Source organism: Carica papaya, chromosome 4 (genome assembly GCF_054855325.1).
Source record: "Carica papaya isolate Zhongbai chromosome 4, ASM5485532v1, whole genome shotgun sequence".
Lineage (NCBI taxonomy): Eukaryota > Viridiplantae > Streptophyta > Magnoliopsida > Brassicales > Caricaceae > Carica > Carica papaya.
Window position 1 is genome coordinate 14,002,318 of NC_142312.1, and position 55,589 is coordinate 14,057,906.

The 55,589-nt window shown below is 34.8% G+C and overlaps 3 protein-coding genes across 3 annotated transcripts; 1 reads left to right on the top strand and 2 right to left on the bottom strand.

The window, feature by feature from the left end:
* The first annotated feature begins 27,838 nt into the window (after positions 1-27,838).
* Positions 27,839-32,567, top strand: LOC148266294 (Plant regulator RWP-RK family protein). The gene is made up of 5 exons (XM_088217915.1): positions 27,839-28,377; positions 29,296-29,864; positions 30,044-30,091; positions 30,190-31,129; positions 31,257-32,567. The coding sequence occupies exons 1-5, from the start codon at positions 27,903-27,905 to the stop codon at positions 32,408-32,410; spliced, it is 3,186 nt and encodes a 1,061-aa protein (XP_088074041.1). The 5' UTR covers positions 27,839-27,902; the 3' UTR covers positions 32,411-32,567.
* Positions 32,568-33,516: 949 nt separating this feature from the next.
* SWEET7 (Nodulin MtN3 family protein) lies at positions 33,517-35,495 on the bottom strand. Its single transcript, XM_088217916.1, has 5 exons — positions 35,314-35,495; positions 35,158-35,194; positions 34,458-34,836; positions 33,946-34,065; positions 33,517-33,836 (listed from the first exon to the last, which is right to left on the bottom strand). The coding sequence occupies exons 1-5, from the start codon at positions 35,360-35,362 to the stop codon at positions 33,672-33,674; spliced, it is 750 nt and encodes a 249-aa protein (XP_088074042.1). The 5' UTR covers positions 35,363-35,495; the 3' UTR covers positions 33,517-33,671.
* A 13,470-nt stretch (positions 35,496-48,965) lies between these two features.
* KLCR1 (Tetratricopeptide repeat (TPR)-like superfamily protein) lies at positions 48,966-54,084 on the bottom strand. The gene is made up of 3 exons (XM_022031159.2): positions 53,262-54,084; positions 51,149-52,057; positions 48,966-49,521 (listed from the first exon to the last, which is right to left on the bottom strand). Exons 1-3 carry the CDS (start codon positions 53,915-53,917, stop codon positions 49,287-49,289), a joined length of 1,800 nt encoding a protein of 599 aa, XP_021886851.1. The 5' UTR covers positions 53,918-54,084; the 3' UTR covers positions 48,966-49,286.
* Positions 54,085-55,589: the final 1,505 nt, after the last annotated feature.

Sequence of the window (55,589 nt, forward strand, 5' to 3'; positions counted from 1 at the left end):
CGGAACTGGTTATTATTCACTGTTGATCCTCTTTGATTGATTTTACTGTTTCAAATGCATAATATTACACTGGAGTTGGTATGATAATTCAGTAGTATTTCCTTGATGCATGTATTGCTTATTTTTCATGATTTACAGCTAAATTGTAAAATTAGAAATTAAATGTAAACGGAGAATTGTTTGATTAAGTGAATAGTTGAATGGTAGCCTTATTAGATATCTTGGGAGATGGTGGACGGATCAGGTGCATAGGGAACCATACTGTGAATATTGTCTCATATCGGACAGGGTATCAAGAATTGGTATTTTGGCGCTCATACCGGATGGGGTATGGGGACAACCCGTTTCACCCTCATACCGAACATGATATTGAGAGATAGTATTTTTGGCGTTCATACCGGATAGAGTATGAGACGATCGATTACTTGAAAATGTTAAATAAGGATTCACGCGTAATGGAGACATTCCTATGAACCCCCACAGATACCAGTAGGCAGATAAAAAGTGAAAGTCGTTATTCTTACTTAATTGGATATGAGATTATGATATTATCGTGTTATTGCCTCTGTAGATCTGTTTTGAAAATTTCGCTATGATAAGTGTAAAATAAATTATTTTATATATGATAAATGAATTTATTTAAATTAAGATCTCTATGAGTAGTTTTCATGATTTTTACCAACCTTCATATCTGTATCAGTGAGTAGTGTGATATTCTTACTGGGATAGTGTAGCTCACTCTTTCATTAACAATTTCAGATCAAGAGGACCAAGATCCAGATCCCAATCCACAAGAGAGTTGCGAATATGATATTCAATTGTTTACTTTCTATTTATTTCTTTATTTTTTCGTTGTTCTTTTAGAATGGTCATTTTTGTAGCCCTATTGGGTATTCAGAATTATTGTGTAAGGAATGTAAACCCTAATGCTATTATTTCGCTTCCGCATTCAAATTTATAATTTATTTCCTTTCAAGTACTGGGTCGTCACAGTAATTGATGGAACACATTCTATAAGGTCTTTCAAATATTCTAATTTTACTTGCATAGATTAAGACAATCATAAAAATTAATTCAAATAATCTAATTAACAAAACCAAGTCAATCAATCAGTAAATCAATTTCAATGCAAATAAAGAAATAATCATAAAAATAAAATGACATAGGATATACGTGGAAAACACTCCAGTGTAGAGAAAAAAATCATGTGACAAATTCTGAATCAAATCTACTATTACAAAAATCAAGTATACAATATTCTAAAGATATACACCAGTTCTTCTCTAACCAAACTTAATTATCTTGAATGGTCACACCAAGATAATTAGAGATATTCTCCAAAAATTTATTAAAAAATACCAAAGAAATATTACCAATTTTGTTAACATTTTTCTTTGTTTGTCTTGATTTATGTGCATGAAGCAAACAAATCCTTTCTTTTCTATTTTTTTCTCGAAACCCGTGTGCAGAGGAAACAAATACAATGAATAATTTAATTTTCCTCTTTCCTCGATTTTTGTGCAATGAAGAAAATAAAAATTGCTTATTTTTCTAGTCTTTCTCCACTTCTCGGTGTGTGTGGAGAGAGAGTGAGAGAGAATCAATTTTTATGCTTTTTTTGCTCTTGGATTTGCATGTGTATGAAAGAAACCAGATAACCTACTTTTTATTTTTAGTTCCCTAAAACTGCTCATCTCATTTTTTTTTTCTTTTTTTTTTCTTTTTTTAAAGTTGAATAATTTGCCCTTATGGGTTGGACACAAAAACCAAGAACCTCCCCATCTAACCCATGAGGAGATGTCCACCGTACATTGCTCAATTTTTAATTATTCTTACATTTTTAGTGTAAAACTGATATTTGTCACGAGTCACTACTTTGGGCAGCATGTCAGCTGAATTTTTATTAGTGTGTATATTTTTTACTAGCATCTCTTTATTATCTACCACATCAATATCTAATAGTATCTCACATCGATATGCTTAGTTTGAATGTGATATGAGACATTCTTAATCAAATCTAGAGCACTTTGAGTATCAAAATTCATCACATAGTCATCTTCCTTCAAACCTAACTCTTTGAGAAATCTTTTCATCCAGAACATTTCTTTACTTGTCCCAGTCAAAGTTATATACTCTACCTCAGTTGTAGATAAAGTAACACATTTTTGTAATTTAAACTGCCATGATATAGCTCCTCTTGCAAAAGTAAATACATACTCTGAAATAGACTTCCTGCTATTAAGGTCACCTACCATATCTACATCTGTATATCTTTCTAAAATTGATTATGATCCTCCAAAACATAAACACACCTTAGAACTACCTCTCAAATATCTGAAAATCTATTTTACTGCTTATTAATGACTCTTACCAGGATTAGAAAGAAATTTGTTTACCAAACCAACAACATAAGCAATATCTGATCAGGTGAAAATCATAACATACATCAAACTCCCAATTGTAGATGAATAAGGAATAACTCTCATTTCTTATTTTTCTTTTTTAGTAGAAGGGCATAATTTCTTGCAAAGTGTGAAGTGATTAGCAAGCGGTGTGCTAACTGACTTAACACTTATCATATGAAATCCGTTTAGAACCTACTAGAACACACATCTCTTTTGATAACTATAACTTTTTAGTTGTTCTGTCAAGAGTAATCTGTATACCCAAACTTTATCATATTGATCTCAAATCTTTCATATCAAAAGAGCTAAACAATTCATTTTTTAAACCATTAATCTCTATAGTGTCTTGTCCTACTATCAATATATCATCTACGTAAAGTAATAGAATGATAAACTTACTATTTGGGAATGTCCTGAAGTACACACAATGATCTATATCCATTTTGGTATAACCATGTTTTACCATGAAAAAATTAAATTTCTTGTACCACTGTCTCGGAGCTTGTTTCAACCCATACAAAATTTTCTTCAACCAACAAATCATATGTTCTTTTTCTTTGACTTTAAATCCCTCTAGTTGATCCATCTAGATTTTTTCCTCCAAATCACCATAAAGGAATGTTGTCTTCACATCTAACTATTCAAGCTCAAGATCTAAACTAGCAATCAAATCAAGAATTACTCGAATAGAGCTCATCTTCACAACAAGAGAGAATATCTCGTCAAAATCAATTCCTTTCTTCTGATTGAAACCCTTTACTACCAAATGAGCCTTATATTTCACTACTTTTCACCTTTTATCTTACACTTGTATAGTCACTTATTTTCAAAACTTTTTTACCTTTTGGAAGTTCAACTAACTAATAAGTATTGTTCTTCTTCAAAGGAATCATCTCTTCTTGCATCACTTTCAACCACATGCTCAACAGCATTTAGTGCTGACACATCATCAAACCCTTAATCATCATGTAACCCTTTCTCATCTATGACATCTCTGATTGAAAGAGAAAACTAGTGTAGGAAGAGGAATATTTTCACTTGTAATATTCTCTAATATCTTAAAGTCAACAATATCTTGTGCTCATCAAAAATCACATCTTTGAACCTGATGGCTTTCTTCTTCACTGGATCCCATAATCTATACCCAAATTTTGTATCTTCATAACCTAGAAAAATACATAGAATTGTCCTATCATCAAGCTTCTATCTCTACTCCTTAGGTACATGCATAAATGTCTTGCAGTTAAATACCTTTAAATAAGAATAACTGACATCCTTTTCATATTGTACTCTCTAAGGAATATCAAAATCTAAAGGAGCTTATGGAGATCAATTCATCAAGTAGTAGACATGTAGAGTGCTTCACCCTTATGGAGATCAATTCATCAAGTAACAAACATGTAGAGTGTTTCACCCCAAAATGGCTTTGATAGATTAGCCACTTTTAACATACATCTGACCTTTCCAAGAAGAATTTTGTTTGTTCTTTCAACTACACCATTATGCTGAGGAGTACTAGACACTGTTTTCTCATGTCTGATTCTATATTGTAGGCAGTAATTCTCAAACTTTTTTGAAGTATATTCACTACCATTGTCATTGCGAAAAAACTATAAGGATGTTCATTTCTCTCTTTCCACCATGGCATAAAATTGCTCAAAATACTGAAGAACCTGATCTTTTGTTTTTAATGCAAACACCCAAACCTTTTATGAAGCATCATCAATAAAAGTAAGAAAATATCTGCTACTTTATATGATTTTCACATCAATAAGATCATAAACATTAAAGTAAATTAATTCAAGAATATTATTTTTCTTTTTAGATGAGCTAGTAAAAAACATTTTATGTCATTTACTATACACATAATAATCACAATAATTTAAACTCATAGTTTTGGCAAAGGGAATAAGAGACTTCTTTACCAAAATTTGCAATCCCTCCTCACTCATGTGAGCCAACCTCTTATGCCACAAATCTAGTGAAACATCATCTTCAATTGCATTTAGTGCACCTATAGTATTCACCTGAGTCTTGTAAAGTGTATGACACAATTTTTCTATAACAACCACAATTGAGCATTTAGTGAGTTTCCATTGTCTATTACCAAATAGATTGTAATAATTATCTAAATTAAGAGTATTAATAAAAATTAAATTACGATGTAAATTTAGCACATGTTGTATGTTCTTCAGAGTCGACGTGCAACCAACATCTATCTGCACACAAATATCACCAATACTTATAATATCTGCGTAGCTAGTATTATTCATCTTCACTCTGCTAAATTCTCTACTTTGTACATAATAAAGACATCTCTATTAAGTATAGTATGACGAGATACTACAAAATCAATAACCCACTTAGTATCAGAATCAGTGACGTAGCTATGATCCTCAATAAATGAAAGTACAACTAGTTTTTCACTATCATCAGTTACATTTGCAATAGTATTCTGATCGTCTGTCTTTTTCTGATTTTTTTCACTATTTGGTTCTTTTTTCCAAATCCTGCAGTTTCTTTTCATATGTCCTTATTTGCTACAATGATAACAACTAAATTTTTCTTTCAACTGTGATTTACCTCTGGATTTATAACGCCCCTTAGGATCTCTCCTTTTACCTCTACTCTTACTCTCTATTATTGCAACAAGTACTTGTGAAGTCTTAATGCTCATTTTTTTCTTATAATCTCTTCATTGTACAAACTATATATTACCACAAATAAAGATAAAATACTGTTTGGAGTATAATTGCTAAGAGACACTACCAATGTTTTCCAACTATTTGGCAAAGAACTCAAGAGCAATAATTCTTGCAATTCATCATCTAGAGTAATTTTCATTATGTTTAATTCATTTACCAACTTTTTAAATTTGCTCAAGTGTTCTGCAAGTGATTGTTCATCTCTCAGCTTCAGATTGATAAGCTTTCTAATGACAAAGGTTTTATTCTGAGCATCTTTTCTCTTATTCATATTTTTTAATTTGTTCCACAAAACATGTGCATTCACTTCTTTGTTTATATAATGGTAAACACTATTATCTACACATTGTCGGATAGTTTCTACAATCTTTCTATGCATTTTCTCTCAATCATTATTTGATTTTCCAATTGGCTTTGTAGTTTCTAACTTAATAGTTAGATAATATAAATTTTTATAATAAAAAAGATCCTCCATCTTTGACTTCAAAATTGAATAATTTGAAGAAGACAATTTTATTATAATACCAATAAATTCCTCTATTCTAATTCACACAATTAATTCCATACCATAAATCAATAAACAAACCAATCAACAAAGCTCTGATACCACTTGCTAGGTCTTTAAAGTAGTCTAATTTTACTTGTGTAGATTAAGGCAATCACCATCATTAATTCAGAGGATCCAATTAACAAAACTAAATTAATCAATTAGTAAATCAATTTCAATGCAAACAAAGAAATAATTACAAAAATAAAAGGACACAAGATATATATGAAAAATCCTCTAGTGTAAAGGAAAAAATCACTGGACAAATTCCAAATCAAATCCACTATCACAAAAATCAAGTACACAATATTCTAGAAAAATACACAAGTTCTTCTTTAACCAAACTTAATTCTCTTGAATGATCATACTAAGATAATTAGATATATTCTCCAAAATTTGATTCAAAAATACCAAAAAAAAATTATCAATTTTGTCAACAATATTCTTTGTCTGTCTTGATTTTTGTGTATGGATCAAACAAACCCTTCTTTTTCAATTTTTGCATTGAAGCCCATGCACAGAGGAAATAAATACAAGAAAAAATTTAGTTTTCCCCTTTCCTCGATTTCTATGCGAAGAAGAAAACAAAAATTGCTTACTTTTCTGGTCTTTCTCTCCTTCTTGGTGTGTGTGCATGTGAGTGAGAGAGAATCAATTTTTTCGCTTTTTTTTTGTTCTTGGCGTGTGTATGAAAGAAACCATAAAACCTACTTTTTTTTGTTCCCAAAAACTACCCATCTCATTTTTTCTTTTTTTCTTTTTTTATATTTTTCTTTTTAAGTTAACTAATTTGCCCTTGTGGACCAAACACAAAAACCAACATATTCCAGTAGTAACATTGATAGGACAAGATCTTCATCACATTATGGAAAAGGTGTTACAACACAAACATGTTGGTTGTTTGTAACTTTAATATGTTCTTTATATGTTGTAGCAAGCTAGCCTAGTACTGCATATGATACAAAAATTCTTACACAAGTTTTGAGAGATGATGAAAATTTTTCTCATTTGTTCGAAGGTATAAAATAATCATATGATTATTATCCTATGTATTTTTTTATCATATATATTTATTTGTTCATCAAGGAAAACCCTACATGCTTGTGTTGATTATCAGAGTAAAAAGATATTTCTAGCTCTATATAAAGAGGAAAGATATTATTTACTTCATTTTAGATAAAAAGGGATTTCTTCCTCCATAAAAAAGGAACTTTTTATTGATAAAAAGGGATTTTTAGCAGTACCACGATCACTGTTATTAAAATTATTATTGTCGACAATATTTGCATAATCTCTTTTTTTCTCTTTTAATTTAAGACAGTCTCTCCTAAAGTGACCCTACTCATTACATTTAAAATGATTGGCTTTTTTAACTCCATATTTTGATATAGCTTTTGAATTCTTCTTCTGAAATGAATTCTTCTTTGTTTGTGTTACTCCCTTACTCTCTAAACTCTCCGTTTTTATTGTATTTTAAAAAAATTTCTTTTTCAACTCTATTGATTTTAGTGAATTACTAATATTATCATCCAGTGAAATACTATCATTCTTATATAATAGAATATCAATAAATGTATAATAAGAAGATAATAGTGAATATAATATAATTAAAGTCTTATCTTCTTTATGAATCTTAATGATGCAAACAAGGTTAAAAACACTCAAGATACTCAAAGAGCATCAAAAGGTGACTTGGAGCCAATTTCAAATGACGTGAACAAAAATAGAGTTCCAAACCTGAAAAGTTTCAGCGGATCAATAACAAGATCAAAGGCAAAGAAGCTTAAAGAGTTGCCCCAAGTTTTCACTTAAAAGCATGTGGATGATGGGCTAGCCAATTGTGAAAACTTCAAATATGAGTTTTTTGAATAGCTCAAATTCATAACTTTAATTGGGTTTAAATGATTTGGGATAACTTGAGCTTGTTTGAGTCTTATTGGTAACGGGTGAATAAGCCTTGTGTATGGGCTGGATTAGTTGAGTTATTTTAAATATTTTGGATGGTTTTATTTTAGTTTGAGTTAATTAAGCCCATATAGTCAAGCATAACTAATTTGGGCTTAAGTCTTGTCTTAGTGTTATTACAAGAATGAGCCCATAACTATATGGTGCTACAAACAATTAGTGGTGTTGATTAAGAAGATTGGAATTATAAGAAGTTACATAACAATTACATACCTATAATTAGTTTAATTATTGTTGGAGGTACAAATGTAATTATTACATAATTAGCCTAGTTATTGTGGGAGTTATAATTATAGTTATTGTGTTGCAACTTATCATTGATTTCTTTCACTATAAATACCAAAGGAACTCTTCTTTGTGGACACCAAGAGTTGTAATCAAATATTTCATAATTGAGTTAAGAGTGTTTTGGTTTTCTTTTTACTTTATGCACAAGGTGTTGATTTGGAATACAATTGTTATCACTTGTATTTCAATTTTAATTTCCTATTTCAATTGTTCTTGGTGCTTATTTGGATTGGGTTTAAGGGATATCATTTATCTTTCTTGAGTTCTATTTAACTTCTATCATTTGGGTGATTGAACAAATTTAATTATTTTTTACTTGTGATATAAATTCTATTCTAAATCGATTGAAGAGTTCTAAGGTTCAAGCAAGGGTCTTGGGCTTTCGCAACACTTAATGCCTATATTATTCAAATTAATAATGATTGAATGATATTTATCAAGATGTTACTTAATGGGCATACATTCACTCATTTTTATATTATATAGTCTTTTTTTTAAGTAAAGATAATTTATCAGTGATTTTACAAAATATAACTCTTCTAATTTTTTCCACACTACAGATGCCAAAAGTTCTCCAATAATTTTACGTAGAATATTATCAGTCATAATTATAAAATTACACTTAAGGCTATCTATTTTAAGTATGCCTTGTCAGTCTCTTTCATGCCTTATGGAAATTTCTCCTCAGCTGCCTTCCATAAACCTTGTAAAATTAGTAAATATTTCATTTCGATCATCCATAGATTGAAACTTGTTCCACCATTAAAATTTTTTATCTCATACTTTGTAGAAAATGAAGATGTGATCTATAGACCTTAGATTGTGCACAAAGCTAGGCTCTGAAGTAGAAAAAAAAAAGGCTAGGATCTTCATTGACATGCATGCTCCATGTAGCCTACTGCTTCCAAAGCTAGGTTATCACTATTCGCGAATGACTGGGAAGAAACAGAGGGTGTAAAATGTCATCATTGCTTCTTTATTCTCTTTGCTTTTGTCTTATAAGAGAATCAAAACTAGGGACCAACAATTTCATCGAGGTACACATCGATTATGACCTTGTTCACTTCAGTAACTGCTAAACTCGTCAAAATAATAGCCATCAATGCTCTATAATCTGATAAACCTACTCGTAGAACACCCACGACCAGACCAACCACTCCTTCTACAACAAAACTCACTTTTTTATTGATGTCGAAGATTTAACAATAGAGAAAGAGGTTTCTCTTATAAACTATGATCGGTCAAGTCAACATAGCAAAGAACTATTGGAATGACGCCTGACTTGGTGATCATCCTTTGAAATGTGGAGTCGTATTTGGAAACCCTAGTGAGATGGACAAGTGACTCAAGTTTTAACTTCAATAAGGCTTTAATACCAATTTATTAGATAAATCATCATAATCAATCACAAAAAGTAAAGAGTAAAAAAATAAGAAGATACAAGACTTATGTGGTTCAGAGAGTTACATATGTCCATGAGTTAGACAGTGAAGAAGTTTTCCAATATAATGATAAGAAAAAAGTATATTCTGTAACACCCACCGACAATTTCTTTTTATATTTTTTTAATAAATATAATTTTTTAATTATTTAATTTATTTTATTATATCTTGTTTTATTTTAATTTAATGGAAAAAATTGAGTAGATTGATAAAGGATTAAATTGAAAATAATTTTGAGAAAAATGGGTGAAAATTTGAGTTCTTGAGGTATTTTTGAAAGAAAAATCAGAAATCGATGGTCAAAACGTAATTTAAAAAAATTGCGCCATGTCAGATGCCCGGTCAGCAGTCTCGACCAACTAGGACATGCTAAGTGGCAGAGATGCTGACGCAGGAGGCCACGCAGGGGGAGCCACGTGGGCGATCTGCATGCGTGCAATCGAACTGCTGAGGTCTGTTCCTGCGCGCACGGATGTCCTAGAGTGAATCGCGCATGGACGGCCCAAATTGGATCACGATGAACGATACAGATTCACTCTCTATTTAATCGCAATCAGACAGTTCAGATCAAAAGCGATGGACAACCCAGATCAAAAACGGATGGGTATAAATAACTCCATCCGCACCCAAACCCAAACCCTAACCGTCAGAACCCCTTGCCGGAGAAGACAATCTAGTTGCTGGGGAGCCGACCGCTGCCACCCGCTGCCGCACTGGAACCCTTTCTGACTGCCAAAAAAGGTAAAAAAAATTTATTTTGCACGAAATTCAATTTTAAACCCACCCATGGCCAAATTGGAGTGAAAGAACTGGCCAATTGGCCGAAAAACGCCGCCGAAGTCCGGCGCCGTCGCCGCGGGGAATTTCACAAATTACCTTCGATGAGACCCTTCCCGATTCCCGTTTTGTGTAATTTTTTTACTGTTGTGATCACCGTTTTCCTCTCTATAGGTTGACAGAAGCAAAACACCCAATCGCAACGTGAGCCGGTGGAGTCGTCGCACTAGAGAGCCCTACCGCCAGTGAATTTCAGTTTTTTGTATTTTTTCGACCCATCGAGGCCCTTTAGTGTGTGTGCTCACAGAAATCGATGTAAAATTGACTAAATTTGGCTGAAAACGGCTAAGCTGAGGCAGACTGCCGCTGCGGGCGGCAGTGCCGTCGTCAGAGCATGGCAAAGCCGCCGTGTCGGATTTCTGAAATTGGACGAGTAGGCCCTGTGACTGATTTTTGGGTTTATTTGGGACATTTGTAGGTACTATAAGCGTGTTTCAGTTCTTGGAGAAAAATTCAGGGAACCTAAGGATCGCTCGTAGGCGCAGTAAACCATTTAGTTTTTTGATGTCAAATCAAGTAAGGACCCATCATCCTATTTTCTATCATAGAATTGAAGTTTAAATAAAGAATAATACGGTATTTTGTACAAATTAAATAGATGTGTATAATTAATTACAGATCGTTAATGGAGCCCGAACCAGACATTATTCTCTGTGATTTATTTTACAGTCTAAAAGCATGATAGTATCTGATTTATCTATTTTATAGTTTAAATGCATGTATTATTGCTTTACTTGACCACTATTTGATTTTAGGATTTGAGATATGATTGCATTACCGGATGCATGTTTATTTATTTATGTGATTATGTTTGATTTAGTAATGGAGACTAAGGGAAAATAGGAAATAAGTGTGATCAAATAAACAGATAGAATGACAATCTTACTAAATATTATGAGAGATAGTGGACTGACTGGGTACATAGAGAATCCTACCGTGAATGTTGTCTCATACCGGACGGGGTATGGAGACTTGGTAATTTGGCGCTCATATTGGACGGGGTATGAGGACGGCCCGCTTCACCCTCATACTAGATAGGGTATTGAGGTTTAATGTCTTTGGCGCTTATACCGGATGGGGTATGGAGATGGCCCTGTAATTGAGATTGTTAAGGAAAAAGGGTTCACGTGTAGCGGGGACACCCCTATGAACCCCCATGGATACTAGTAGACTGGTGAAACGAGGAACAGTTATGATTTAGTTTATTGTTAATGAATATGAATTTATGATATGTTCTGTGTTGTTGATTGTGTATGAAGTTATGATCTGTATGATATTATTGTCTCTATAGGTTGTTTTCATACATTCCATAATGGTAAGTAAACGGTAAATAATTTTATAATTGATAAACGAATTTGCTAAATTTAGTGCTCCATTAGTTGTTTTGATTTTCTACCAACTTTTGCTTCTGTGCCGGTGATATAGTGTGATATCTTTACTGGGCTAATGTAGCTCATCCTTTATTTAACCATTTTAGATCAGGAAGACCTGCTTCCAAAGCCCGATTCGCAAGAAGATTGCGAGTAGATATTAGATATTTTTTATTTTTCATTACTTTCTTATTTCTCATATTTCTTTCAGAGAATTCATTCCGTAATGTTTATTTAGTACTTTTAAGTTTTTGTGTGAGGGATGTAAATTTTAACCTTTTATTTCGCTTCCAGACTTAAATTATTATATGTTTCCTTTTGGATTTCTAGAATCGTTATATATTCACCAATTAAGTTATAAACCCTAATATACCTAAAATACTACAATTCTCCCAAAGCAAACCAAAGTGGTTTTAATATGATTAAAATATTGAGAATATTTAATATGACCAAAATATCTAGAGTAGGAGTCAAACCAAAATTCAAGTCACATCAACATTTCTTTCACCTTTTATCTGCAGCTCCATGGACCCATTGAGAAATCTTTTTCTATTTCATAGAGGTTCTCCTTAAAAGATTTAGGTGGAGGCTAGTCTTCTCTCAATTTTTTTTGGGTAGCTAACTCTTAAGGCATATATTGAAGCTACACTTATCCCCTGACTTTGTTCTTCATCAATCGTAATGTGAAATTATATATATATATATATTTTTGGTGCTTTCATTAAGAAAACCAAGATCTTAGATGTAGTAGTTGCATGTGCTTTAGTGTTAAATTAAAAATTTTGCCATTACTTGATTTTTTCTTATTTGAAAAAATAACATGATATTAAGTAGGAAAGTACTTTTATAATAAAAAAATAAGAGAGTATTGTAACAAAAATATTTAAGTTAAAGTTATATAAATGACATCATATAGGAGGAAAGACAGAGATTTGAGGATTGGGGGAACACATATTTTAAGAAATGGAGTGGATGTTGCATGTGGAAAAGTATAGCATCATGGAATTATAATGGATGCAGACAAACAGATCCGTTTAGGAAACAAGTTGGCCACTCAGCACTCCTTCCCTTTCACTTTTTACCGTCCACCACCAAATGCAATGTCTCGTGGAATTTCACCTTCAAAATCTAGAATAGGAAACTTCTCTTTTTGTCTTCTTTTGCTTTTTAAAATTGATTATTCACATGTACATGTCATAATAATTGTTTATTATTTATTTATTTTCTATGAAAGGTCGTTAAAGCCCATGAATTATACACACAAGACAAACAAATATCAACCCTCCTTTTGTTTCCTTAATTAATTCAATATATAAACATTCACAAATTTGGTCCAACTAATATCCTATCTTATTACTACTTCATTTTATCTACTAAAACTATTTTTTAGTTAGTTCCCAATTTACTGTATATACTCGTTTTCTACTAAATCATAAAAATATAATATTTCTTTTCATTGTTATTGTCTACATTTATCAATTTGCTCTTTAGATATTATTTGTCACGTTAATTTTTTTTTATTAAAAACAAAAAATAATATCATCATATCTATATATGTGTGCGTATATATATATATATATATCTATATTAAATAAAGTAATTACTTTTTATCATAAAAATTTTCGTATTTAAATACTAGACAATGTATAGCTGTATATATTTCTATTAATATTTACTATCATGATTAAATCTATGAAAAATGATAAAATAATTATATTGTTTTCCATAACATGTTGAAAGAAATTTATACTATACTTAACTTCTATAAATGGTAATGAGGTAGGTAATGAACTCATGTTTAGGAATGATAGTAGATGAATTTATGATTGATTTTATCAAATTTGAATCCTACCTACCCTTATAAATAAATGTAGAAACATATCGGGTTTGGAGTAGGTTTTACTAAACAAAACATGTACTGGGTTCAAAATACATTGTCTCAAGACCCTCCGAACCGGAGATGATTTTATAAAAAAGATAATTTTGTTTGAATATTGCGGGTTTACAGTGAAATCTTTTCCGTCTTGCCCTATTGAAGGTAAGAAAATCTTAACTAAGCTAAAGAGTCTGTGAAGATGTTAAGTGGCAAAGACAAGACTAACTGACTGAGAGCGTCGAAGGTGATAAAGGCGAGACTGAGAGATGAAGATGTTAAGAGCTTGAGGCAAAGAAATTACACTGTGTGGAAAGTGGAAGGTGGTTGTGCTAGTGCAAAGCCAAGTGAAAAAGGGATCGCATGAGAGCCACTGGGGAGAGATCCAAGTGACAACGAAGTTATTGATTTGATCAATCTGATTTAATTTAGATTTGATTAAAATTTTGTGATATTTTGTAACGAACCCGATAATTTTGACAAGTCATAAATTTTTTTGTCATCTCTATTTATAAAAAATAAACTCGAACATTCTTTAAGTTTAATTTTTTTTTAAAAAAAAAAACTTTGTAAACTGTGTTGGGTGTGTAAATTATCTTATCTAAATTCGATCGATTATTTTATTATATTAACATAAATATAACTATATTTATATTTAAAAATTAAAATATATTTATTAATATATATAAAAATATATACTAATCATATTTACTAATGTACATATAAATATATTTATAATCATAAAAATAAAAAAAAATATATATATAAATACGCAATAAATTCGGGTTTTAAGGAATTTAAAAAGTCAAACATGAATTCTCTCGGACTTGTCCTCTTTTTTTTAACTAATCTAAATATGACCTAATCCAATTTGAGCATGTTATTTAATAAAGAGAGAAAAGAAAAAACACATTGCATCAAAAATCATAAGAGTGGAATTAAATTAGATTTTAACCTCTAGCTCCCATTTCCTCACCATACTTAGAGAGCATATAAGAAAATCTTTATTAATATATATTATATGTGTGCAAATTCTTTCCCACCACCTCCACCAGCAGCCCACTATATATTCAATCTATAAAATTTATTTAATTATATAAAATACTAATAAATTAAATTTAAATAAATAAAATGCAATGTATTATACAAATTTTAAATATAAATTATATTGTAATATTTACACTAAAATAATATAAGATAAATTATCAATGACATATATAATATTTTAAAATATTTAGCGAAGCAAAGATGAGTTTGACGTCTCTTATTTTATACCCACCCACCACTTAAGCTCTACTCATCCAAGTTACTAGCAATTATGAATGTTTTTTTTTTTTTTTTTTTTTTCCTGAAAAGCTACTATTAATATAATCTTAAACTTTAAATTTAATAATTAAAAATATATTTATGTGTATATCTATATTTTATGTAAAAGTAGCTATGACTAATTAAAACTATCTAACTAAAAATTTGCTCAATTTAAATTTTTTAAGTAAAAGTTTATTTAATTATAAAATTAAAACTCAAATATCTACATTTTGCAGTACCAATTTTCAAATTAATTCTGCTGTAATTTGATATAAATTTCACTTTATCTATTCTTTTTTTTTTTTTATTGAATGACTTTTCATCAAGCTTTGAAATAAATTTTGCATATAAAAATGTAATTTAAGGGAAGGGAATTTATAATTACATGTAATTTTAGAAAAATGTATATATATATATATATATCATGATATATTTTAGAAATTTTTGTAATTTTGAAAATCATAATAATTATACACAGATAATTCACAAGCCAAGATCCCCCAATAAAATACTATTTTTGTGAGGATTGAAACAATGTTCCATTCTCGTACTGTCATGATTGGTTGGGATGACCAATGCGCATCCAATACGGTATCGTATCAATCAGCAATGGAGATGACCTCCTTTTTGTGGTCTCCATGTAAGATATATGTATTGGGTGTACAAATAATTTGCTCATAACTTAAAATTACGTTATTATTGAAATTAAGTTTCTAATATCAAAGGTGCATAAACTGTTTTATATAATTATAAAAATTTATATCTAAATTAATTAATAATATAGATAAAAGAGTAACATTAGCTTAACTGTCAACTCATACATCCATTTATTAAAACCATAAGATCAAGTTCATTATTTATACCTAAATTTTTTTCGATATACAATTATAATAACTTGAATTTTTAGACAACTCTTTGATATGCTCCTCAACATTATTCGTAAAGGATAGTAATTTCTCTCAATATGTTGCACATAATTGCTCTTAACATGCCAATTCATGTTGTAACGGCCCCGGAAAATATTAAAAAGGAAATGAGTATTTAAATATATCGAATGCGGAAGCGAGATCAAAATTTCAGTTAACATCCCTTACACGAAAAAACCAAAAAAAAAAACGTACTTAAAATATAAAAGGTTGAACTAACTAAGAAAGAAAACTCGAAAATAAACTATGCGTATGACTACAGAGTCTCTAGGCATCCCCTTCGTCGTCCTCCTGCGGAACGGGCTCGGGAACCATGTCTTCCTGATCTGAAATGGTTAATTAAGGAGTGAGCTACACTAGCCCAGTAAGAACATCACGATATCTCACCGTCACGGAGATAAAGGTGGGTAGAAAACCACAAAAAGACCAATGGAGCATAATTTACAATAAACTCGTTTATTAACATGAAAACCTTTACCATCCACTTACCTCGGTGGAATTTATGAAAACAATATAAGAAAAATAATAACATTATCACAATCATGGAATAATATAAGCTGTAAAACATAGCACTTATCACGCCTTTTATAATTCAATCATTATACAACATATCTTTTTCTCATTTACCAGCCTACTAGTATCCATGGGGGTCCCTAGGGGTCCCGCTACCCGTTAACCTTTAACATTCATAATCAGTTTCCAGGGCCGTCCCCATACCCCGTCCGGTATGGGCGCCAAAACCATAAACCTCAATACCCCGTCCGGTATGAGGGTGAAACGGGCCGTCCCCATACCCCGTCCGGTATGGGCGCCAAAACCATAAGATCTCCATGCCCCGTCCGGCATGTGAGACCACAATCCCGGTAGGGTTCCCTACGGACCCGGTCCGTCCACCATCTCCCAAGATATCTAGTCAGGCTGACCCCGTCATACAATTATCAGTCTATACAATGTTTCATTTCCCTTTTTCCTCAATAAGCATCATCAATTCACATTTAAACAAGCAAATCGTAATTCATGCCGAACAGACAACATACAGTATCAGTTCTTCAGTCATTCAACCCATAATTAATAAAACAGTAATATATGCATTCGAAACTATAAAATGAACACATCAAACCCCATAATGCATTTAAAGCTGTAAAACAGTGTAAAACATGCCAAACAACAGTAAATCATTAATCACACTAGACTCGGGCTCCATTAGCAACCTTAAGCAATTTCACACATGCGTTAATTCAAGAAATACCGTTTTATCATTTTGAACTTTAATACCGTGATAGGAAATAGGGTGAGGGGTCCTTACTTGTTTTCGGGATCCGAATACGATTCACAGTGCGCCTGCAGGCTGTCCCTAATTTTCCCTGAATTTTTCCCGGGGAACTGAAACACGCTAACAGTACCTGCACGTGTTCCAAAAAAAATCCAAATTAGGCCCAGGGCCTCTTTCGGCCCAAATCGCAACTCCGGCACGGCGGCTCCGCCGTGCTCCGGCGACGGCGCCGCCGCTGGCGGCGGCGAGTCGCCTCGAGTTGGCTGTTTTCGGCCGTTTTCGGCCGAATTCGGCCACACTCGCATCGGTCCTTGTCAGAAAACAACCCTAGGGCCCTCGGGGGGCCAAAAAAATCACGGAAAAGCGGAGCTTACCGGCGGCGGCGCTCTCGGGTACGGCGACCCTCCGGCGAGGTTCGTGTTTTGGTGATTTGGCTTCGGTCAACCTGTAGAGAAAAGAATGGTGATCACGGTGATATAAAAATTGCATCGAACGGAGGCCGGGAAGGGCCTCGTCGGAGGCAAAAACCGAGAGGGGGCGCGGCGCCGCCGCTGGGCTTCGGCCGCGTATTCCGGCCGTTTGGCCGGGATTTCGGCTTCGATTTGGCCATAGGAGGAATCAGTGGGGAAAAACGAGTCGGGGGTATGAAATTTACCTCGATCGGCGGTCGGAAATTTCCCCGGTGCGGCGGCGAGTGGCGGCGGGTGGCGGCGGTCGGCCTCTGGTTCGTCTTCTCCGGCGAGCGGCTGGCGGCTAGGGTTTGTGGTCTGGTGTGGGGGTTCTATTTATAACCCCTTGCCTTTTGATCACAGCCGTTCATTTCATTTTAATCTGGGCCGTTCGTTTTTGATTGAATCTGGGCCGTCCGATCGCGCGATTGATCTGGGCCGTCGGATCGCACCCACGCGGATCGCCAACGTGGCTCCTTTTGGAGTGACGCGATCTTGCCACGTGGCAGGCCCCGGTTGGCCGGGACTGCTGACCGGGCCTGCTGACGTGGCTGCTGACGTGGCCCCCCCCTTTTTTTTTTTTTTTTTTTTTTTTCCCTCCTCCTTTCCGGGTGCTACAACTCTCCCCCCCATAAAGAAATTTGGTCCCCAAATTTGCCTCATTACTCTTGATCAAACAGATGAGGATATTGGGCCCTAAATTCTGATTCCAGCTCCCAAGTCGCCTCCCTAGGCGTGTGGTTCTGCCACAAGACTTTTACAAATGATATTTCCCGGTTACGGAGTATTCTGCTTTCTCGGTCCGTGATACTGACCGGTACTTCTTCATAAGACAAGTCCTCTCGGAGTGAAAGCGGTTCATGAGCCACGACATGAGAAGGGTCCGGATTGTACTTGCGCAGCATAGATACATGAAACACATTGTGAACCCGGGAGAGCTCAGGGGGCAGTGCAAGTCTGTAGGCAGTGGTACCAATCTTGTCTAAGATTTCAAAGGGTCTAATGTATCTGGGGTTTAATTTTCCCCTTCTGCCGAACCTACTAATTCCCTTGAAGGGGGTGACTTTAAGAAACACACGGTCACCTTTCTCAAAGGCCAGGTCTCTCCTCCGGGTATCAGCATAGCTCTTTTGCCTACTCTGAGCTGTCTGGATGTTCTTCTTGATCTTAACTACCTTGGACGTGGTTTCTTCCACTAAATCCGGGCCAAACAATCTTCTATCGGGGGTAGATGGTCGTCCCAATGGCCTCCGGAGTCAAGGACACAAGCTCGGAGCATATCCTCCAGCGTATGGATTGTCCTCTCTGATTGTCCATCGGTTTGGGGGTGGAAGGCAGTACTGAGGGACAGCTTTGTTCCCATAGCTTGCTGGAAACTATTCCAAAACCGAGAAGTGAATCTGGGATCCCTGTCGGATACCACTGTTACTGGGGCCCCATGCAGTCTGACTATTTCCCGGACATACATCCTTGCCAATTTGTCCAACGAATCAGTCATTCTGATGGCCAGGAAGTGGGAAGACTTAGTGAGTCGGTCAACAATTACCCATATGGCATCGTGTCCCGATCGTGCCTTGGGTAGTCCCGATACGAAGTCCATGGTGATGTGTTCCCACTTCCATTCTGGAATCGGTAAAGGCTGAAGCAACCCCCCTGGGCGTTGATGTTCTGCCTTGACCTGCTGACATACCAAGCACTTAGATACAAAGTCGGCTATATCTCTCTTCATCCCATTCCACCAGAATCGGGGTCGCATAGTTTGGTACATTTTTGTACTTCCTGGATGCATGGCGAACCTTGAACTATGGGACTCTGTCATGATGTCTCTTTTTAATTCATTGTCGTCTGGGACACACATTCTGTCCTTGAAACGAATCAATCCGTCGGCAGAGATCTGAAATTCTGAGTTCACTCCCTGTTCTGCATCCTTCTTGCGGTTTACTAGGGCGGGGTCGATTGACTGAGCTTCCTTTATTCTTTGGATTAACTCGGGTTGGACTGCTAGGTGGCTCAAACATGTGGCCCTCTTCAGATCTTGCAGTCGAACCTGCTGCATAGCCCTAATGGACCTGCATTCCGAAACCATCAGATGGGCTAGGGTGCCTGCACTCTTCCTACTGAGGGCATCGGCTACTACGTTGCCCTTACCTGGATGGTATAGGATGTCACAATCATAGTCCTTGAGGAGTTCCATCCACCTTCTCTGACGCATGTTGAGATCCTTCTGAGTGAAGATGTGCTTCAAACTCTTATGATCGGTGTAGATCTGAAAGGTCTCTCCATACAAATAATGGCGCCAGATTTTCAAGGCGTGTATGATTGCGGCAAGCTCCAAGTCATGGGTAGGATAGTTCTTCTCATGATTCTTTAGCTGTCTAGACCCATATGCTATAACCTTTCCATGCTGCATCAGGACACAACCCAGGCCCAGATAGGAGGCATCACTATAAACTGTATACCCTCCTGATCCACTCGGTAGAGCCAGCACGGGTGCAGTAGTCAGTCGCTTCTTCAATTCTGAAAAACTCCTTTCGCAGTTCTCATTCCAATCAAACTTTGCATTCTTCTTTGTGAGTCGGGTTAGAGGGGCCGCTAGACTGGAGAACCCTTCGACAAACCGGCGGTAATAACCCGCCATCCCTAGGAAACTGCGAATTTCCTTAACTGTTGTCGGCCTTTTCCAACCAAGTACCGCTTCAACCTTTTCGGGGTTCACCGACACCCCTTCCTTCGATATAACATGTCCTAGGAAGGCGGTTTGCTCGAGCCAAAATCCACACTTGCTCAACTTTGCATACAACTTCTTTTCCCTGAGTACCTGGAGGACTTGGGCAAGATGATGAGCATGTTCTTCTCTACTTTTTGAGTAGACTAAGATATCATCGATGAACACGATGACAAATTTATCCAAGAACTCTCTGAAGATTCTGTTCATTAGATCCATAAAGATGGCCGGGGCGTTGGTTAGCCCAAACGGCATAACCAGGAACTCATAGTGTCCGTACCTGGTTCGGAATGCCGTCTTGGGGATGTCTTCTGCTCTCACTTTTACCTGATGGTAACCTGATCGTAGATCTATTTTAGAAAAGACCTGTGCACCCTGCAACTGATCGAAAAGGTCATCAATCCGGGGGAGAGGGTACTTGTTTTTAATTGTTACCTTGTTTATCCTTCTATAATCAATACACAGTCTCAACGTTCCATCTCCTTTCCTTGTAAAAGTAACCCCGGCACCCCATGGGGAAATGCTGTGTCTAATGAAGCCACTGTTTTGTAGCTCAGTGATTTGTTTCCTTAGCTCTTCCATTTCGATGCGGCTCATTCGGTAAGGAGCTACCGAGATGGGTTGGGTTCCTGGCTATAAGTCTATGGTGAACTCGACCTCCCTGTCCCTTGGTAGACCGGGCAGTTCATCCGAAAATACGTCTGAAAAGTCTCGGACTACTGGAATCTCTTGGATACAAACTTCTTTCTCGGGTTTACCATGTACCACGTCCGGGTCTGCGTCGGCATCCTTCTGGGTAAGATTATAAACTCTGCCCTGGATTGGAGGCCTTCTCTGATTCTGGTTCCTGGGGCATTCCCTTGCATAGTGCTGGGCACTACCGCATATGCGACAGGTGTCGTTGAGGCGGTAGCAGGGTCGGTCCCCGTGATCCCTGCCGCAGTGCTGGCAGATCTTCCCACGTGCTGCCCCCATAGCCTGAGGAGGAGCCTGAACGGCAGGCCTGGGCCTCTTACTGGGTTGGACAGGCATGGTAGGCGCTGGCCTGCGGAGCGGGGCTGAGGGTCGGGGACTTCCCGCTAGCTGAGGGTGGGTGTCGAAGCTCCTTTCTATGATCTGCGCCTTTGCCAGGACTGCCGAATATGTCTCGAGCTCCATCACCAATAAGTGCTGTCTGATCGCTGGGCGGAGGCCCTACTGGAATTTCCTGGCCTTTCGGCCCTCATCCAACAATGTCTCCGGGGCATGTCGGCCCAGCTCCAGGAACTTGTGGGCATACTCCGACACTATCATATTACCCTGGACCAATTGAGCAAATCCCAATTCCTTTAAATGTTGGATGTGTTTAGGGAGATACTCCGCATGGAAGGCCGCTAGGAACTGCTCCCAAGTAACTGGTACAGGCAGGGTGGCCCGCTTGAGCTCCCACCAGCGTACCGCTTCCCCTACCAGCATGTAGGAGGCAATGGCAGTCCTCTGCTCAGGAATTACTCCCAAGGTCTCGAAAGCTCTCTCAGTCTCTGCCAGCCAGTATTGGGCTTCTTCGAACGAGGATCCCCCTGAGAAGGTAGAAGGGTTCAGTCTCCTGTACCTCTCTATGAAGCCGGGGTCGATCAAGGAAGGAGCAGGGTCCCGGGGTAGAGGGACTGGGACCGGCTGAGGGTGAACTGGGGGACCTTGTGGTGGAACCTGCTGATGTGGTGGGGGTACTGGAATGTGCTGTGGCGGCGCCTGCTGGTACCGTGGCTGTGGTACAGGGTCGTACCGCGGCTGTGGCGCCGGGTGGTACTGTGGAGGAACAGGTTCCTGCCGGGGTGGCTCGGGATCAGCCTGCTGTAGTGGGGGCTCAACCTGCGCTAGCGGAGGAGGTCCGGGTAACTCCCTTCTCTCCTCTTGCCTTCGCTGGGCAGCTACGAGAGCCTCCACCATCTCATACAGTCTGTCAAGATTCTCCCGAAGCGAATTATCCTGAGCCGCTCGGTTTAGTGGGGGCCTTCCTCTCCTCATTCCCGTGTACTTGCATTCATAAGGAATGATTGAGTAACGATATATCGGTGAGTATTTATCTAAGACACTATTGTGTAAGGGATGGGTCCGAGGAAACGCGGCTCTGATACCAACTGTAACGGCCCCGGAAAATATTAAAAAGGAAATGAGTATTTAAATATATCGAATGCGGAAGCGAGATCAAAATTTCAGTTAACATCCCTTACACGAAAAAACCAAAAAAAAAAACGTACTTAAAATATAAAAGGTTGAACTAACTAAGAAAGAAAACTCGAAAATAAACTATGCGTATGACTACAGAGTCTCTAGGCATCCCCTTCGTCGTCCTCCTGCGGAACGGGCTCGGGAACCATGTCTTCCTGATCTGAAATGGTTAATTAAGGAGTGAGCTACACTAGCCCAGTAAGAACATCACGATATCTCACCGTCACGGAGATAAAGGTGGGTAGAAAACCACAAAAAGACCAATGGAGCATAATTTACAATAAACTCGTTTATTAACATGAAAACCTTTACCATCCACTTACCTCGCTGGAATTTATGAAAACAATATAAGAAAAATAATAACATTATCACAATCATGGAATAATATAAGCTGTAAAACATAGCACTTATCACGCCTTTTATAATTCAATCATTATACAACATATCTTTTTCTCATTTACCAGCCTACTAGTATCCATGGGGGTCCCTAGGGGTCCCGCTACCCGTTAACCTTTAACATTCATAATCAGTTTCCAGGGCCGTCCCCATACCCCGTCCGGTATGGGCGCCAAAACCATAAACCTCAATACCCCGTCCGGTATGAGGGTGAAACGGGCCGTCCCCATACCCCGTCCGGTATGGGCGCCAAAACCATAAACCTCAATACCCCGTCCGGTATGAGGGTGAAACGGGCCGTCCCCATACCCCGTCCGGTATGGGCGCCAAAACCATAAGATCTCCATGCCCCGTCCGGCATGTGAGACCACAATCCCGGTAGGGTTCCCTACGGACCCGGTCCGTCCACCATCTCCCAAGATATCTAGTCAGGCTGACCCCGTCATACAATTATCAGTCTATACAATATTTCATTTCCCTTTTTCCTCAATAAGCATCATCAATTCACATTTAAACAAGCAAATCGTAATTCATGCCGAACAGACAACATACAGTATCAGTTCTTCAGTCATTCAACCCATAATTAATAAAACAGTAATATATGCATTCGAAACTATAAAATGAACACATCAAACCCCATAATGCATTTAAAGCTGTAAAACAGTGTAAAACATGCCAAACAACAGTAAATCATTAATCACACTAGACTCGGGCTCCATTAGCAACCTTAAGCAATTTCACACATGCGTTAATTCAAGAAATACCGTTTTATCATTTTGAACTTTAATACCGTGATAGGAAATAGGGTGAGGGGTCCTTACTTGTTTTCGGGATCCGAATACGATTCACAGTGCGCCTGCAGGCTGTCCCTAATTTTCCCTGAATTTTTCCCGGGGAACTGAAACACGCTAACAGTACCTGCACGTGTTCCAAAAAAAATCCAAATTAGGCCCAGGGCCTCTTTCGGCCCAAATCGCAACTCCGGCACGGCGGCTCCGCCGTGCTCCGGCGACGGCGCCGCCGCTGGCGGCGGCGAGTCGCCTCGGGTTGGCTGTTTTCGGCCGTTTTCGGCCGAATTCGGCCACACTCGCATCGGTCCTTGTCAGAAAACAACCCTAGGGCCCTCGGGGGGCAAAAAAAATCACGGAAAAGCGGCGCTTACCGGCGGCGGCGCTCTCGGGTACGGCGACCCTCCGGCGAGGTTCGTGTTTTGGTGATTTGGCTTCGGTCAACCTGTAGAGAAAAGAATGGTGATCACGGTGATATAAAAATTGCATCGAACGGAGGCCGGGAAGGGCCTCGTCGGAGGCAAAAATCGAGAGGGGGCGCGGCGGCGCCGCTGGGCTTCGGCCGCGTATTCCGGCCGTTTGGCCGGGATTTCGGCTTCGATTTGGCCATAGGAGGAATCAGTGGGGAAAAACGAGTCGGGGGTATGAAATTTACCTCGATCGGCGGTCGGAAATTTCCCCGGTGCGGCGGCGAGTGGCGGCGGGTGGCGGCGGTCGGCCTCTGGTTCGTCTTCTCCGGCGAGCGGCTGGCGGCTAGGGTTTGTGGTCTGGTGTGGGGGTTCTATTTATAACCCCTTGCCTTTTGATCACAGCCGTTCATTTCATTTTAATCTGGGCCGTTCGTTTTTGATTGAATCTGGGCCGTCCGTGCGTTTGAATCTGGGCCGTCCGATCGCGCGATTGATCTGGGCCGTCGGATCGCACCCACGCGGATCGCCAACGTGGCTCCTTTTGGAGTGATGCGATCTTGCCACGTGGCAGGCCCCGGTTGGCCGGGACTGCTGACCGGGCCTGCTGACGTGGCTGCTGACGTGGCCCCCCCCCCTTTTTTTTTTTTTTTTTTTTTTTTTCCTCCTCCTTTCCGGGTGCTACACATGTTATGTTCTTTAATTTTCTTATCATTATCTCCTTTCAAGTTAACAATCACAACTTCAGTGACATTTACTCTTATTTAACACAATGTTAAAATTGTTACAATCATTAATGAAAATATATAGAATGTCAAAAGAAATGTTTCACTAGATTTATGTCTAAATTTCAATATCATTTACCATCCAGCAAAATCGTAGTAAAGTATCAATATAAGAATTAAAGTAAATGAGAGTGATAATTATGAACTAACTTTGTATTTTTCTATTTATAAGAATAGAAGCTAAATAGAATGTCATACCATAAATATATATGCCATGAGTGCTTAACGCTAGACATAATAAAGATCACGAAGCAAACATTGGTACACACTACCCCACAGGTTTATTTCTATCTATAGGAATAGAACCTAAATATAATTAATGAAAGTGAAAATTATAAATTAATTTTGTATTTTTTTTATCTATAAGAATAAAACCTAAATAGAATTTCATGCTATAAACATGTATATCATTAGTGTTTAATGCTAGACATAATAAGAATCATAAAGTAAACTTTGGTACCTAATACCCCACAATTCTAGAACATTTAAAACTTTTTCTAGTTTTATGACAAATCTCAAGCAACACTAACTGAACAATAAAAAAAATTATGTGGATACAATATGTTCTCTGATATTTATTCTCTCCGTGCAACATATTCAAATATTATAGTAGTTTATATATGATATTCCATACTTTTTAAATATTATTAATAGATAAAAATTAAATTAAATTTAGAGCTATGATGCAACCTTTAAAAAGGAAATGATGGATGAGAAAAGTTCAAGGTCAAATCCAAGCACCTTAGGTATTTTATGATCGAAAAGAATGACTAAAGGTAAAAAGTGAAAACCTCATAGATAATATACACTTTACATAATTGATATCAACTGAAATTTTTTTAAAAAAACTAAAACACATGTTGAAAAATTTCAACACAAAAAGACAAATGCATTCCTTCTTGACAGTCACAAGAATATATAGAATCAAGAAAGAAACTTAATAATCTTATTATTTGATTTCCCAAAAAAAAATTATTCTTTACAGAGGAAGAGATGATAATGGAATGCTCATTAAAGAAGATGATTCTTTCCGTTTTTAGGCACAAAATAATGGTCATTAAAGAAAATGGAGAAGCTAAGGGGTAGAATATAAATATTAGGCCTGTATGTGATGGATTAAAATTAGCATTAACATGGCATATGACATGGTTGTGATGTTGTATCTATGTGTGTGTTTTAAAACTCAAGATGAAAATTTCTAGTCAATGGTGCCATGTCAACACCATGTCACATGTGGTGGTCGATAGATGGTGTCTTGAGATTTAATAGGGGAGATTAATTTTTTTTTTTGAACTTATTTTTGAAAAGTACAAAAGAAAATTTAAACAAAAAAAAATATTTAGAGAAAAATTTGAATATTTTTTAAAAGCAAAAAGAAACTTTGGTACTTTGGTTTTAATATAACAATCTTTATTTATATCATTTTCTTATTCAATCAAATGCTTTATTTCTCATAGAAAAAGAAAAAAATGATTAAGATGATTGTCAAAAAGGAGTATATTAGTCACTCTATTTGTATACCTGAGAGATGTAATATGTTTATAGTTTCTATTAATAAATTATTTATTGCCGATGTACGTCTACGTGGGCATTAAGGTAAATATTCTATTTATCTATTACATAAAAGATATATGAATAATTTGTAAAGTTTGAGGTTATCTAATGTAAGAGTAGGATGATTCTAATAGTTTGAGATCATCTAGTAACTATTATAGGAGAGTTAGATTCATATCATGGTATACCATTTACAAAAAACAGCAACAGCATAAAATCATTACACTCTTGATGATTTAAGGTTTGTTTATAGTGAAAATTGACATAGTTCTTAACAAAACAAATAAATACTAAACATTATTGTTTTCATATAGTAGCTTTTAGTATGGCAAAGGAGAAGAGGTACTAAACATTATTGAATCACAAATGTAACTCTAATTTGTTTTCTAAGTTGGTACTTAGTAGTGTTTCGAAAAGATTTTAAGTTTTTTGTATTTAGTCTTAACAAGGGTGTGGACATATTGGTTTGAAAAGCTAATTACACAGTGTTGGGTGATTCAACATTGCCATTTGCTTGGTAAGGAGAGGAATTGTTTAGTCTGAAATATCCAAATACATTTGGGGGGTTGAATTAAATAATTTAGGGTGTGATGGTCTCCTAATATAAGATTAATACGTCAACATCCCCCCTCCCTCCCATACATATCCATAGAGATCCTGTCCAAAACACAAACGTTTCTAGTGACAGTTTTCACTGGCTGCCTCCGCATCAACATCACCAATTTTATGCTCGTTATTAATTAATAAAGGTGAGGGAGCCACTTAATTACTTTGACCAAGAGGGTACAAATGGCTGGGGAGGGTAATATTGTATTTTCACACCATCCATTAACAAAAAAGATTGAGGGGAGGGAAGTAAGTAAGAAGAAAAAAGTCGGCCTTAAAAAAAAAAAGGCAAATAACTTCAGACAATGTACTTTCTACTTTCCTATTTCCAAATAAATTATATGATGAAAGATGTAAGAGAAATAAAAACTGAAAAGAAAAAAAGAAATTAATGAGGTGGAAATTAATGGAGGTGTTGCCGTCGTATTCGTTATTTTATAATAAATTTGTGTTTGGTTGTAAATTCTACTTTAAAAGACAAGAGTTAATTTGGTCAACTTTGGAGACGAGTCAATCCTTCAAACTTCAAGTCTAAATCTTTTTACGTGACAAATTAATGATATTCACCCTTCAAATTCCCTTTGGATTGAACTGCAAATATTTCAAATTATTTGATTTTCAATAAATTTCATTAATTAGATGATTGATAACGAATAACAAATAAAATTTAAAATATTTAATTAACCGTTAATCTTTTATATGCGAGTATATATATATATATATATATATACATACATACACATACACTACACCTCTACGCAATAGAAATCAGAAGTTATTATTTTTAATTTCATATAAGATATAAGAAGAGAAGAGAAGAGATGGATGGACCAATTCATGATTTATTTCATTTATATTTAAATAATGGAAATAAAAGTTTAGCAAAAAACCAAAAATATAAATGGAGGTAGCAAAAGTACAGGAGGTCGTTGGTGAAGGAAGGAGGACAAAAATGGATATTAAGTGGGCATGGTGGTAGAGAATCAATTCTCCATAGTTTATCCAAATTGTGGCCAACTAGACACTACAACTGTTTGATTCCATGAAAATGGAATCACACTCTGCAATTTTACTCCCCTTCCATTACCACATCTCTCTCTCTCTCTCTCTCTCTCTCTCTCTCTCCCCCCCCCCTATCCGCACCCACCATACCAAGGGAGACTCGGAGGAAAGAAGACACCAACAATACTCCAGCGAAAATCTCTGGGAAAATCTCCGCCAAATGTGTGATCCTGCAGACGACGATAACATTCCCAGAAAGTCAAAGGATCTTATGATGGACCTCGACGATCTCGATCTCGACTCCCCCTGGCCTTTGGATCAGGTCGCCCTCGTTTCCAACCCTACCTCTCCCTTTGTCATCTCCTCCTCCGACCATCCTTGCTCTCCTCTTTGGGCCTTCTCTGATGCTACTGCTGTAGCCGTCGCCGCCGACGATGACAAGCTTGGCTCATCTGCCGCCAATCACGCCACATCCGCTCATATCCGCTTCTCAGATTATCCTCTTTTCCTCACTTGTTAGTCATACATCTTCTTTTGTGGACTCATTTTTTTTTTTTTAAATTTTATTTTCAAGGTTACGTTTGTTCTTAGAAGGCTACTTCTGTAATCGTGTTCTTTATTTTATTTGGGTTTTGATTTGTTGTTATCTTCTTGAGTTTTGTTTTCTCTGAGTCATAAATGTTCGTGAACAAACAAAAGAAAACGTTGTTCGTGATTGCTTTCTGTTTTGAGTTTCTTAACTGGTTTTCATTTTGTGCCTAATTTCTCTTACTGGGATCCTTGTTGATGGTTTGTGCTGATTTACTGTAAAGCTTCGCCGTTATTGGTTCAATGTCTGCTTTATCTATTTGGTCTAATTGCTTCTTTTCCGTTTGTGTTTTCCCAAGTTTCTTTCTTCGCTTTCTCCCGGCTTAATGAACTCAACCGCGAGGGGGAAAAAAAAAAAAAAAGAACGAAAGGAAACTTGAAACTCTAAGCGCGGTTAAAATAAGATATTGCTTGATTAGAATGCAGCAGCTATTTGTTTTTTTTTTTTTTACCGTTGCATCCTTTGTTATTTATGCCTTCCTTTCACAAAATGACAAACCAAGTTCTTTACATTTCGACTGCGTGGATTTTGTTAAGATCTCTTTCTTAGCTGAGAATGCAGGATATATCCCAGAAGATGAATTTAGCGAGCTTGTGTGCTAGTTACTTTTGTCTCTCAAATTGCCCTTTTAAATAATCTGAAGGACTGGTTTCCAAAGCCTGATTTCTTTTGGATATTCTCATCCTAAATACAATATCATGGTCAAATCAGATCCTCAATTGGGTTATGCACACCATTTTCGTTGAAGTTAAATAGTCAGAGTTGCTGTAATCTTGTTCACTTGATTTTTATGCATGCTATGTTTGTAATTTAGGTTTTGAATTTGAATGTTTGTTAATTGCAGGTACTTCCACGTCTCTGACTGAAAATCGAACAGAAAATGATGATAGGAAGTTTTCTTCACCATTTCTTGGTCTATTGCCCCCAGAGAATCCTGATGATTATTGTGTTATTAAAGAGAGGATGACACAGGCACTACGATACTTCAAGGAATCAACTGAACAACATGTTCTCGCCCAGGTGTGGGCTCCTGTGAAAAATGGGGGTCGTTATGTTCTCACAACTTCAGGGCAACCCTTTGTTCTTGATCCACATAGTAATGGGCTTAATCAGTATAGAATGGTTTCTTTGATGTATATGTTTTCTGTGGATGGGGAGAGTGATATAGAGCTTGGGCTTCCTGGCCGTGTTTTCCGGCAGAAGTTGCCAGAATGGACTCCAAATGTACAGTATTACTCGAGCAGAGAATATTCACGGCTTGATCATGCTTTGCACTATAATGTCCAGGGAACCTTGGCTTTGCCAGTCTTTGAGCCTTCTGGACAGTCCTGTGTTGGTGTGCTGGAACTCATTATGACTTCACCAAAGATCAACTACGCACCTGAGGTTGACAAAGTGTGCAAAGCACTTGAGGTTGGTTCCTTCTCCCTTTGCTGTGCATGTTAGCACTAGAATCATGTGTTTGCTTGAAAGAACAAATTTAGGATTCTATTATTCTGACAATTATGGTACTTCTTACCATGTTGCTTTCTAGAATTTTTTCTTCAGAAGCTTTTAGATTCCTCAGTCACAGAATTTCAGTTATTCTGCAGGCAGTAAATCTGAAAAGTTCAGAAATCTTGGACCATCCAAACACACCGGTGAGTTACAACTACATTGTGTGGTATTGGAGGAAGATAAATCTGATTTTACATATATTTTTATATCTTCTTACTGTTGTATATGCTTGGCATCCCAGATTTGCAACAAAAGTCGCCAGAATGCACTGGCTGAAATTTTGGAGATATTGACAGTGGTATGTGAAACTCACAAATTGCCATTGGCTCAGACCTGGGTTCCTTGCAGGCATCGCAGCATTCTTGCCTATGGCGGTGGTCTGAAAAAGAGCTGTATGAGCTTTGATGGAAGCTGTATGGGACAGGTCTGCATGTCAACAACCGATTTGGCATTCTATGTTGTGGATGCCCATATGTGGGGTTTCCGTGATGCATGTGTTGAACATCATTTACAAAGGGGTCAAGGTGTTGCTGGTAGGGCATTTTTCTCCCGGAACTCATGCTTCTGCAGAGACATTACGCAATTCTGCAAAACTGAGTATCCGTTGGTACACTATGCACGGATGTTCAAATTAACGAGCTCTTTTGCAATCGGCTTACAGAGCAATCATACTGGAGACGATGACTACATTCTAGAATTTTTCCTCCCTCCTACTATTACAAACAATGCTGAGCAGGATACTTTGTTGGGCTCGATATTGACGACGATGAAGCGGCATTTCCATGGTCTCAGGGTTGCTTCTGGAGTTGAGCTAGATGAAGAAGGATCTGTTGAAATCATTAAAGCTTCTACTGATGAGAAACCTGATTTGAGAATTGAATCTATTCGAATACCCCAATCCGTAAAATCACCACCAAGACCTAACACTTCCCCAAATAACATGGAGTTCATGAAATTAAATTTGCCAAAACAACAATTAGTGGTAAACTCTGATCCCATAATCAATGGCAGTAATGTAGCTAATACAGGTAGAAGTCAAATTGCTGCTTCTACTCCAGAGGTTAAAGAGACAAAAAAGACTTCCGAAAGAAAACGCGGAAAAACTGAGAAATCAATCAGTCTAGAGGTACTCCAGCAGTATTTTGCTGGGAGTCTGAAAGATGCTGCAAAGAGCCTTGGGGGTATGCGTATATACAGTTTTTTCTTGCATTTTATTTTGTTACTTTTTCAGGTGCTGAATCTTTTAAATTTTAAACTTAAATTGTCTTTTATGATAACAATTGAGATGGGGGGTTTGTTGCCTTTCAGTTTGCCCAACGACAATGAAGCGCATCTGCAGGCAGCATGGCATCTCTCGGTGGCCATCTCGCAAGATCAATAAGGTCAATAGATCGCTCTCTAAGCTAAAGCATGTTATCGAGTCTGTCCAAGGTGCTGAAGGGGCATTGGGTCTAACTTCTCTCACTTCAAGTCCATTGCCTGTTACTGTTGGTTCAATTTCTTGGCCTTCCAATTTGAATGTGGCCAATCAACAGAACTCACCATGCTTGAAACCATATGAACCTCAGGGTCAAAAGAAAGATTCACCCATCTGTAGAACACCGGAAAGTGATGGGCAGGCTAGAGTAGATGAACAATTGCTGGGTGAGAGACCATTAAGCCGAGAAGATCTTGTTCACGAACACAAGTACAATGGTCTGCCTGAACTAGGAAAAGGCTGCAACAGGTCCAGAACAGGGAGTGGCTCAAGAGAAGAGAGTGCTGGGACCCCAACTTCTCATGGTTCATGTGAAGGTAGCCCTGCAAATGAAAGCGTAGCTGCAAAGGATCCTGTTGTATCTGTTCATGAAAGATGCTGCAGAGTTGGGGGCTCGCCTGATTTGGCTTTTCAAACTGCTGAGGAACCAAATCTATCAGCTGCATTCTCAACACCTGATCCTCTTTTGGCGACAGAACCTCAGGAACCATTTGGAGGAATGCTGGTTGAGGATGCTGGAAGTTCAAAAGATTTGAGAAACCTGTGTCCTTCAGTGGCAGATGCTGTTGTGGACGAAAGACTCGCAGAATCGAGTTGGATAAATGCAAGATGCTCTAATGTGCCTCATAGGGAAGCAATGGCTGTTACGCACAAAGCACTGCAGATAAGAGGCAGGGAAGAAATGAGGAGTGCTACCATAAAGGCAACTTATGGGGACGATATAATTAGGTTTCGGATATCAGTAAGTTCAGGTATCATGGAGTTGAAAGAGGAAGTGGCAAAGAGGCTGAAGTTAGAGGTGGGTACTTTTGATATCAAGTATCTGGACGATGATAGTGAGTGGGTTTTGATAGCCTGTGATGCGGACTTACAGGAATGCCTAGATATCTCTAGAACGTCTGGCAGCAGCATTGTGAGACTTGCAGTTCATGATGTAATGGCAAATCTTGGAAGTTCGTGTGAGAGCACTGGGGAATTGGGATAAGTAGATTGTAAATATTGCAAGTTTTTGGAAGCACAATTCTTATAGTTTTAGACTAAGAGTGAAGGTCTAGATTTTTGATTCTAAGAGCTTGGTTAAGTTGTAAACAAAATTTTCCATTTAATTATATATATATATATATATATATGTATGTATAAAACACTCCTATTATTGTTCTAAATCCTAACCCTTTCTTTTATCAAAAGAAAAAAAAAAAAAAATCTCACACCCCTTTCTGGGTGTTTCATTTGTATCTGATGCATCATCTTAATGTTAAGAGTTTTCCATTGGGCAAGAGATTTTTATCAGGACATGATAAGTTTTTCTTCTTGTGGAAAAATGACAGCACTAAAACAGTTTTGAGACTACACTACAGAAATAGAAATAGAAATAGGAATTATTGTTATTTTTTCCTTTTTTTGTTTTTTTCTTGTTATTTTGTTCAAGTTTAAATGGCTTTGAATCCTAACGGTGTTTATACAGCTTCCGTTACTGCCGGACATCTCTTTTAAGGGTCCGTTTGGCGAGGCGCCAATTTTTTAATTCCCAAAAATATTTATTCTTTCTTGAGTTACTTGTAAGAAGAAAGAGTTAGAAAATAAATTTTATTTTTTTGGTTATATGCTACCTGATTTTAAGAGCATTTTTTTGGGCTAAAATTTCCCCTAGTATATTTGGCACTTCTATAAATATTTTATGTAATATAAAAATATATTTCAATGTTAATGATATTTATATTTACAATTTAATAACTTAAATTCAATTGTTATGCTCAATTTATTTAGAAATATTTACTAGTTATGTTTTATCGAAACCAAAATTCTCCAAAGGATATATTTTAAAGCTAGGAATGGAGTATTTATGATTTATGTGTCTGAAAGTTTTATAATAAACCAAATTCTTCCTAACCTCTCTAAACCCATTTATTCGACTCTCCAAATTATGAAGTACATGGAATTGAGATGTGTTTCATTGGTAACTTTTAGAACCTAACGGATGAATTCATGCAAAAAAAACCATAACACATGCAAATACAATTTGTGAGGAGATGGAAAAGTTTCTTGCATCTGCAAATTTATGGCCTTTAGTTTTTTGTTGTTGGGCACAAATTAAACAGAAAACCAAAATAGTTGGAAACCATTTTATAGAGCCCACTGTCCCAGTTTCAACCCGGGTATATATGACTTACTCAAAACAAAACAAAACAAACAGTAAAATAACACGATAGTCCATCATCCAACGGTGGAGATCTTGCTAAATTATATCATGCACCGTTGATTTCGTTGCGATTACCACCAATCTTCATCTCTTGTAAATCCATCTCACCCTTGGCTTTCCTTGCTGCTATCAGCCTCTGTGTTGATTTGTAGTATGCTGCATAGAGTAGCAATTGGGCCACACTAAACAGTGTTCCAAGCCCATTTGGAACCTGATCATCCAAAAATATTATTTTATTAATTCTTTCAGGAAACAATATATATATATATATATATATGAAAATTAAAGAAATTATTACTTGGTAAAATGTTAAAACTTACACATATGAAAGGGTCAAAAGGAAGAAAAGCATAGGTGGTCCAAGCAATACCATTGCCCAGAGAAGCCAGTGAGAGGAAAAATGGCATATATTCCACACTCTTTGTCGTTATAACCAGTTTCTGCAATTACCACAAAGATAATTTAATCCATACCCTAATTTAATTACTTACACAGCAATCTGCATGAGCCATGCACTACCACCACATCTTACCAGATAATCAAATCCTCTTTATTAACAAAGAGTGTTTATTAATTACACAGTAACACTTAATTTTTGGTAATTTTGACAAAATCAAACTTTCTCGCAAAAATTCATTTCTATTCTGCCCAATTTAAAGAAGAAGGAAAATTAAAATTTTTTTTATTTAATTTACTCACAGTAATATTTTATTCCAGATAAGGAAACAAGGGTTGAACTCCCTTCCTTTCCTTTTCTTTCCTTCTACTTCCCTAAATCCAAACACATCTAATAATTGAATTGCAAAATAATATAAGAAAGGAAAATACTAACCATGACAGATAAAGGTGAAGCATACATCATGATGTTGAAACAAATGCAAATTATCCCAACCACCATAGAACGTTGCTTGGTGGTATGGAGAAGAGTGAGAACCAGAACAACCAAGACGGCGATGAAGATCAACTCAACAATCACAACTGCTATCACCTTCAGTCTCTTCTTCTTGTCGGAGTAGATGAAGAACATAATTATATACAGGATCTCGATCACCGTCCCAGTTCCGTTAATGGTGATTACCAGTGTGCTCTTAGGGTGCACTATAGGCAGCCCGTACACAACCCAGACCATGCAGTTTATCAGGGTTGCCAGGTATGGAGTTGGTGAGTACTGCTCCACCGAACCCTTCTTCCATATCTTCACAAATGTTGGCCTGCACCCAAAATTCCACCCACGGGAGTAAGATCCATTAATCATGATTATGTTGTGTTTATGAGAAAAGGGCTGTTGGGTCATTCCACAAGTGAAAGGAAAAGAAAAGAAAAGAAAAAAAGGAAGAGGGATGACGGGGATGATGGCTCTTGACCCTCATGGATCTCTCTCTCTTTTTCTGTTTAATCCATGTTTCTTTTTCTGTGTGAAAAACGAAAACATGGAGAAACTACTGTAATCACAGTGCTCAACAATATATAGACATATATATATATAAAAGAAAAAATATGTATAATATGATTGAAAGAAAGGATGAGCTTACACTGGTGACAAGAACAAGAAGAGAGAGATGATGTTCCCTGAAAACAACCCAGAAATGAAGAAGAAAAACCCACATCATCATTAATAAAAGAAAACAACCCACATCATTATTAATCGAAAAAATTATAATTCCAAGAAAAGAAGAAGAAAAACCCACCAGTAATACCAACTACATTACGAGCCGTGTTGACAGCTGCAGAAACCATGGTTGAAAAGCTTTAATTTTTGTTGGCGGTGGAGAGAGAGAGAGAGAGAGAGAGAGAAAGAATTAGAAAGAAACTATTTTACGGGATTACAGGCATTGTGTGAAGAGAGAGAGATATAGAGGGAAAATGTATAGGTATATATATATAGGTGATATGGGTATGGATATGGCCAAATTTGGTTAACTATATTGAAAACCGGTTATTCACTTGCATGACATGTTAAAAGAGACTATCTTGATTCTTTACAGGGCACTGCTCTCAAGATTCTCAAAAATCCACATCAGATTGAGAGTGTAAATAGCCAATTGCTATTTCCACTCCATCCAAAATTTTGTCAGTCAGGCTTTTTCGCATTCTTATCAACTTTTTTTTTTTTTTTTTCTTCTTGTTCTCGTTGGGGGGTAAAATTGTAATATCATGCGTTACTGTGGGGCCACATCAAGTTTGGTGAATGCTTATAATGAGGCAGCAAAGTAGCTGTGTACACAGTTTTGTGTCCCATCCCATGTGAGATTGTAAAAAGAGACTACTCAAAAAATGCCTTTTCTTTTTTTCTTTTTTTTATAGATTTTTCTTGTGAAAAATAATTAATTTATTTTATACTGCAACAAATATATATAGTAATTACTGTTTTTATTTAATAATGACATTTTAAATACTGACACTTATACGTGCATATGTTAACCATTTGGATTAATGAATGTCATAATATATATTTATAATATTAGCCACAAATTATCACTTTACTCTTTTTTAAATCATGACTCTTGTTATAAGGTGACCCACCATTTCTATATATTTTTTATTTTAATATACTCTCAATATTTATTTATTTATTTCTAAGATGGGTAAAACCACCAAACTAAATTGCATTGTTAATAAATTATGTTTTAAAAGATTTGGTTTCTCATCTTATAAACTCTTCTTCTCAAAGTTTAAAACTATCATCATGATAGAGAGATACCAAACTCTCTTCCCATTCTTCACTTGTCACCTAAAAACATTGATGTAAACACATTTCTTATGAAATGACAAAGCAACCGCTTTTTTTTTTTTGTTTTTTTTCTTTCTCTCTTCTTTTCTTTTGTTTTTATTATCTTCTTCTAGCTAACATCAAATAATTAATTAGAAAGGTTAAAATCTAGATTATTAGTAGCTGAAGGAACACGAAAATGCTCGTATGATTAAGTTTTTAGGTTGACTTATCTTTTTTTTTTTTTAAAAATAAAAATATGAAATATAATTTTGACGTAAACTCAATAACTAAACTATATTTCTAACCAAAAAATATTTCTTCCAAGAGAAAGACAAGTAAGTGCTAACAGTTAGAAAATCATCTTGAACTCATTAATCAAACCCATTTTGCAACTTGAAAAAAAAAATATATATAATTATAGATGACAAACAACAGTAATTCATTAAACTTAAATCGTCTTACAATGAATCGTCCTATATTTTTTGCCAGACAAAATTGAATTAGTTAGAGTTAGGTCGATTTAATTTTTATTTAAATCCGAAGTATGTCAAACCTATTGGATTTTAACTAACCGTGTGAATCTATATGTGGATTTATTATGTATAAAAGGTTAACAAATTAATTAAGTATAGCTTAAAAGTAATATATTAAGATTAAACAGATATTGAATTTCAATACATTAAATGAAATATGAACTTTTTTATGTATAGAGACCAAAAGTGTTATTTCTGATTTTATATAATGAAAAGTTAAGAATATAGATAGGCAGTTATGGTCCCTAAATCACACATAGATTTTTTTTTATTCTCTTATCACGTCACCAAAAATAGAGAGAGTGCGATAACTTTATAGGACCACATACTTATTTGGAAGATCTATCCCAGGACGTGTAGATTTTTTTCGCTATGGATTCAAGTATATTTCTGTTTCAGATCTAATCTTTTTGATTTAATGTGAGTATGGTGGTTTAAATTCAGATATAATTTTGTGAATACCTACAAAACCATCATTAACTCACTAATTAAACCCATTTTGTAACCTAAAAAAGAATATAATTATAAATGATAAAAAATAGTGACCCATTAAACTTGAACCGTTTTGCAACGAATCATCCTAGATTTTTTATTAAAAAAAATTGAATTAGGTAAGGTTAGGTCGATTTAATTTTTATTTAAATTTGATACAGGTTAAGTCAGATCAGATTAATTTTCATTTAGCTTTAGTTTGGTTGAGTTCCAGTTTAGAAGCAAAACTCGTCCAAACTTGAGTGGGTTATGTATAATATATTTTTTACTTTGATGCATAATATATATCTATACATATATTTTAAACCGGGTTTAAATTTTAAATATTTTAAATTTAGTTCGATCTAAATGTTATAAGACATATCTCAAACCCGATTAGCTATCATCTCCATATAGAATCTAGGGTTAAAAAAAAGATTTCTACCAAAAATTCTTCCTAAAAAAGATATTGTCCTCATATCAAATCAAATACCTTTAAAGAGAGGAGAAGTTAACTTAAAAGGATGAAGGAAGAAAATTAATGATTGATAAGGAAGGAGAGGCTCATGGAAGGCTCTATGGGCATGATATTTATATCTTATGGCAACTAATATTTTTTAGGGTTTTTGAGCTTCATTTCTAATACATAATGCATAATCATAAAATGAAACAAAATAAAATTCTACAAATTAATATTAACACTTTCAAAACTTCAAATAATTTATGTTGATATTCTGCTTAAAAGCTTATGCCACCTTTACATCTAAAGTGTATAAATGAATTATAACCTTTGCATGTTCAAAATGATGATAGGGTTATCACCATCAATTTTCAAAATGATGATAGGGTCATCACCATCAATTTTTCTAATATCCCTCATCAAAAATCTTAAAAACCATAATTATGTCTCATTCGACTTTACCATCACTAACCCCTAAGAAATTGGAAATACTTGGTTGTTATCATCTCTATACCTATTGCAATAAGAAGTTGACAACTACCAAACTTCTTGAGGAAACACCCAGAGATCCTTATAAATGATATGCATCCCACTTTCCATCCCTTATTGAGTAAATTAAAGCAAAATTAGAAATTTTTCAAAGTAGATTTCTCTTTATTCATTTTCTCCATCTAAGACACAATCATGATTAGATCTTCATTTCTTAAACTCAAATCCTCTACATACTGATAAGATATTTCATACTATGACTTGTATGATTAAACCTTTACTTTTTTTCTTAGGTCTATTAAAACTCTTATACTAATGTCATGTTGTTTGAAAATCCTACTCTTATATGTTGTAATAATATACTTATATGAGAATCTTTAGTTTGTTATTCTTTAACTTATATTTAAATATATCGGCTTAATCTTGAAAGTCTTATCATTTTTTGAACTATTTGTAAATGACATTGTGGACTTACAGGTTTCATACCTTTTTTCCTTTATGAAGCTTATTTTCTTAAACTTAAATTTAACACCCTTGTTAGTTACATATTTCACCACATCTTTATTAAATGCTTTTGAATATTTAAAATAGGATGTCCAATGACACAAAATGACACACACAACTTGTGTCATAGAAGTGAGTTAGGAGTAAAAAAAAAGTAATTTAAGACTGGTACATATACTTTTAATTCGCCAACTAATTTAATGAATATTCTTTAATATATAAGTAACGAACATGATCTAACAATCTACGTACTCACTTTTAATATGAAGAGTTTATCTATTCACAGACCTTGATTCCTCATTTAGCTTTACTAGAGAGTCCTAATTGAGATCATTACCACATATATCAACGACTATGTTCATATCTCAACTTTTTTTATAAGATTTTTATAATTCTTGCTAGCTTTCCCTAACTAGAGATTATCATTGTCACTCTATACATCAACATTAGGAAATAGACAATACCCTTTACACCGATAGGATTTTCACTTGTTTTAACCTTAAAAACACTAATGAATCCAACTTGATTACATATATATATGGGTCACAAACATACTTTACCTTAATTTCAATATTAGTCAAAGTTCAACTCATCTTCATAGATGAACACATGAGGGAGAAGCTTAAGGCATGCATCTCTTATATACCCACCTGTAAGAGGGAGCACACTTGATTTTAGTGGCACACTCCCCTATGAAGTATGTCAACAATATTCCTGTCATTCCTATCTCTAATTGTACCTTGACAAGTTTTATCATTCAATAATTTTAATCACTCTCCTATTCACATACACTTGAGATTGTACTAGTTAAATATATGAGTATTGAATCTTCTATACACATCAATCTTTTCCTCCTACATACTTTAGTTGCCTATATATCATGTCTAAACTTACCTTGGTGATGGAATCTTACATTGACATATACATCATCATTCTTGCATTAATTTAATGGTTAAAGAATTAATTGGCCTACCACTAATATAACACTTAAATATGAAATAATTAATAAATATTTATGAATTAATCTACTTCTATTCGATAAAATAAAAAATTTTACTGAAACCATGTATTCAACAATAAATATGAATTTTTTTTTGAAGATTAAAAGTGTGAATGAGCATTGTTCAATTTGAAATGAACTAACAGGAAGATCAAATTGATCATATAAATCAATTCAGTTCAATTAGTTGTTCAGTTTTCTTGGTTTTTGGTAAAATCATTTTTGACTTTATCAATTCAATTACGATTCTAAAGTTTTGGGACCAAAGTGAATGAAAATCTATTAATTTATTTTTTAGTGTTATAGTAATTAATAGTTATATATTTAATATATAAATGTACATTATTTAAATTTTAATTAATTTTAACAATATAAGTTTTTTTTTTGCTTTAACCGCTTTCCATCCGATTCGGTTGGTTCTATGACTAGTTCAATTTGTTTCTAATATCTAGAATATTCATTGAATAAATCAAGTTCTCACCCCTTAGTAAAAGCTTACATGTTGTAGCTTAAAAGATTAATAGCATATTGATGCTTCCTATAGCTAGTTATTTATGGATTCTGGTTCGATAAAAATTTAAAATTTTATGAAAGCATGTGATTGACAAAGAGATTTAGGTTCAACTCTCTTTAGGAAATGCGAGTAGTTGAGGGTGGGTTTCAAACAAAAATGAGGGGTTGAATAGGAAGGGGAGGAAAAAGCTTCGACTTTCAAACAAAGATGACAAGCTTAATGTGAAAATTAGGATTACAAGGGTATGGACCTTTCAAATTTGACAAGCTTTTACTTGTTATACAAGTTTAGACACGTCATGTTCAAATGGTCTACCAATGGCATATAAGAAAAAAAAAATCATCCAAATAATAGTTTGAATAAACTAACAATCATCAAGTTTTTTTTCTGATGGAGGTCATAATTGAGGACAATTAAAAATTTATGAATCTATTTTAAACATGAGTTTTGTAGAGAGATGGATCTGAACATTTTTTAAAAGTATGAGAGCTTATTATTGAATGAATAACTTACCTAATTCTAGACTATCATAGTTAATAATCCATCCCATAGTCAAATGAATTTTATTTAATAAAAAAAGGCAATAGTTTGGGATGAATAGTATAGATTAAGAAATAGGTTTGTCATGGTTAAAATATGATCTCAACATGCATTTTGTGTGAAAATCAGATTTTGTAAATTTTATCTGATTTAAGAGTTTTTCGTGCAAACAAAATGTTTATATATATATATATATGTATAGCATGCTTGAATGGGCAGATTCTGCAATGACATGCAGCAAAAACTCCTTTATTCATTAATTAAAATAGTTAAAGTCTCCTTCTTTGTTATCTATTTATTCTCAATAAAATAAAATTTGGATGAGAGATTTGAAGGTTTCTATTGGTAAGTGGGTACGATGCCACTCGAAAAGAATTAATCCTTTCCCCATTAAAGAAGAAATAATAATAATCTAATTAGCAAAGTTGAAAATGCAATCCTAAAAGCCAAAACCATGATTAAAAACAAAATCTTAACCCGAAAAAAGTTTTAAAAAAAGGGTAAATTGTAGATGAGATACATGCATGTTGCAGACATGGTGAGAGTGAAAAGGCAAATATTTATATATATATATATATATATATATATGTGTGTGTGTGTGTGTATGGAAGTACTTTTTACCTTGAGCTGTCAGCTTGCATTTTTTTTCATGACCGACACTAAAGTTCACAAGGGTGTTGAAAGAACGATCAATTTTTGTGTCTTTGCTCTTATTAGCCACCTTACTGATTGACTTAATTTTTTAAAATATAATTTATAAAATTTAATAATTACATAAATCTTACGTATTAATAACATAATTAACGAGGATACACAAAAAATTTATAATTCAAATAAAACTTATATTTTTTACGAATAGAAATGAAAGTACTAACATTTAACCGAATTATATGATTGAACTTCAGATTTTTATTAACATTTTGCTATATATATATATATATATATTTGTCTATGACAATAGTTGCAAAATATTGAAAAATTTTAAATTTATATTAACAAATTATGAGAAAATTTAAAACATACCATTATCTTCACAGTATCAACTAATCTATGTAGATATACATTCTCGAAGCATCTCATAATTATTTTTGATTTTAACTGTGGATGCATCTCTACTCACTATACATATACATATTCGTTAACAAATAGATTTCCTCCCGACACGAATGAAATTTAATAATAATAATAATACAAGTAAGAGAAGATGATGGGTTTAGCAAAATCAGAATGTAATTTAAGTTGGATTCCGAATAATAATTGGGTTTGTCAATCACGAATAAGTGGAGTTTGTTTGCCATTATTAATTAATTAATTAATTTTGATAACATAAAAAGGAATCTCTCTTTTGCAAAAATTCAAAGAGTATTTTACCTTCACTCACTGTATATATTTCATTCCTTTTTCTGGATATATTTTTGGTATGCTGCATGTTTTGTAAATTAAATAATCTTAAGAATAATTCAGAACCCAGATAAGAGAGGGAAAGAAAAAACAAGAGGAACAGGAAGGGCATAAACAAAGTCAAATTAATATTGTCCCCAAAAAAAAAAATCCATGTGGACTTATGGAAATATCACAGCAAAGCTAGACATGTAGTAGTGGGAAAGGATTTAGGTCTGTGTCCCAGAAACAAGTAAATTCCACCCCACCCCCCCTCCCCCCCATCAAACTTGATATCACTGTAGTAGTTGGTACATGAACAAATTCTTCAACTAGAACAAGTATTGAGGGGATGACAGAGACCTTCACCTTCCACGAACATTATTATTAATTAATTATTCAAGTCCAAAGAAAATTAATGAAGTGTAGACATTAGTGTTTTCAAGACTAAGTTAGTAAATGCCCATGTTCTATTTTCTCCAAATTAATAACTATTAATTAATGAAGAAGGACCACCCTTCTACTTCAAGTCAATGGAGAGTCATATTTGGATTAAATCCAGAAAAAAACAAGTGAGAAAAAGTGTTTCACACTCCATGACTATCCCATACTGCCATCATTGAAGGAATATTTGTCATGAGGTCTTCTACTGAATGATTATCTCTTCATTCCTTGTGATCTTCTTTTCATTTTCTTCTTTTTAAATAAAAATAATATTGAAGTGAAAATGGGGAATATTTATCTGTATAGAGACAATATTGAAGTGAAAACTGGAATGATTCTGTCAAGGGCAGCCCTACGCTTAGATGCCTACTTTTATTCTTCCTTTTAATTTATTTGTATTATTATTATTATTAGGGTTTTATTGTATAAACAAAAATCTTCCATTATATACCATAAAATCTTGATGATGCAAAACTTAAAACTAAAGAATTAATGCCCTAAATAAAATAATAACCCTCTTGATCTCTTTATTTTTTGGGCAGATCACAAATTTTTTAGGCTTGATCACTTAAGATAAATACAAACCCACATTACGAAATCTCTCAGGCTTGTCAACTGTAGATAGTGGGGAGAAATGTATTGGAGACAAAACGTAGATACATATATGTGTATGTATTTCCTTTTATGGTAATTGTTCTCTTATCTGTCAGAGGTGGGATATAAAGAGGAGGAAAGGATACCGTCAAAATTGTCTACCCTAATTTATTGAACATGAACATCTAATGAGAAAAACCAGTGAGAAAAAGAGTGATGTGGTTGTCATTCAAGGAGTTCATAACGATGACGGAGGAATTTAAGCATAAACTACAGAGTTTATTTTTGACCACAAATAATAACATCAAGAAAAGACAAAGAGACATTACACGTATGGTTTTTAGGGCATATGGATTAGGCAAGAACTTGTAAGGACGTGTCTTCTAAATATTGAAGCCTGCCAATAGTAATGCGCATTAGGCTTTTTATCCATTGGAGAATAAGTTTTAAGATGACTAACACCATGGCTCATTATTATCCAGATGTTACTGTTTAAGAAGTAATATGTAGTTTGTCATGTTTATCCAACCACATATGCTCCTACACATAAGGATCTTATGTAAATGTGATATATTCGGGAGGATATAGTACTTGGTGAATGTAACAAATTTTGTACCTTACAAGATAAATTTATAAATTTTTTTCCTTTAATTTATAATATATTTAATTAAATTAGTAACTAGCTAGAACCATGATTAAATAAATACTATGTTAGGACAAAAGTTTGATCGATACTACATGCAACCTCGTTTCCTATTCAGTGCTATACTCAGGTTAATTTTGTGCATTGGAGCCGTGTGTATATTGATTTTATTAATGGAACTGTATTAGGACTATTATAATTATTGAAACTAGGCTCAAGTTAAGGTTAAACTAATATTTTAGTTCTTGATACTAAAGTTAGATCAAAATTAGACCCAAAGTTTAATTTTAATTAGTTTCAATTGTAATATGTGCATTCAGTTTTGAGTTTAATGATTTTACTTAAATTAACATTGGAGTAGGAACTATACACAAATAGGTTTCTCTTATTATAGTTCTTGATATTAGTCTTTTTTTAGGTCAAAGTTGGATACAGGATTGTGGCCTAATTAACATTCATCTGTTTGATATAAGTTGGGTTAACTTTAGTTAGGAATTATGTGCAAATAAGTTTCCATTGATACAATTCTTGAGACAAAACTGAGGTCAAGATTGGATCTAGAACTATACCCTGATTAGTTTTCATCATAATATTTACATTTATTTTTGGACTCAATGATATTACTTGGATTAGCTTTGGGCTAGATTACACACAATTTTTTTTTATTTATATAGTTCTTAAGACTAGACTTAGGTCAAAGTCAGACTTTGAACTATTTTTTGATTAGTTTCAGTTATAATATGTACTTTTAATTTGAGTTCTGTGATTTTACTTAAGTTCGTTTTAGACTATGAACTATACACAAATAAATTTTTCTTCTCAAATTTCAATTGAGTTATTGTTAGAACTGTGACTATTCTAAAGCTAATTTAATATTGAAAATCAAGTCGTTGCCTTAGAATAATTAGCTTGGGATAATACCAAAGCTAAAATCAACAAGAATTGGATTAAGTTGTAGCTAATACTCAACCCTAGCTCCTACAGATTTTGGATCACATAATATGTCTAAGATATGTTCTATTCTAAGATCCTACCATGACCATTTTTATTTTAGGAATACATCCTAGCTGAGATCCATCTAGATACTTAAGCTAAGCCTAGGTGCTTGAGTTCGTTCAAGACTGAGACCATATAATGCTTGTATACAACAAAACTTTAAAAGTTCTTCAAACTCATTATTTCATTAGTTAATAAAAAAATTAATTGATTAATTAAATAATAAAATAATATAAATTACTATTTAATTGATCTTAACTCATGTTTAAAATATATTTAAGACATTTAATTATTTTAATTAATTTAATCTTATTTTTACATCAGTCAAATTTTAATTAAATATGATCGTTAGTAGAATTAACAAGTGGTGGAAACATGTTAATGCTATTTTACTTTTGGATTTTCTAAATAAATCCTAAATATGGTGTTATCACTATAAACAAAAATCTTTCACCTAAATTTAAAATAATATCTATGGGTGATTATAAAAGAGACAACATAAACTCTTTAAAGCAATAAAAAAATTACGTATCCTCGTCCTTAACACATTTGTCTCCAGAAAGTTTTCTTTATGAGAGAACAAATATAAGCCTCTTCTTTGGTGTCTTCTTCTCAAGAGCCAAAACAAGCCATTCTCAGCACATCAAAATTTTCCTTCTAAAGGTCTTCTGGTTTGTCAGGTTGATGTAGTTTTATTTTGGTTTACATGTTTTTACTTCGTTTAAAATTATTTGAAATATAAATATTGATAAATTTGATTAAATTGCGTTATCATTTACAAATTTTTAGTCCAAGATTATGTTATATAACTATTCTTTTCTCGAATGTAAAGAAATGCATTAAATTCAAAAACTCTTATAGACAAACTAGAAGACCGTTGTTCGCTATAACATGAAAACATAAATACAATATTGCTCCCAAATTTTAAACTCAAAGATGAAAGGAAAAACAAGATTAGGTTTTAAAGTTTCATAAGATAACCATCAAAAAACTAATTTAAGCGAACTAGACATGATACGACCATTTGAAATCGTGTTTCAAATTTAATTTTGTGCCCATGCTAATTGTGAATCTTGGGATTGCATATTTATTTATTCCTATCTTATGTTATACTATGGTAGGTTTAGTTTTAAGACCATGCTCAAGTTAAGGTTGGATTTAGGATTATGCCATGATTGATTTTTATGCTGATATCACACACGACTTAGTTTTGAGTTGGATGATTATGCCTGAGCTAGTATCAACCTTGGGACATCAACTAGATGGGTTTTCCCCCTCAAGCTTCAACTCAAGCCATTGTTGGAACTAGCAACATGCTTGATATATTTTAACTTTGGGAATGAAGTTATAGCCTAAGATTAATTAACTTGGTAAATTGCTCAAGTTGGGGTCAACAAAGATAATTCTGAAATTGATATGTTCCAAGATTCTTCTAGAAATAATTTTCTCTTGGGATTGCATCTTAATTGAGATCTATTTTTATAATAAACTCGGGCCAAGGCTGCACCAAAGATTATGCCTGAATTAGTTCGAGACTAATACCATCCCATTCTAGTTTGATTTAATATAATTATACGGCTATTTTTTTCTCAAATATAAAGAATATCTTTAAATTTTGTGAACAAACTATGCTATCGTGGTTCAACAAATATAAATTGTAAATTCAAGTATTGCAACCAAACAATATACTCAAGGTTGTTAAAAAAAAAAAGAAAGAAAAACACAAGATTAAATGATAAAACTTGACAAGATAAACCATCACAAAACTAATTCAAGTGAACTTGAACCATTGACCCATTCTAGAACATCAATCAAGTTATGGATGAGATAAGATGCCACCAGACAATGAGGGATACAAGCAGTCATTAACTGGTAGTAGAAGAGCATCCAAACATGAGTTGAAGACCAAATTATAAACATGCTACCGAGGGATGATGCGGAAGATGCACTTATGTTGCGAAGATCCCTTCACAATGTCTGTTTACTAGACCAGCATAACTCTTTCACACGCCATCTGAACTCTAGAATCACCAAAGAAATCAACCACTTTGAAAAAAAAAATTAGAGCATAAATTAAGGATACATAGCAGCACCATTCTCATGGATGTTGACTTTAAGAGTATAAGCATAATTTGAGATGTGCATTTGAACTATTAAGATTTGCATTGGATGATTATTTATATTTTAATTGTATTTAATAAGATGAAACAAAATATAATGTAATTAATCGTGTAGCGTAATGTAATGAAGGAAATATGATTTCATTGTTAGTGACGAATTGCTTTTTTAAGGTAATTAACATCCTCAATTTGTTTTTATTTAAAAAATAATTTTTATTATCATTATTCATGAAAAGAACTCTTAATTACCTAAGATTTTTATGGGCATTTTAATATAACTTAAATTGCATCTTAGTAGCTCCAGTAAACCAAAAGATTAATCATAAAGGGAAGAAAAAGAGAAAGCAAATGAAAGCATGAAGGATAAAGATAAAGAAGGAAAAAGCATTTGAGAGAAAGAATTATTATCCACCAAGAGTAGTTTCTTTTTTAATTTTCCTTTCTATATATATATATATATATATTTTAAATCTCATATTTACTATCTTCCAAATCTTAAATAATTAATTAAATCAATTTTCCGAAAAATTTGATTTGAAAAGAATTAGTTCGATTAATTATTTCATATTTAATATATTTCTTTACGCATAAGCACACCAAACAAAAAACGAAAATCATACATTGAGCTTTGATTCTAATACCATATTAAATAATTGATCGAATCAATTCTCTCAATAGCTTAAACTAATAGAACGTGACATAATCAACTACTAATAATAGATAATAGTATGAATCCAATTATTTTCAGTAATCAGTTGTAGTAATATTAACTGTTCTAAACTATTTAATATCTTCTCTTGTATACAATTTTTAAGAGTTTGAGGTAACCTAGTTCTCAAAGCTATTAATGTTTGAGAAAACTATCTGAAAATTGTACAAGTATTCCAAGAAAAAATTGGGCTTGTATTTCACTTTTTTAACAATCTAAAATATTAGCTTAAGTTGGGTTTCAGGATTCAACGAGCTTATGTTAGATTGTTAATTTTAATTAAGACTTATTTTAAGTTGTGAGATAGAATAATAGATAGATTATGAGAATGATGATAAATCTGATTTGTAGCTAACAATCTTAATTTGGTGAATATGAGATGCTATTGATATTTTTTAAAGCCAATATCATATTTGGTGAATATCATTATGTAAAAATTTTATTCTAACTGTAAGACGTTATTATTGAATAATTAAGGCATATTTTTATTTTGTCATCATGAGTTGTTCTCTTAGTTAAATTCTTCTTTAATTTAATACGTATGCTTCAACGGGATAAAATTCTCAGAAAAATTAAAATTGTGATAGAAATCACAATACTCGAAACTTGATTTTCACTAAATATATATATTTATTGCGTGCAACTGATAACAATTGAATCTAAATTTTTTTATTATTTAGTTACACTAATCTTAATAGTTCTCCACAAAGTAACAGTTTATCTTGCATTAGATTTGAATTGTTTCGTGTGCTTGTCTTTCAAATTATTCTCTAATATCATGTGTTTTTGTACTTATTTTTAACTTTTATATCCTATACTCAAGGTAATGCGGCAACTTTTTCTCAAAAAGGCTGCAAGAATCCCTTTTTGTTTAAAGAAAAAGAAAGGAAGGAATACCAACTAATCAAAAAATCTCTTTCCATGTAGATTCACTGTAACTACTAGAAGCGCTTTCCTAAATGATTAGACCATATAATCTAACCTTCTCATACAAGTTTACAACACCAACTATGTGAACTCGAATGCAAGGTCCGGACACACGAGAGAAGCAAGCCCGCAAGCATCCGCACGGAAGAAGATGGCCGCACGCTGTCTTTCCTACGGTGCCAAACCTTACAAGAGATTTCTTCAATTTGCAGAAAAAAAGACAAGATGGGTTTGAAGTCAGCACCCAGAAGCAGGCTAATAACAAAAGTTTACATATCACATTCACTCCAGCAAAGATCAAACTAGAAATCAAAACATCCCATCCTTCTGAAATTTATTAACTCAAATGAAAGTTCTTTTCTTTGAACATAAACTGAAAGTTCTTATCATTGGGGACAACTTTAAAGGCCGAACACATACATTCAATAAAACAATTAATAGAAAGAAAAAACAAATTGAGGGCACTTCCAATTCAGAAAAAAAGGAAAAAAAACGAAAAAAAAAAAAAAGAAGAGAAAATAATACCAAATTACAATACTATACATGATATTTCTATGTTACAGAATGTGTTGTGCTGAGTGAAGAAAATAAAGAAGCGAAAAGATGATGCTCGTGATTGTAGCTTCAAAGCCTAAAACCCAAGCCAGGCCATCTTTTTGTCCCCTCCTTCTTTGTTCTCCTTGAATTTGGATCTATGAGACTTTCTAGTGATTTTGCTTTCCTGTTCCTAGACCTGCCTGCTTCTTTCAGGAGCTCACCCAGTCTACTCTTTTCATCTTCAAAATCTGGATTGGCAATTCCAAGCTGTTCTTCTCTCAATTTTAGAACATACTCCAATATCTCAATTGCATCATCTACTCTGTAAATATTGCAATATGTTTCAATTCAAGTCAGACTTGCAACCTGCAATCAGCTTTTAAGCAATAATAGAGCTATATGGTTGAAGGGGCATCTAGGATGCACTCAATGGATGAACACTAATGTAGATTGAAACAAAATCATGCCTTGGCCAAAAAATTGTGAGTTCAGGGATTATACAATAATTAAATTTCTCCAGTGAGACTAAATTAATCCGTGACTCTGTCATAAGACTCTTGATCACAGTGGGAAATGATAGAATATGGAAGTAAAAAATAAACCTACTTGGAGAGAAAATTTCCTCAACAAACTATTGCATTCATTTCGAACTTTCTTACTTTCATGGTCTATAGTAAGCAACAGTAGAAGCATGAAGCTTGCAATATCTGATCACAATGACGGAAAGGTCACTCCACAAGGGTTCAGAGTTCAGAACTCTTATATAGAGCTCGATCGTTGCATAAAATGTCAACATGGCATAGACAATCTAACAATGATCAAGTCCGAGCCGCCAAATCGATACATATATCATTTACAAAATCATAGGCCCAAACACTATTAAAAGACTTTTTGAGCCTAAACAATTAGTCTTCAAAGGCTCATATTCTAACTTGTCACTAGAGTGATTTGAACTGTTTAAACTATCACCTATGATATTTTCAACTGCTGTGGGATACTGATATTACAGTAGAGAACTACCTCTATCCCATAATGAAAAGTATATAATTTGTAACTATGTTTAAAGACTCAAGTCACTTACTGCAAACGATATGGGTTTAAGTTTTTGAAGTCCATAATTTGGACCCAAGAAGTTCTTAAACCATGGTCAAAATGTTATAAATGATATCAGAACATTTGACAGTTTGATGACTCCATGCTGGTATAATCTTGGACTAAGTGTAATCTTTGGTTGCAATTTGTGATTAAATGATAACATATCTGAACATCACTGGTCTAGGATAGAAAGGAGTGGGCTACCCGTTTCCAAACCAAAAAGAGAAATGATTGATGAACCCTATACAAAAATTTAAGTTACTCATTACCAACAACTTAAGGTTTTAGGCCAATAGCTTAAACCAGTAAAACTGCTTGGGCCTCATAGTTTACAAAAGGGAGAAGCCAATCGATGAGATAATTAGGTAACAACTAATCATGTCAAGATAGTTCCCTTTTCCATGCTGCTAGATAGAAATGTGAAACTGCTATTACAGTACATTTAATAATGACGTCAACTGGATAATCAGCTCCACCACTTGGATGCTGCTCCATGAAAAAATTTAAATGCTACTCCTGTCCATTAATATTAATGGAGCTGGGCATTTCATATCTGCCACATGCATGACAGATCAATATACAATGACATGATAACTATATAGGGTGTGGACTCCCAGAACTACTCACCAACATTCTCACAAGTAAAAAAGAAAACCCACAAACAAAGCAGAATGAGATAGAGACATCAAATAAATTACAGTATATGAAGTTGTTGATCACCCACTGCAGAGAGTTGAGCATAGATGGGTAGATGCTAGTTTAGAGCCAAATGAAGCATATTTGGAATATAAGCAAAATTGTAAGTTAAAAGCTCAAGAAAGAATGCAAAAAAATGTGTTCAAAGTGATAGTTACCTGCCCATAGCATCATAAGTTGCTGCTAGATTGCTGTACACTCCGAGTGTATCTTGATGACATGGGCCACACTCTTGTTCCAGTATTCCTCTTGCTTCTTCAAACAATTCAGCTGCCTCATCAATTTTAAACAGTTGTACACAAGCCAGACCCATTTGGTTCAAAACAACCCCAAAGAAAGATGATTTCCTCTCTCCACTTGCTCTAAGTTTTGCTACAGAACTCTCAAAAGAGTTCCTTGACTCTTCATACCTTCCAAGCATGTAAAACATCACTCCCATCCGTGCTTCAATTCCCGCAATTGTGCTTTGCTGTCCTGGTTTGTCTTCCAACAACTTCATTGCCTTCTGCAAGAGCTTGAGGGCTTCCTCAGGCTCATCTACAGACTCATAAATGGCAGAAATTTCCGTTAATCCGCCAGCAATCTCTTCCACTGTGGTTCCAGGAACAGGTTTAGCATATATTCTCAAGGCATTTTCACAGTAGGATTTCGATTCCCTAAGCTTTCCAGTCCTGTGGTACAGGTCAGCAAGGCGTACAAAGACAGAGGCAACTGATGGGTGGTTGTCACCCTTTGATGATTTAAATACAGTGAGCGCCTTCTGGTAGGAGAAAACCGCCTCATCAAAGCGACAAAGAGACATGTAAATGTTGCCAATGCTGACATCAATAGCAGCAACCTCATTGTCCTGCCCATTTGCTATCATCGCCATGCTGGCAAGGACAAGGTGCTCAAGAGCTGATTCGTAATCTCCCTTTGCCTCACATACTAGGGCCATTAACCGCCTATCAGCAGCCTCTTCAAGAGATGCTGGTTCACTGTGAGCACGATGAATTTCAAGAGTTTTCTTGCATAATTCTTCTGCTTTATCAAACTGCATTGCTTGAACATGAGCCTCAGCCAAATACCTGACATTTTCAATGTCAATCCTTCAAATAAATTCACCATTTTATTATGTGGATGTTACGAAAGCTAGATTGTGATTATGCATTCATGTGAAAAACTTTTATTTTGACTTTAAGTTGGAGACTGATATAATATATATATATATATACAGCATTTAAAGTAATTTAGGAACCTGCAAATCAACTTTTCCAGCAATTTTTTTATGGAAATTCCAGTTTTGTATTATAGTTCTAGTATTGATCCGTAACTGCATGAATCTATTTTTGGAAAATGTTAACATAAGATGGAAACACGATCTTCCTTCCCAAGCAGTTTCTAAAACATTTTAGATTTAGAAGCTAGTACGCAAAAACTCTGGTGGAGATGGATAAGGCTGGTGAACTGCAATAATACAAGGTAATAGGGATAACAGCACACAGTATGTAAAGTTACCGATGCATTCATAACTAGCAGGTGTATATTTTGTGCACATCTCCCAAGTGGGACAACAGTTATAGTTATAATTTGCTTTATAAGATAAAATTAAGTGGCAGTTAGTCAGAAATATTAGCAAGCAAGACACATTTACAATCCGTCATATGAAAATTACATATAACTGATAACAATGTTAGAAAATTTTTTTGTGAGAAACATCTTCAACTAAATAAAACAGAGATCATGCACGTATATTATAATAATGTTTGTGGAAGAAAAAATCTAAATTTCGCATTGCACATTGACAAAAACTACAAGGAGAGTGCTTTTTGTCCCACCCCGCCCTATAATGGAAAAGGATCTCTTCTATGAGATTACTGGTTTTTTTTTTTCCAAACAGCATGAACAAATTTGGACCTATCTCTAGTTGAAAACAACAAATCCTTTAATCTATACTATACTGACCGTTAGATTTCATTATAATAGAATCTAACCGTATAATTAGTCACCGTATATCTTTCTTAAAAATTTACACAGTAAACCCATTTCTCCTATATCACCATAACATCAGAAAATGGAGTTGATACTAATATCAATTTTATTCAATTTTTGGCCTAAAATTTAAAATCTTATTTTAAGCCTAATTTCCGTGAAATCTTAATTTGAATCGTAATTAACATAGGCCAAATCTACTTAGTTGACATGTTAAAGCAAACACGCAAATCGAAATCCCTGTAACTTGAGTAGTTAACCCCGCCATACACCTAAACAAAAGAAAGTAATCAGCAAAACCTGCAAGTTTCTCCAACTCTGGCATCTGTCTCTCCCAGAGCCTGGATCTGAATCCTGAGTCCTTCCTCATAGCACGCAATAGACCGATCGATCTGCCCCAGCATGGAGTGCGTGTCTCCCAGCTGCATGTGCCCGGAGAACGCCGCCAGCGCGTGATCGGGGCCCCGAGAGACATCTGGGACTCGGATAGCCCGTTCTAGCGCGGGTATAGCCTCCTCGAAGCGCCCAAGGCTGCAGTAGATGGCGGCGAGCACGTGCAGGCTCATAGCAAGATCGAGACTAGGCTCGCCGTCGACGACGGCGCAGCGCTCGAAGGACTTTGAGGCGCGGAGGGCGTAGTCAAGAGCCTTAGTGGGCCCTTCGCCGGAAGCAACGGCGTCTCGGGCGAGCTTGAGGAGGAATGGGCCAAGATCGGGGTTATCGAGGGAGGGATCATCAGGAATCGTGGGGGAATCGTGATGCGGAGACTTCTTAGCTGGTCGGGCTGGGGAAGCCTTGGATCGAGATGGGGAGGGGGAAGGCGGTTTCTTGTTTGGAAGTGGAGAGGGAGTCCTAGGCGGGTTAGCGGGTTCGGGCCGTTGGGTCTGTGTGTCAGGGACAGAGATACGTAGCGGCGGCGCGTCTGGTGGGGTTTTGACCGATACAAGACCCGGCATTGTTTTGCAGTATGAAGTGGAGATATTTGGAGAAGGTGGATCAAGAGCTGAGAGGGGTGAAATTGGAGAAAAAGGAAAAAGAGAGAGAAGCAATTAAGGATTAGAACTTGCCACCATTCTCAAGTGACAGGGATCTGTGGAGGAGATGATGAGAAGATAGGCAGAGAGGGCAAAGTGGTAAATTGGTAAGTCATGAAAGTTGAGTGTGTAATTAAGGTTCCGTAGTTACCGTTAAAGTTCCAGCAGTTTGGGCGAAGTAATTAAAGATATTTTTTTGTAGTTGCGGTTAATAGAAAATAATTTTTTTTTTTTTTTTTTTAAAACTAATTTATGATAAGGCAGCATGAATAAAAATTATATTATTATCACTAATTTTACTTTGAAGATCAATAAACGTTTACTAGTAGTATCACGATGACACCGAGTACAAACAAGACATACACATCTCTAGCAGCATCCAATCTGCAGGGGCAGATATATTGGGGACCCAATGACTATCTTTTTAACTTTCATACATTTAAATAATTTTTTATTCGGATTTTATATATAAAAAAAGAAGAAAAAAATTGATTATGGAAACAAGAGAAACAATTCTTATTCTTTTTATCTACTTTGAGTTCTTAAGTGTACTCATTATTTGTAAATCTACTCTTTTGAGAGAGAAAATTTGTAAAATTTTTATTTATACTCTTTAGGGCATTGTAAGAATAGGTTTAAAGAAACCTTAAGAATTTTAATGTTTAAAAGAGCACGAGTAAAAAGTGAGCTTGTAAATAGACTGAGTAGCATTTAAGGGAATACGAGTGAAAAATTAGTTTGATGCCTTGACAAACAAATAAATAGTGTTAAAAAAAATATGAGTTTGACACTTTGATAAACAAATAGCTAATGTTCGAAGAAATATGAGTGAGTAGTGAGCTACACACTATTAACAACTAGTATTTTTAATACTTTAAAGAAAAGAGTTAAAACTCATGTGATTGACTCGAGAAAAATAACGTAACCACAAGTGCTCTATTCCAAGCTTTATAAAAGAATTTTTGCTACTTATCTCACTTGATATATATATATATATATACATATATATATATATATATACTCAAGTCACACACAATCATAAAGTAAATTTATTTATCACACTATTATAGTATTGATTTAGAGCACATTGCATAAATTAATAGGTAAAGGTGTTCATACAAGGATACCCTTTCATCTTAGGCCGAATAACACTTGAAGGAAAACTTAAAAAGTACGTCTAGATACTATATAATTTTATAAACTCAATTTATTTATCTTCTGAGTTGACTTAGACCTTGGACCAATATAAAGGGTTTAAAGGTATGTACAAGGCCTTTGAGTAAGCGCACTACAAGGCTTAGCCTAGACTACCTCAACAATTGACCGCTAGTAGTTTCATTTAGTGGAAAGAGATAATTGACTCACTATCGAAGTCTTGCGATTAAACACATGAAAGGTAATGATATAGTAGTAGTAGATAATAACGGAGGTCGAGTTGTGATTTTTGAAGTAATGGGGGGCCTTTTGTTATAAGTGGAAGGCCCAATGGTAATGATCGATGGAAGAAAAGTATAAAAAGCCTAATAAAGTAGGAGAAAAACTTGTTGGGTGTTTAATTGGGCTTGTTTTTAAAGAGAGCTAGGATTACGAAGGC

Bases quoted from the DNA above. Each gene is read 5' to 3' on its own strand.
- LOC148266294 (XM_088217915.1), top strand. From the start codon at position 27,903: ATGAAAATGGAATCACACTCTGCAATTTTACTCCCCTTCCATTACCAC. The intron at 29,865-30,043 runs GTTGGTTCCTTC...GTTATTCTGCAG, and splicing joins AAGTGTGCAAAGCACTTGAG to GCAGTAAATCTGAAAAGTTC. The intron at 31,130-31,256 runs GTATGCGTATAT...GTTGCCTTTCAG, and splicing joins TGCTGCAAAGAGCCTTGGGG to TTTGCCCAACGACAATGAAG.
- SWEET7 (XM_088217916.1), bottom strand. From the start codon at position 35,362: ATGGTTTCTGCAGCTGTCAACACGGCTCGTAATGTAGTTGGTATTACT. The intron at 35,195-35,313 runs GTGGGTTTTTCT...GGTTGTTTTCAG, and splicing joins TAATGTAGTTGGTATTACTG to GGAACATCATCTCTCTCTTC. The intron at 34,066-34,457 runs GTTAGTATTTTC...TGGTAATTGCAG, and splicing joins CTTCACCTTTATCTGTCATG to AAACTGGTTATAACGACAAA.
- KLCR1 (XM_022031159.2), bottom strand. From the start codon at position 53,917: ATGCCGGGTCTTGTATCGGTCAAAACCCCACCAGACGCGCCGCCGCTA. The intron at 52,058-53,261 runs GTTTTGCTGATT...TGAAAATGTCAG, and splicing joins AGAGTTGGAGAAACTTGCAG to GTATTTGGCTGAGGCTCATG. The intron at 49,522-51,148 runs GTAACTATCACT...CAATATTTACAG, and splicing joins ACTTATGATGCTATGGGCAG to AGTAGATGATGCAATTGAGA.